Here is a 72,089-nt window from a genome sequence, read left to right as displayed (position 1 = left end):
TTCAATTATTACAACAACCTTACACTCTCTCACATCAGAGAAAAACACCTGATCTCGAAATCCGAGAAGATCTCACCGTTACGTTTTTCGCACCTTTTCATCTTCTACGACCAATACTAACTTGATTATCGGAGGCGAAGCTCCTACCAACCGGAGTCTCTGTGTTTTGGAGGTACAGATCGCGCTGGACCAGTCTTGGTGACATAACTCTCCCGAGGGACCAAAAAACACCCAAAACAACCAAAAACGATGAGAGCGCGACAACTTGGACTTGCAAATGGAGTTGAAACACACATCTTGACCCCGAACAAAAACCTACACAAGACACCAATTAAGAGGATAAAACAAAATAAAATAAAACTAAACTAAAACTACGGATTAAGAACTAAAAATATGAAAAATGTTAGGAATCGATGATTCCGACTCACCGCGGAAGAAAACCCAAGCCAAGACCACACTCACAATAATTATAACCATAAAGCATAATTAACTTAAACAACAAGATTAAGAGAGAGATTAATACCTTTGGCGCGTGCTTCGCTCACTATAAGAGCTCTTAATTCGAAAGCTCTAAGCCTTGCTCGCATGAGGACCTCCAACGAAGTCCACCCGCAACCCGAGCATCGAAAATGGTCCAATGCTTAGGAGTTATCTAAGCCCGACCTAAACCCGAGTAATTACATGTGTTCAAAGGTTTTCTCAATGGAGATGCCTTTTTCAACACCTTACTCAAGTGAACAATCCCAAGGTATGCCTTGGCTATTTATAAGGAGTGCTTCCTTGTGAATTCCACTCATCTTCAATGTGGGACTTTTTCACAAAAAGATCCCACATAGAAAGAATGTTGAATTCAATCCTTAGTTAAATAAACCAAGGAATAACAAAGTAACAAGTGTCACATGGTTAGGTGACGAGGACCACTATCTCACTTGCTCCCCAAGGAAACTCACATGCATTGTGACTTAACCATGTGGCACCCAACCTTGAGCCCCAAGTTGGGTTCGGTTGGGCCGCCACCTTTTGGCCCGCGTCCATGACCCTCCACCCGGATCCGTGGCCCGCTGCCACATGGCATCCCACCTTGGCGCGCCGCCACTTAGTGGCTGCCACGTGTGCTGCCACGTGTCGCACTTCTATTTGGCGCGCTTCCCTAGCCTTTCGTGCGGCTATGGTTTTTACTTGTTACTTGAAGCATTTTCCCGTCTCGCCAATTCCTAAATTTTTGCTCGACTTTTAAGATTCGATTCCGACGCTCTAAGCTCGGAATCCAATGTCTTTGTTACCAATACTCGGGCGACTCGTTAATTCCTTTCGAATTAATTCATCACATCGGTTAGTTAGTTGCTTGGGTGTGACCCGAAGGGTTCAGTCAAGATTAAGCCGTAATATTAATTATACATTAATATTACTGATCGGAAGCAGCCTCCACCCAAGTGTTCCGATCACTTGACCTCACTGAATAATTAGCTTTCTAATAATTCTGAACCCTCTATCGGAATAATACACTTGTTCGATGGACACCATTCCTTTCAATCTCCCACTTGTCCTTTCAGACAAGTGCGCTTTTAGTGTATAGCCTTTTTCCTATGTCACTTAATGTCTCTTCATGAACTATAAGGTAAGATTTATTCGTCATCCTTATTATGTCCAAAAGTTTTTCTCCATCCCGAGTCCGACTGTCAATAAACAGATGATTTCTAAAATCCATCCGAGCACGGCCATGCATTTTACAGTCTCGCTCTTCGAGAGGCCTTGTAAACAACAAAGACATCTTCCCTATTTTAGGAGGGGGACATTCCCAGTCTTGTAATGTAGCTTCTGTTACTGAGAGGACCTAACCGCGTTATAATCCCCTTTTACGGCAGACGTTTGACAACATCAAAGCGGACTAGTACTCAAACAAGAGAACTCACAATACTCATGGTGGAGGAAATAGGATCCGATAGCCATAATGAGAAGTATACTTATGAAGATTTTTAATCTCTTAAAGTATTCTCATAGGTCGATCGAGTATGGTTCTAAACCAATACATGTGCAAATGATTTATGACAATCATGTCCTTGTAGCATAAGAAACGGTGCTATAAATCAAACTACACACTAATCTCAAGTGGTCATTAATCGTCCATCATTTAAATGACCTTGATTAGGGATAATTATCGATTATAATATTCAATGTTCACTTAATAGGTGTTTCCTTACCAAGACTAGTCTCGATACCCTATTTTGAATATTCTCATAATCGAATGGACTCATTATTTAATCCTAAACCATAATAAATAGCAAACGGAGTGATAAAATTGCATGAAATTTAAATTACTCCAAAACCTGAATGGTTCATCTTATGATAAATGGTTTTTCCGAATGTTTTAAGAGTAACACTCTTTATAAAACATTTATAGAAATCACACCCATATCTAATATGCTTGATTTCTTTCGTGAAATTGTGAATGTTGTCATTCACTTATTGCATAGGTTTAGTTATAATTACTTTGCTAATCTTAGCATCTTCATTACTAATCACTTTCATAATAAGATGATAAAATTTGAGAGTGTCATGGATTATATGTGATTTAGGATTTATTGTCCAAGTGATGGCTCCCACTCATTTTCATGATTGAGATCTTCAACTTGACAACCTTCAATCATTAACGTTCAACAATGAACTTTCCATAGAACATCTTCTTTATTATTGCCTTTAACGCAACAATATTCTCAACATATATTTTAGTATACTTCCTGATGATGCTTTGCTTAGGTTTCACTCCAAACAGCTCACAATGATTTGGGATACCCTAATAACTTGTGATCATGGAAATTTACCTTAAATTCCCGCACATTACACATGGATGCACGTCCATGTTACCATTCTCAAGCCATGACTCATTGTTAGCTCGTGCTTATAAACGACTTTCTTGTTAAGGATCTAATCCTTGTTAAGATTTGTGCTTGCAACATCAATTCTCAAATTGTATTTGTTTCCACAAGTCAAGAACTCATCCTGTTACTTATCCAAGTACTTTGGATGTTCTTGGCCATAATCTAGTGATCTATTACATAGATTCAGGTTGATTAGTACTATATACATACTTCACATGCTCTAAGCAAGTAAGTCGTGTGACGATTCCGTATCGTAGTGTACATGATGGATTTAATTGTAGAATGATTCTTAATCTTTTTCCATCCACGTTACATTTTAGCTCCTCCAGTTTCACTGAGTCTTGCTAAACTGTTTGCTATGTGATACGTTTGAAAGTCTCTACTAGAGTCTTTTTTGTTTAACTTAATAATTAGCCTAGCTCATACTTAGTTCAAACAATTACTTAGTTTTATACATACGGGTCGAAAGTCTTTCAAAGTCCTTCAATTCATGTTTAACACGGTAAATTCCTTTACACGTTCAAACATTTTATTAAGTCTATACAATAGATCTTAATACCCAATATGTACTAAGTATCGTCTTTTGCTTGGTCCATTGTCGAAAATACTTTCAAATCTAAGCATTTAGTATTTAATAGTTAATTTACAATAGAATTCGTAAACTTCTTGTTGGACCTTACAAGATTGACTCTTGCTCCCACTAAACTTCTTATTCATAAGAATTTCTATGTTTCTTCATAAGCCAATCCTTTTATTAACTTTATGAGAAAACACATTCCAATTCCTTCATGCAATGCTTCCTTCAATCCCATAATGTATTTCTTGAGCTTGCTTTCAAATCTAGCATTATTTAGATTTTCAAACCCTTAGACTATTTTCATAGTCACTTCCAAAATCCTATTTTCGGAAGGCAGTTTTTGGTATCTATTTTGCCATATGTGCAATTTTGATAGAATAATCACGAAAAGACTTGAGCATTCCGATTGGTGAATAGGTTTTTATTAAAATCAACTCCGTGAATTTAATTATATCCTTTTCAACCAATCTAGCTATGTATGCATATACATTTCCACATTTGTTAGTTTTTTCCTTGAAAACTTATTTGCGATCGTTGGGTCTTTCACCCCTCATGCAAATTAATCAAGTTTTAAACATGATTTTCAAACATGAAGTCTATTTCGGATCTTATGGCCTCTAACCATTATTTGGAATTTGGATTTGTCGTAGTTATCTCACAAGGCATTATTCCCTTACTATCTAATAGTAAATAGTATGCTTGTAAGTCTTAGGTTTATTTCTAACTTAATAGAAAATTTATAAGATTCAATCCAAAACTTTGGTGAATTTTATACCTATACGGGGTTATTGCATCAAACACTGAGTTTCAAGGCGCTTCCAAAGCCCTTTGCTTATGTTGATCTTACTCCAACTTATCAGTAGTTTTGTGAGCAATGAATTCTCTTTTAAGGCACTTGTAAAGTCCTTTTGAGTATTCTTGATCAATCATTCTCATGAAGCCCTTTTGAGTCTTCCGAGATTCTCAATTGTAGTTTGTTTCTAAGCTCGATAGTCATCGAGTTCATTTTCCTCCCACTTGTCGTTTTGGAAATGTGTTACTATCCAGAAAGACACCACTTAGAGCAACAAATATTATGTTCTCATTTAGGTTGTGGAGGAAATGCCCGTAGTCTCACTTGAATGCTTACAAAGAGACATGTATATTGACTTTGGGAAAGAGTTCGTTGTGAAACAAACAGTTAGCTTCCACTTGAGCTATCTTAGCCTTTAATGAGCCATTAAGCTCCCACTGAACCACCTAGCTCTTGCTAAGCCGGTGAGCTCCCACTGAGTCACTTAGCTCCTACTGAGCCAGTGAGCCCCCACTATGGCTAAGAGTTTTAGACATATACTTGAAAAGACATTTAGAAGTTAATTCTATCCATAACTGAATATGGCGTCCTTTCTTAGCTCCGACATTTTGTTTAGTGTAACATTAGTCATTTGTGCAAATCTTTAAGAACTTTATAGGAAGGGATGTGATCCATCATTATTCGAGTCATTTTTAAATGGCATCGAGGTCTCCGTTAAGACACACTATGTTCTTTGTGGAGTTATATGAAAATTTCAATTTCATAACTTTGTGATGGTCACGCTTGGCTCAAGCAAACATCGCTCGATCTAATCTAGACGTTTTGATATCTTGCCAAGTCGATTATGTACTTCATTGAACTCTTGAACTATTCAAGGTCAAGTTTGTTCACATTTGATGAATATAGCCATATTCTTTCAAATTCTTCGTGAAACGTTGAAGTAATCGAATCCTCTTTAGCTTTCGGAGTCAATTGTCTATACCAAGAACAATAGCTCTTTACTTTGTCAGTTTTTAACAAGTAAGACTTGCTTGTTTTAGAACGATTCTGAATCGATCAACTGTCAAGAGCCTATATAGCCTTGAGTACGTTCTTGTTAATGTGGCATTGCTAAAGATGTTCGGAACACAAATCATGCCTATGATCTAAACTTTGTGAGTTTTTCATGTTAGGGAAATGTTTGTTTATAATCAAGCATTCTTGACTCATGGTTTAGACAACCATGACATTCGAATAAATTCGCAACTATTGCTCTTTACTTTGAATGTGAGTCTTTCCGTGTGTTAATGGATTGTTTGCTGATTATGGAACACAATAACCATTTATTTGTTCCAGCCTTATCTTAAAAGGTCTTTAAACAAAGCATACTACCTTACAACTGATGTAGCTCTTCTTGCTTCATTCTAAGCTTGTAAGTCAATAAATTAGCTTATCTTCAATAGTTTGAGGTCACTTTCAAAGTGTAACACTCAAGCAGTATCTGTACTTGTGAACATAATGACTTGCTAATTTAACATGAACTCTTTAATAGAAATGGAATCTAATTCCTTTTCTTTGTTCCTTGTTTCCTATATTTCTTATCATACTTCATCTCATAATCTTTAAGAACCATTTCTTTAAGAGTCTTTGACTTTTATACTTTGTTAGGCATAACTAAGCATCTAGTGCGCCGTATAACAAAGTTCCATCTTTTCCTTTAATTCGTACTTGAATTAATACATCAATGAGTTGTGCTCACCAGCGTATAAAGCGAAAAGATATGTTGGTTGTCAAGCATTGACAATTTTTGAGTTTCCAACTCAATACTTCATGTTTATCAAAAATACCTAGTATTTTGAATACATGATGTCCAACCGTCCTTTCGGACTTATAAAAGTCATTTATGAGAATTGTATTAAAGAAATGTCTTTCCTTTCTTTGAGAACTATTCTCAAAGATTTCCTTTACCAATCACGGAAAACAATATAGTTTGCTTTGGAATTCTACAAATATAAGTACAAAGTATAACCATTTATCAAGAAAATAACATAATAAGTTCGAAATTTAAAAGCATTCATGCAAATTTTAAATCTTATTAAACGTTTTATCACGCATTAAATTTGTCCCCATTTAGCGAGAATAAGGCGATTCCAAGATCCAAAGAAACAATGAGTGGTTAAGCATGCTTTGGCTTGTCTTAACACTCAATCTTCTAAGGTAAGCAACTCTTTGCTAATGGCTCCAAGCCACTCTTGATTGGATAAATCGTCGCATCTAATGCTCTCTCAACAACTTATCCACTTTTCCACGACATGTTAGGACTCCATCACTCATATAACCAAAACCAACATGTATGCGATGTCTTGCTTTGGCAAACCCATCATCATACCTTACGTATCCTAGGGAATAATAGTGATGCCTCGCTTTGGCGTAGCCCATCACTACTCTCAATAGGTCGATAAGTGTTGTTTTGGAATGGCAAGTTTTACTCAATATTTTAGGGACCTAGGGTTTCTATGTTGGTGGATTTAAGTGAACTTAATTAATCATCCCAACATTCGAAATCCTAAACATGCATCTAACATATGAATCACACACATATAAAATCATAAATATATATATCGAAAACATAAATAAAGATGCATTTGGCAACTAGCATGCCCCTTGAATCTTCAAGTCTTCAAGAGACGGCTTTTGCAACTTCATGGCTTTGTCTTCCAAGAACCTCCGTCTTCAAGACATGACCATAATTATGCAAATACTAGTATCTACGATTAGGACTAATCTAAATATTAAGGTACAAAAACACTCAACGGTTCGCAGACCGTATTTAGATTTACAAAAATACATCACGGATCGCAGTCCATATTTTCTATCCTAATCAGGCCCCACTAGTTGCCATTTTATGAAACCTGTGAGAGAATATACATTCCATTCATCCATTCACTATTTGTGAATGGCCTATGCATTTTACAACGATAAAACAAGTAATAATGCATAAAACACGCGTAAACTAGTAACTAATTTAGGTCGTTAATCCAATTAACATGCCTAATTAAAACTAGTCAAAGTTTGTTAAATCGATTATGTAATTTAGCGCAATTAATATTGAAACTCCCACTAAATTTCCATCTTAATTAATCCAATTAATTAAGTTGGTAAACCCAAATATTTGCCAAAATTAAAATAATTAAAACCAAAATAATTAATTAAAATAATTAAAACGGCAAAATAAGCAAAACATGAAGCCAACCGCACTCAAGTGGCTCACGCACTAGGCGCGTGCCATATGCAAGCCAAGGTCGCCTAGCAATCCGAACTATGCGGCTTGGTGCATGTGCCTCCACCACCCCACGTATCACTAGTTAGGCCGAGCCTAGTAGCGTTTGCTACGGGTTACCTGGTTCTAGGCACACGCACTAAGGCTGCTTGCCCCTTCGCACCATGCACCAAGCAACGCACACTCCCGCTCAAGCTTGCACCAGCCACGCGTAGCACAGTAGCACGCACACCACGATGCTGCTGCTCGTTGCTGGCTGGCGCGCCATGATGCTGGCAGCAAGCTGCAGCCATGCACATGGCCGCACGCAAGCTCGGGGCAGCCTACTTGGCAGCCCGGCTAGCCAAGTGAGGCTTTTGCCTCGATTTGCGTGCCATAGCCTCGGGTTTCCAACCCGAATTTTGCGTGACATATAATTAATTCTAAATTAATTTTAGAACTAATTCAATGAGCAAAATGAAAAATTAATACAAGTCCAACTTAAATTAAAAAATTCATCAAGGTGCACTTAACTAAAATTATTTCCAAGAACCATTCTTTAATAAAATTGGTTTAACTTGGTGCAATTAAAATAAATAAGGGCAACCACTCACTATTAATTAATTAATTTAAATTAATCATGAGATTTTGACAAAATAAAAGGGAGTTGGAAATATGAACACAAAAGTTCGAATAAAGATTCCAACTTTTACACTTGTGAATCCTAGAAAAAATTATATCTTCCAACATGAAGATAAATCAAATTTCTATCACAAGATTCAAACTTTATGATTCCAATCAACTTAATACATGATTAAATCAAAAGTTCAACCAAAAAATTCATGGAATTTAGTAACTCAAAGTTTCAATCACTTAAAACATTAAAGATTGAATCTTTAGTACTTAGAAGCATCAAAGAACAAATTTTTCACACTTTAATGCAATGGATTTGCAATTATGTGAAAATAAAAACCAAACTTTGAAGCATCAATTACTACCAAGTAACCATGCTTAAAGAGGTTTAAAATTGCATATAAATTAAGGAAAGAACCAAATACATAACCACCATAAATATGCCATTAAGATTCAAGGTTAGAAAGACTTAAAATTTTTCGTCAAAATGAAAAATCCCTCGAAAAAGGCATTTCTGGTCGTTTTTTGGCTAAAAACACAATTGTGAAAGGGTAAAACCATTTCCTAAACACCTTTTCCACCAAAAGTTCACTATTTTTGAGCGAAAATCTGGGTTCTGGGCTGAAGACAGCTTTAATACGAGCTTAAAATTAATAAAACGGAGCTACTAATCTAGGCATTGTTTGACATTGTTTTTTGTTTTCAGTTTTCTTTTTTTTTGTAACAAAAAACCAAAAACAGGAAACAAGAAAAAGGTGTTTTCACTATTCTGTTGTCAATTTTCAAAATTATCATGATTCTAATAAGTTTTTCTAATTTTTGTTTCATTATATGACATATATTACATAGTTCGAAAAACAAAAAACCAAAAAACAGAAAACCACAGCGATGCCAAACGAACCCCTAATTAGCAACTTAAAACCAGAAAAATTAAGCCATAAAAACACCTTGAAAAATATGATTATAAAAATAAATGAGCAAGGCTCCGATACCGTTGTTGGGTTTCGATGAGTCCGACTCACCGCGGAAGAAAACCCAAGCCAAGACCACACTAACGATAATTATAACCATAAAGCATAACTATCTTAAACAACAAGATTAAGAGAGAGAATAATACCTTTGGCGCGTGTTTCGCTCACTATAAGAGCTCTTAATTCAAAAGCTCTAAGCCTCGCTCACACGAGGACCTCCAACAAAGTCCACCCGCAACCCGAGCACCGAAAATGGTCCAATGCTTAGGAGTTATCTAAGCCCGACCTAAACCCGAGTAATTACATGTGTTTAAAGGTTTTCTCAATGGAGATGCCTTTTTCAACACCTTACTCAAGTGAACAATCCCAAGGTATGCCTTGGCTATTTATAAGGAGTGCTTCCTTGTGAATTCCACTCATCTTCAATGTGGGACTTTTTCACAAAAAGATCCCACATAGAAAGAATGTTGAATTCAATCCTTAGTTAAATAAACCAAGGAATAACAAAGTAACAAGTGTCACATGGTTAGGTGAGGAGGACCACTATCTCACTTGCTTCCCAAGGAAACTCACATGCATTGTGACTTAACTATGTGGCACCCAACCTTGAGCCCCAAGTTGGGTTCGGTTGGGCCGCCACCTTTTGGCCCGCGTCCATGACCCTCCACCCGGATCCGCGGCCCGCTGCCACATGGCATGCCACCTTGGCGCGCCGCCACTTAGTGGATGCCACGTGTGCTGCCACGTGTGCTGCCACGTGTCTCACTTCTATTTGGCGCGCTTCCCTAGCCTTTTGTGCGGCTATGGTTTTTACTTGTTACTTGAAGCATTTTCCCGTCTCGCCAATTCCTAAATTTTTGCTCGACTTTTAAGATTCGATTCCGACGCTCTAAGCTCGGAATCCAATGTCTTTGTTCACAATACTCGGGCGACTCGTTAATTCCTTTCGAATTAATTCATCGCATCGGTTTGTTAGTTGCTTGGGTGTGACCCGAAGGGTTCAGTCAAGATTAAGCCGTAATATTAATTATACATTAATATTACTGATCGGAAGCGGCATTTCGAACCGTCTATCGGAATAATACACTTGTTTGAAGGACATCGTTCCTTTTAAAAAAAACTCATAAAAACTAATCGAAAACCGAAATGAGCTTTAAAATGGAAAACCAAATAAAACTAAGAAAATTATAGGAAAATAATGAAAGAAATATAGAAAAAGGACCTAAATCTTATTCTTTTGAGCGCCGTAAATGACGCTCATCATGAGGTTGAAATAAAGAGAAGTACAGGTAGAGGAACATATATTAAGCATGATGGGATTATGTTTCTTTGTTTTTTATTTATTGTATTGAATTATTTAGGAAATTTTGTCAACAACTATCATTTAAAGCACGTATTTTGAAAACAACTACCTATTATTTTTTTTTTAAAAGAACTACCACAAAGTTGTAAAAAGTTTGAGTAGCACTACCACTCTAACAATTTTGGCTAGAATCTCCAGCATTTGAGTCTCACTTTTTATCACTTTTTACCTTTATGAAGGGTAATATAGTCAATTTAGATGATGATTTTATGAGGTAAAGGTAAAAAGTGGAACCTACATGCCGAATATTCTAGTTGGAATTATTAAAGTGGTAGTGCTACTTAAACTTTTTACAACTTTGTGATAGTTTTTTTAATTTTTTTTAATAGGTAGTTGTTTTCAAAACACGCGCTTTAATTGGTAATTCTTGACAAAATTTCCAATTATTTATGTGATTGTTGACATTAACGCATAATTTTTGTTTTAAAATTTTATTTTGGCTTTAAAGAGCCTTTAATGGTCCAAGTCATTTGTTTATTGTATGTTGGTTTTAAAGTTTGAGTTTATTTTACAAAAATTTATTTTATTTGTGTTTTCAAAAGTTAGTCTTTCGCTATGTGACTTTGAAAATAACATTAGCCGTTCTCACGGTGGTGGTAATATTTTGGAGATTTCCTAAAAAGAGTTGTATTTAGAGTAAAAAGAGTATTTTAAAACAAGAAAATTTCCAAGATATTACACTATTCCTCTGTTATTATAACAACAAAATTATCTAGATCTCGGGATCTGAGAAGAGTAACCTTAACATTCTGCATTTCATTTACTCCGCCTCGATACTAACTTAACCGTCGGAGGCGGAACTTCGAACAATCTGAGCTTCAGCTTGGTTCGGGTACAGACGCACGTTAATCCAATCTTGGAGTTGTAAGTCTCCCGGAGGACATATAAAAAACCCCAAAACAGGACCCACTATGTACACGTGTCAATAATATTTTTCATAATATTTTCTCTCATCCCACTTGTACTTAATTTTGCTTTTTCCTATTTTTTTTAATTCTTCAACCAATCTCACTTCCATCTTAAATAATATTTTCTATTATTCGACCTGAAACTTCGTGTTTAGAGAAATAGAACAAGGAATAAAATATGGAGGGAGTAGTAGATATATTTTATAAAAAATTGCACGGGTTTCATTTACTAATTATGTGAATGAAATGACCTGAACCGGCTAAATCCGATTTGGAGCTCAGTTTTAGGTGTTTAGATTTTAATTCCGTTTCAATTGTAGTTATAGGGATCAAATACACAGTGTTCCCTACCAAGTGCTGCCTAGTCACCATTGCACCAACGTCAAATTGGTTTTTTCACTACTACCCACACTCCATGGCAAGCTATGAGCCAGCGCATGAGCAACCTTATTCCCCTCCCTACGAACAAACTTCCATGAAACCGACTCGAAGAACTTACTAACATGATGAATATCATCTAAAATTAAGTGGAAATCGCTCCTTCCTGCTTCTTGTGACTCAATTGCATTAATAAGACCAAGACAATCACTCTCTACCACGACTTTTCGAAACCCGGAGTTAATAGCACTCTGCAGGCCAAATAACATGGCCTTTGCTTCAGCAATATTCGGCAGCCACCTATCCGTAACCATACGAACAATAGCCATCAAAGTTACACCCCCACAATCCCGAACCACCGCACCTGCACAAGAGACCAGGCCTTCACACACTCCGCCATCCACGTTCAGCTTAAGCCAGCCCTCACTAGGTGGCTGCCAGCACACCTTTGCAGCTCCCCCTGCCTTCACATCCCCTTCATCCCCTTTATTTAGCTCGCCCATCAGTTTCGAAACATACTCCATTGAACTCTGAGGATTACAAGCTTCACCCTCGAAAGTCCATCTATTCCTAACATTCCAAATTGCCCAACAAATAGTCATAAAAAGACCATGTTCACGTTGTGATAATCGATCAAAACACACTGATGCAAAATCAATAAAGGAATTAAAGCAGCCCTGCACATCACCACCTAAGCCACTCGCATCCCACAACAATCGGGCAACAACACAATCCTTCAAGCAATGGATTTCCAGCTCACCTTCCACCCCACATAAAGAGCAAAGAGGATCCCTTTCCGGCAGCCGCTTACTTAGCCCCAACAATGTAGGAAGCGCACCCCTACACGCCCTCCAAAAAAACACCTTCACCCTAGGAAGAGTCGTAGCATTCCATAATTTGCTCCAAAATATTATAGAATAAGATGAGGATGCCACATTATCCACCTCACACTCCCAATAGATTGCTCTATAGGCCGAGCGGACCAAATACTCACCATTCTTCTCAAGGTCCCAACATAATGTGTCTTCCGAAAGTCGCATACTAATTGGGATACTCAACACACGTTCACGCTCAAAGGATAGAAAAGTTTCATTAACCTTCTCCACATTTCAAGATGTCGTAGGAAGGTGAATTAAGTCACAAACTCGAAGATCGGCCGCTGCATCGCCCCTTGGTGATATAACTTTCCTTGTTTGAGTGCCAGGAATCCAAGCACTATGCCATACTGAAATGTTCATACCATCCCCCACACGCCACCTCATCCCCTTTTGTATCACCCACTTAATCCCCCAAATCCCACGCCAAGTACAACTAAGAGAGCTTCATAGTTCAGAGCTCAAATAATTCCCATTTGCAAAATACTTGGCCTTCAACACCCGAGCCACCAAGCTAGTGGGAAAGCTAGTGGGAAATTGCATAATCCGCTAAGCTTGCTTTCCTAATAAAGCCGAGTTATAAGACTTAAAATCTCGAAATCCAAGACCCCCCACAGCTTTCAGTTCACATAATTTCTTCCATGCTACCCAATGAATTTTCTCTCCCCCTTCTTTGGGCCCACCAAAAATTTGCCGCCAACGATCGCAATTTGTCACAAAAGTGGAGGGAAATTTGAACACACTCATCGCATAAGTTGGGATAGATTAGGCCACTGCCTTAATCAAAACCTCCCGCCCTGCCTTAGATAAATATCCCCCCTTCCACCCTTGGAGCCTATTCCACACCTTGTCTCTAACCCCTTTAGTAAGCACCTTTTTTGATCGACCTATCTCCGGAGGCAAACCAAGGTACTTGTCATGTACATCCACAATCTTCACCCCTAATAACTCCGCCGATTCAACTCTCCTATCCATCGGAACACCTCTACTGAAGGTCACATTCGTCTTCCACAAGTTGACCATCTGACCCGACACCACCTCATATGTCTGCAGAATCTCTCTAATAGTACCCACCTCCTCCACACTAGCCTTAGCAAAAATCACATTATCATCTGCAAATAATAAATGAGAGATAGAAGGTGCCGACGGAGCCACTCTAATACCATGTAACCGACCCAACTCAACCGCCCATCTCAAGAGTCTCGACAGAGCCTTAGCACATATAATAAAAAGCCAAATAGCCACTCTCACTACCAGAATTCTTCATATGATGAAATAACTCAAAGGCAACCAAAATATTATCAGAATTCAGTTTCCCTAGAATAAAAGCACTCTGATTTATAGAGGTGATTTTCGACAAAAACACTTTCAGACGATTAGCTAACACCTTAGTGATTAGTTTATAAACCACATTACACAAACTAATTGGTCTAAACTGCATCATATTATCAGGTCTTTCTTTTTCGGGATTAAAACAATAAATGTATCATTAACTTTCTCCGGCATAACTCCACCATTAAGCACACCAAGAACTAACCTAGAAACAGCAGGACCAACAATATGCCAATAAGTCTGAAAGAATAAAGGACACATACCATTAGGGCTCTGGGGCTTTCAAAGGATGTAGTTGTTTCAATGCAAGAAACACCTCCTCTCTAGTATAATTGGCGCAGAGAGCAGCATTCATATCATCCGAAACTCTATGATCAATACCACCCAAAGCTTCCTCATAACTCAACGGAACAGACGAAGTGAACAAATTTTTAAAATATCCAACCGCCACTTGCTGCAACTCATTCGGCCCCTCATGTCTAGTCCCATCTTCTGTCGTCAAATGAGAAATTCTGTTTTTTGTTCTCCGGTGAGACGCCTTTCGGTGGAAATAACTAGTATTACTGTCCCCCGCCTCCAACCACAACGATCTCGACCTCTGCCTCCAATAAACCTCCTCTTCATGAAGCAACTCACTTATTTCTTTCACAACCTTTTTCCTCTCCTTAACACGAGCAGCAGATCTATCCCCCTTATTTAAAATGCTCAACTTCTTTCTTTTTTTTCCTAATATCCCTAAAAATCTTGCCAAACTCCTTATCACTCCACTTCCTTAACTCGGCAGCACACAAAGACAATTTGTGTTCCAAGGAAAGCCCCCCCCGCCACGCACTTCCCACTACTCCCTTCACAACCCTCATGTTCCACCCAAAGCTGCTCAAATCTAAAAATTCTCTCCTCCTTCCTATTCCACTTATCCCCTTTTTCCTCCAACACTAATTTAATAGGTGAATGATCAGACCACTCACGCTCCAAGTAAACTACTTTTGCATTCGGGGAAAACTCTATCCAACCATGAGAAGCAAGAGCCCGATCAAGTCGGCATTGAACATTATCATCTCAACTCTGGCCATTATCATAAGTGAATGCATAACCCGAAAAAGGAACATCCCTCAAGTTACAAACATCCACCGCTTCCTTAAAGTTGTCCATTTGCCAAAGAGCTCTATCTCTACCTCCCTTCTTCTCCGAATTAGCAAGAATTTCATTGAAGTCTCCAATACAAACACACGCCTCATCACACTCAAAAGCCAACCCAGTCAACAAACTCCAAGAAAGATGGCGATTTTGGACCTCCGGCCACCCATAAAAACCAGTTAGACGCCAAGTAACCGGCCCAAGCCCCTTCAAAATCAACACATCAATGTGGTGAATCGACATAGACCGCAACACCACCTCAATACCCTTCAACCAAAATAAAGCCACACCCCCCGAGCGACCACGACTATCCACTGTTAATCCTTTATATCCAACAAGCTTCGAACGAATTTTCACCATCTCCACACTACTCAGTTTCGTCTCCATCAGAAAAATAAGAGACGGGGCTTCTCTCCATACTAAGTTTTGGAGATTATTAACTGCATCGGTGTTGCCCAGACCTCTGCAGTTAATGCTTAGAATACTCATTGGGCTTGGCGGGGTAGCTCACCCGCTACCTCCGCCATTCGCCATCTAGCTTTCAAGTCACCTTCAACCATAGCTTTCTTTGCAACACTCTCCACTTCCAACCTCTGTCATTCCCCTCCCTATTTCTTTTACCAAGTAACACCTCTCCCTCATAATCCATTTTGCACACATCACCCTTTTCTTTCACCTTCCCTCCCCTCCTAACCTTCTTCCCCGAAATCTTTCCTGACCCCCATCCCCTGCACTAAAAAACTGAGCAGCATCCCTCTCGCACTCTATAGTGTGTGTCACAACATTTCCCTCCCCCTAATCAGTCCCACCTACTTCCTTCCCCACATTCATATTCCCTCCCAATCCCCCCCTTCTAGACCTGCACCCACCTCACTCACCGGCACCAATTGTAAAGGAATAGGCTCCTTCTCCAACTCCCCAATCAGAGTACCCCCCTGCTCTACACCCTTTTTATTGATCGGATTTGAAACAAGAGGATTATGAGTGAAAACTAGCACCTTTTTTGAAGTAGACCGAAGATTAGCCACTTCCTCTATGAGTCTAGCTCGACCCTTACGAGGAGACGCTACGAGCCAAAGACCCCATTGCTTCTCCTTTGGCTCTCCATCTTCGCCAACATTCGGACAATCCTTTTCAGTGTGACCAATAATGCCACACATGAAGCAAAAAGTTGACAACCTTTCACACTTGAGATGAACAACCGTAACAACCCCCTGCTTGTTTCTGATTTTTTGAATTCGCCACAATGGTTTAGAGGTGTCAATCATAATTCTAGCCCTGCGAGACTTATCCCACCCCAATTCATCTTCCTCCACCTCCATAACCACGCCTAATTTCTCAGCAATAATTTTGACATCCATACTCGATCTACTTTCCAACGGTAAATTGTAAAATCGAACCCTAAAGGGCAAAATTTCAGTTCAATAGTCTCCGATTGTTCATTGCCAATAATTTCCTTCAGTACAAGCAATTGATTATCGAAGTTCCACGGAGCGCCATCTAGGATTTTCTCCTTATCACGCCAATGGAAAAATTAGATTATGAACAAATTATTTTCAATTTTATGGAAAACAACTTCACGTTTTAGGGCCCAGATTTGTGTTCAGAGTTTTTTGCATAGCATCAAAGTTATACGATCTCATCGTTAAGAGTTTTCCAATCACTAAGAGAGCAAGTTTGCTTTCTTGGGCACCCAATTCAGAGGTCCCCAATTCCGCGATATCGTCTTCCTCCGCCGTGATTTTAAGGTTCGACCACTTCTCAACAATGTCCTCCCCCATAACAGGGTAGTCAAGCTTGAACACGCAAGAAAAAACCCCCTCTAACCTCTGCGAGAACGAAACCCTATTCTCCAGAGCGAGACTCTAAAAAAAAATCATTGAGTTTTTTTGTTTTTCAAATTGGTATTTTTAAAAGAAAGTTCAAAGAACACTCGCCACTTCTCCACCCGTACAACCCTCGCACAACATGATTCATCATCCCTTCCAATTTTGATTCTCTAATACAACTAAAACAACACGAAGCGTGAAATTGTGTCATCAAACTTGGCGCCTTTCAAGTTTCAATTTCATTACAAATAGTCGATAGCAAAAACCCAAATTTGCAATTCCAAAAACACACAGAACCCTAGCATATCAAACTAAGGAATTGAATTTTCTTTAGTAGACCAAAATGATATTGAGAACACCACCTCCAAGGAAACGCAGGGCCGAATCCATTCTTCCGGAGGGTGATTCTCCCGCCGGCCGCCTTGTCATCTACGAGGATCCTCCTTCGCCGCAACCCGAATCTTCTCCTCTTCCTTCCGATCATCTGCTTTGCACCTATCAATGCCGTCAAATGGTATTGTTTTTTAGTGGAGTATATAACTTTGTTTGTTTTGTCAAATTATATGGGGTTTTTATTTGCTTGATTTTATAGTTGTAGCAATTGTTAGTACTATATACCAACAGTTGCATAAAGAAATCAAATGCAATGTTGATTTTTATGGTTAATGCCATTTCATATTTTTCTAGTGAGTAGCCTATTTTTATTTGCTTGATTTTATAATTGAAGCAATTGTTGTTATATATTACTCCTGTATACCAATAATTGCATAAAGAAATCAAATGCAATGTTGATTTTCATGGTTATTGCCAATTCATAATTTCCTAGTGAGTAGTGTGTTTACCAACTTTGAGGTAATGGCAGGATACGAAAGGTTCATCATTTCCTTAGCTTATTTGAATAATATATGCTCCTTGGTCCAGATTTAATAGTCGCATACGGAGTATATTATTTTAGTATGTTGAGATAAAATTATACGTTTTGTAGAATATGAATAGATTTTGGTACATAACCCTTCCCTGAGTAGGAAAGAGATGGAATTTGACAATTTGTGTGACGTATTTTAGCGAGTTTGTGGTGAAAGCAGAAGGTTGCAATGTGACTGATTGACTATAAGTTCCAGAAGGGGGAACCGTGGAAGTAGTAATAGAAGTCACTTTTCGGTTGCATACTTGTTTGTCTTGGTCTTTTATAGTTTGTAAATGTAGCCGTTGATGGTTTTACAAATTGATCGTGTACTTATAATAGTCTTGTATTGTCTTGCAGGTTAAAGCCGAGCTTTTGGATAATTATGCTAGCATGGAAAAAACAATTGCTGAAAATCAGTCCAAATTAGCGACATTGAACGAGAACCTCTTGACAGCAGGTAGTTTATGAGAAATTTTATTTGAGCAACATATTCTATGTATTGAACACTTTTATATTCTGAATAAAAGTTGAGCTTCACATTAACTTCTTTTTGGCTTTCGAGTCAAATAATTTCTTAAGTCAAGGAGTACCTGTTTCTTTCATTTTTTCTATACTTCATCTATTTAGTATGCTTTCGGGTTCCTTCGTATGGCATTATTGTTAGCAATAGAGATGGAATTGGTTAAAAGAACGTTTTGTGATTATGTCTGCTCATAAAATCATTTCAGAAGAAGAAGGGAAGAAATATCGAGATCAATTTCTGTATGCCGAGCAGGAGCTTGCTGCTGCTAGAGGCCGTGAGCAGTCACTGCAGGATAAGCTCTTGAAGGAGATCAAGGAATCTCAGGAGCGACTGACGAAACAAATACAACAATGCAATGAACTTGAGGCAAGTACTAACTTAAGATTTAGGGGTTGTGATCTAATATGCTTGTGTTTTTGTAATTTAGTTTTTACTTGCTTGAGATGGTTTAACCTGTAATACAAAGAAATAAAGAAGACAAATTTTACTACAATGAGATATAAAACTTACCTTAATGGTATTAACCTTTGAGCTCTTTTTTTGGTTTTTGGGATTGCATTTCAGGTTAAGCTCCAAAAGGAAGAAAGCCTGCGCAGAAGTTCAGAATCTTCAGCAGCTGCTGCTGAAGAGAAAGCTAACCGTTTAGAGCGGAAGCTAAACCAGCTTTCAGACAGCACAGAAAGAGAAAAGAAGCATTTACAAGACGAACTCAAGCATTTGAAAGGAGATTCAAAGCTTTCTATGTCTAGGTTAAGGGCTGAAGTGAGTAGAAATGATGGATTTACTTTGTTCCTTTTAAAAATCTATAATATATACTTATCATGTTTCCTCCTAATCTCTTTTGATATTTTTTTTGAAGCTTGAAAGAGCGCAATTCCAATCTAGTAATGCTGTAAAGGAGTCAGAGCAGTTACAGGAGAAGCTGGAAGATGTTAGCAAACAGCTCAATAAGGTTGGAAAAATTCTTTGCATTTTTTTTTTTTACTTCATGTCATCCCATAGGTGTCATTCTAGCTCAAAGGGGCTTACTGCACTTTTTTTTTTTTTCTCTCTGGGTTGCCATTTTTGGCTCATGTTGCAGTACCTGATTCAAAGAATCAGAGAGGTATTAATGGATTTTTTGTGATTTAGAATCTTCTTTGGCTTCTTTATGGGATCAGGTGGAGTTTTTAGCCTCTCTTTAGAATTTAGACACATCTAATGGGATTATCTATGTCATATCCTTTTTGATGCATTGTGAGATTGAATTTTTTTTTTTTTTTTTTGGTCTATATCTGCCTCCAGGCTTGAGTATGATGGACTCCTAGTTCCCTTTGGTAATTTCAGTCTCATATTAATAGAATTGTATTTCTTAACTTACTTGTGTGTGTGTATTTTTATATCTATTGAAATTGCAATATGGTAACCATTATCCTCTTCCTTGAATTAGTTGAGGTTCTATAAAAGATTAAATTTTTGTATTGAAATGCTTTGTAATTGATTTGTAGACTATGTAATAAAGATCAAGAATATAGGACTAAACAGCCCCAATAAGAAAGTGTAGTGTTTTACTTGTATATATTAAAAGAGTTTATTATGTAGTTAATAACTTGCTTTAGCGGAGTCCAACTTGTGATTTTCAGGAGTGTGGTGGCATGGCCTTGTGTTTCTATTCTTTGAATGTTTTTTTTCAAAAGACTCCTTTTCTCTTCTATACTTTTAATTTATAGTATGTTGTGTAATTTGCAGTGTTTGCAAGAGAAGAATGGGCTGGAAACAAAAATATCAAGCTTTACATGCCCAGAGGAGGGTTCTAGTTCTTCTCAGAATGATGTCTTAGTGAAGCATTTGCAGGAGGAGCTAAGAAATTATGTATGTGTAGTGTATTTTAAAATCATTTCTTGTGCATTTTGCTTTTATTACATGTATAGGACTTCAAAAGTCAAGAATTTTGTCTCATTAAAAGAATTATTGGTAGATTTTGGTAGGAAGGGGGAGGGGCTGGGGCTGCAGGGTAGCTTGGAAATTCTGCAGCTTTAGTTTTACCTGCAAGATGTGGATCAGGCTTGTTCTCTTAAATACATTAAAAGTTGTAGGGATTAACGAGTTTTTGCGTTTTTAGGCCTTCTGTCAATAATGCTTTAGTTAAATGGTGAATCCTTTACTTTAACTGGTAAAGCTTGGGCAGAGATGGAATCGTAAGATATTTTAGTTGGTGCTTCTTTTGTTGCAAACTGATTTGGGGTTTGATGGGTGTCACAGCTATTAGACTTGTCAGTGATAATAAAGGACATATTGGGAAAGAAGAAAGATGGATTAAGAATAGCCAATTGGAATTTCTGATGGATTATATTTTAGTGGTTCTCTTAATAATTAATCGAGTGGAGTTCTCTGTTGACATGAGCAATTGGGTAGAATATGGTTCCTCGTAATTGTGAATGTTTTATGAGGGCTTTGACTTTTCTTTTTTACTTTAATATCTAAATATACAAGGGAAATAATTTGTCGAAGGAGATCAAGGCTAGTGTTAGTCAGTTGTGTAGTTGTTGCCTCATTTCCATTATTCAACCAGTTTTATTAGCACTGTTGTATGTTCTAAAGATCTCATCATGACCACCTGTTCTGGTGTTTGGTTGCTACACCTCTGGACCTGCAGGCTCAGCATGACCAGTCTACTTGCAATGTTTGTTTGTCCTCCATCTTGAAAGTACCATGCAGCTTTATCTTTTTGAAGCCCTTTTTTGCTGCACCTAGGTTAAATTATAGTTTTCTCCTCCTTTTCTGTTCCTATAGCAACTCAGTTTTAAAAAGCGCGCCCTAGGCGCAAGGCTCACAAAAGCGCAGGTCATGGCGCTTTAACCATTGCAGGCGCAAGCACCTACTGAAAGCGCGGTCCTTACTGCGCCTCATACCGTCTTTGCCAAGGCGCAAGGCGCTGCGCCTAGGCTGCTTTATGTTCAAACACGAGAGAAAGAGGAGATTTGAGTTGAATTAATAGAAGAAGACCCAAAAAAATTCAAATTAAATCTTACCCAGACTTTGTTTACATTTTCGAGTAAATCCCCTCAATCAATTGCATGAATAAGCATCAATTTTACCCCAAAATCAAAAACCCTAAATATGAGAAACCCTAATTCGCGAATTGTGAAATAATTGGGAAATTAGTTGTTGCTGCTGAAACAGAAGTTGCCGTTGAGCTTTTCCGGTGGATCCCAGCACCGGAATAGTCGCCGCCTCGCCGGCAAACTCTCCCAGGTTACTCTCTTTCTTCGATCTTTTTTTATTTCTCTTTCTTCAATCTTTTTTTTTTCTATCTTTCTCTCTCTTCATCATTCCCTTTTGTCCACCTTTTTCTTTCCTGTTTTCTTTTCTTTTTTTTTTTTTTTTCCTTTTTGCTTTAAGAGATCACTTAAAACATATATCCTCATTTCTGATTTTTTAAAAAAAGTGTTTTTTTACAAAATAGAATCAGGTTTTAAAAATAAATTTGCTTTTTTAAAAGTCAGTATAATAATACATGTGAGTTTTTTTAATCAGTTTTTAAATTTAAAATTAAATAGGATTTTTTTTTTTTTTTTTTTTTTTTTTTTTTTTTTTTTTTTTAAATTTGAAAAAATTCAGTTTCACATATTTAATACCAAGAAAGCAGTTATTAAATATAAAAATTAAAATAAAAATATTTGCGCCTCATATACGAAAGCGTGCTCCTGTGCCTTGCGCCTAGGCTCCAGGGACCCTTTGCGCCTCGGTGCGCCTCGTGCCTTTTAAAACTAAGTATAGCAACCTAGATAGCAGAGAAACTGTTACTGGTGGATCCAATTTTTTGTTGCCCTTTTGTTGCCTTAATTTTTTGTAAGAGCAGAGGAGAAATCCATATTTTGTAACTCTTCTTCATGTGTTGTACTATTGTTCCGAGTGTTAATAGAATTGAGCAGCAGAATTTACTGTTGGTGGCAGCTTATGCGCTACGTTGCTCAGACGCAGGTACCCAATTCTGACACGTACACATGTCCAAGAGTCGACTCAACAATTTTATGAATTTTTTTTCAGGATTTTGGTCATAGAGTTAGAATACGACACGTACTTTAATTAAAATATTAAGTCTGAATAACATAGCATATATGGGTAAATAATTGAAGAAAGCAACAACAAAGCCTTAGTCCCAAAACGATTTGCGGTAACATGAATTGCCATAAGTTACCGTCAATTGATTGAAGAGAAATGATTAAATAAAATCATTAGGGGTCTTGCAGTAACCCTTTTTGCGAGTGATTAGTGGTTATTATTATTTTTTTAATACTTTATGGACAGTTGGGTGCTTGATCACTGGTCTTTCCTGAAATTCCTTACTCAATTAAAGCGAGGCTGGTGTAGTGTTTCATTGTATTCTTGGTCCCTGGAGGATTGACCGTACATTGTCTCAGTATTTCATTTAAAAAAAAAATTTCTTAATCTAAGATAACAAGTGGTGCTTTGGATATGTGTGTTTATGAGGCTGGTATAGTGTTTCTTTCTTGTAGCTCTTATCTGTTTGTAGTTCCTGAGGAGTATATTGTTGTGGATTCTCTAGTTTTTCTGCTCAATATTATTTGAACATCACCTAAATTGGGGGTGGGGTGAACAAAGTAAAATCATAGATAAAAGGGTGTTTTGAATGTTATTATGTCACTAATAAATCTTTAACACAAAGCCAGAAGTGTTAGAGATTCTTTGCATTTAGATAAACTCTTTCATTGTGTGTATAAAGTCGAGGCTTCAGGCATTGGTCTCATTGCTTTTTTGTTGTCAGCTTTTTTCTGCTTGTTATCTGTTGATAACTTGACATGTTTGGTATTGATTCTCACCAGATCTCTTTATTCTTGGTTCTGTACATTAATAGGAGTGTGAAGTGCTTGAGGCAAGGAAGTTGAAAGCATCTCATGAGAACATTGAGCTGTTGAAGGAGAAGCTCATAGAAGAAAAAAGGTGGAGGGAAAGGGCAGAGGTAGAGTTAACTAAGTTACAAGAGATTCAGTTAAGTATGAATGTATTGGAGGATGAATTGGCTTCTTGGAAGAAAATCTTGAAAGAAATTCCCGGAGTTGAATCTTCCGATGATGTCCCCCTGAAGTTTGTTGCTCTACAGAAGTATGTGCCTAAACTTGCAGCATAATTTTGATTTCTATCTTCTTGTTCAATACATAATTTATGGAAATATGAAGTTAAAACCCTTGGAATTCTAGAATGGCCAACTAGTAGCAAACAAAGGCTTTTCTTGCTAAGTTATCAATAGTTCAGTAGTCAAATTTGAAAGAAAAACTTCATTAAGTATATTATTGTATGCTTGGAAAATAAGAATTCAATAGAAATTACTACCTCCATTCCTTAATGTTCTTTACAGTTTCATTCTTAACACTATTCACAACTTACACTTTGACCATCTTCAGTAATTTACTAATTTATACTCCCTCCGTTTATAAATACTTGCTCCATTTCTCATGGGCACATATGTCGATGCTAATCTTTGATCAATAATATCTTTAATAATCAATAAGTATAAATTCTAACAATTGAAAATTAATAACCTATTCATTAAGATGATTCCAAAAAGTGCCCACAAGACTATATCTTTTCTTATGTATAAATCACAAACATTAGTCAAAGTAGGACAAATGAATAGTGCAAAAAGTAGAAATGGAGCAAATATTTAAAAATAAAGGGAGTACAAAAGGATTTTAAGGAAGAATGTATTCATGTGTGGTCTAGTGAGATTCGTCTTGTTATGCACTTTTGGGATCAATTTTTTCATCTTTGTAACAAATACATACTCACATTGGTAGTGTAAATTAGTAAACCGTTAAGAACATTTGGGAATAGAGATAATACTTCCTTGTAGAAGACAAAGCATTAAAGTGTTGGTAATAAATTTTTTTAATTTACCCAAAAAAAAAAAAGCATTAAAGTGTTGAACAATGTCATCGTGATAATCCACTATACCATATGGATGTGTATTAATTGGACATAAATCTATTTGCCATATAATCACGAGGAAAAATTTGTGTCCTATAACTTTCATTATGTAATTTCCCATCTATTAACAAGCTCCTTTAAATTCCTTTTTCATATGCTTGCAATATCCTTTTTAATTAGTACATCTTAGCTTTTGAATGGCGAAACATATGGGGGATAACCATGTTATTTTATGTAAATTCATATTAGAATCTCAATATGTTATAGATAGGTAACAAATTGATCTTATATAAATGGAAAATAGACCTGATTGAAAAATGTTGACTAGATGTGACCCAATCCCATCCCAAAAGTGGGAGACTGATCCAACCCAAAATTAGCTTGGACATTAATAATTCGAACTAAAGACCCTCTTAAAGATATCCAACTCAAAATACTTAAAATGAAGTATATTACTAATTTAATTTTCTTATTATAACAATCTATTAACTTAAAATCTTTTTCAAATGTGGCATTTGCATCGACTCGTAGGGACTTTTGAATCGGATAATAAAAACTTTAGAAGTTTATTTAGTTATGAATTGAACTTAGTAGATAATATTAGAAGTGGGTTGAGATCCAATGAGAAGGATCTTATATAAGAAAAATGAGAATTATGCACATTTGTGTAAAATTATGCACATTTAATACAAAAAATCTACACAATTAGTTTGAAAAATTTGCATATTTATTTTCCAGTTTAATATATTATACTTTTCACCTTTTCTCCTCCTCCTCGACATCTCTCTAGCTTCCATATAATTTTATTTATTCTTCCATACACCAGGTTATGATATCTCAAATAATGGAAATTAAAAGGAAAGATGACATCGGAAAGAGAAAAGATGAGGGAGAGAGAAAAAGAATTTGTGACCTATGTTACTTGGACTCGGGTACTCATGTTCGACACGGATACGTATCCAAGCGTCCGACTTGTCTATTTTGTGAAAAAATTCCATGATTTTAAACTAAAAGAGAAGTGTTCGGGTGTCATACCCATGTTCGAGTGTTGAGGGTCCGACACTGGTACGTGAGGTGAAATGAATAGTCCAAGTAACATAGTTTGTGACTACCACCACATATGAGATTAGCTCAAAAAATTGCACGATTTGAACAAAAAATATGCACACTTATTTACAAATATATGCATATTTAGCTTAAAAATATAATTATTGCTCATTTACCTGAAAATTTATGCACATTTAGTTAAAAATATATGCACATTTACTTGAAAAAATGTGCACATATAGCTTAAAAATTATGCAAATTTATTTTCAAGTTTTCCCCTCCTTATCGCTCTTTTCCACAACAGACTTTCTCTCCTCCTGTCCTCCATCAAGCTTTTTCTCACCTTTCTTTCTTCCATATCCATTTTCTGTACTTAATCCCTTTCAATAAACCATGCATCTCACACTCAAAATCATATCCCTAAATTACAAAGAAGAACCAAAAGTTACTCACCAATTTAGAGTTCACAAAATTAGTGAACAATGAAGAGATTTAAAATTCAAGAATTGCAATCAAGAAAAACAAAGGAAAATAGAAAACTTGAAAGGGATAATCAGGAGAGGGAGAGAGAGAGAGAGAAATGGGGGAAATTTCCTTATATTATTGAATCATCTTTTCATCACACCGACATAAAAAAAAATTGGGGAAAAGTGATTAATATGGAGGAAAGAGGAGAGGAGCAAGGGAAAGAGAAAAGGGATTAGTGAAAGAAGGTTTTATATTTTTACATTTTTGCCATTAATGAAGCATGTAATGAGAGCCATTATAACTTTATTTGAACACACTAGATTGCTTCTCATCCTTCTCATTATATTTGATTTCATATAACCCCTTGACACCTTTCCTTCCACTTATATTTCTCAAACATTAAGTCTAAGGTTCATGATTACCCTACTTTTTGTTTTTATTTTGTTCTTTTTTGCTGTTTGGTAAACAAAAAATTGAACTTAATAAAGTTGAGATAGAAGACTAACTTTCATGGATGAAATGTTATGTGCAATGTTTATGAAGGAGAAAAATGGGGTACTGCTGTCAATTTATATTCTTTTGTTTTGTCTACTTATCCATCAAGACATAGAGTTGCTTATCTTATAAAGAGGTTTTGATGAACATTGGATATGTGCTGTATATGTATGGAATCAAATCAAGGCTGTTTAGTTACTTGAAGGTCTTCGTATAAAAGATTCTCAGATTAGTGTTATTGTGAAAAATTTCTGGCACATGTGTTTATTGAAATCATGTGCCTTTTTTAATCCATTATGGTCCATTATGTTACTGCTATATTTTGTATGTTTAAGTATAGTTAGTGTTTACTTTCATTATTTAGGCACTGTAAACGTTGAGTACCATTTTTTTTTTTCCAGTGATTAATATAAAATTATAAGGTCCTATGAAAAGTGTGCTCTTAAAATTCAATAAGTATGTTTCCAACATTCATTTGGTCAATAAAGTGGAATTTCTCCAATTTGCAAATTCATGCCACAATTGCAGTAAAGTTGGCTGTAACACCTTTGAGATGCTGCTTCTATGACACTGACCATTACTGCGATCTTCTCGATAGTTGTGATATTCTATAAACATGAGCAAAAGTTTAGATGAAGCTGGACTTTGGGATGTGCCTCTTATATATCTGCCTTATCTATCTAATTTGTCCATTTGTGCTAATAAGCGTGCCACAGTATGTCATGATTTCATGCTGAGTGCTTTTTTGGTAATACAGGGAGGTGATAGACGGCATGTCAAAGCTAGGAGAGGCAAACACACGCTTGAAACAACTTGAGGTAGCTCTGGAGGGTGCTGAGTCTGATAAGAAATATGTTGAATCAGAAACAGCGTTAGCCAAGGAGAGGGAGGAATCGTTGAAGTTAGAAATTAAGGAACTCAAATCGAAAGTATGTTTTACTGTATTTCTTTCCTTTGATTTGCTTTTATGGACTTCTATCCTTTAATCAGATTGTCTGTTAACTAAGATTTTTGGCTTGCCCAGATTTCAATGAATCTTTTAGTTTTCAGTTGATTGATTATTGGTTAATTGGTCTACTGATGTAGAGTTACATGTGGTCCTTTCGTAAGAGGTTATTTTGAGCAAGAAAAGTTTGTGAATTAGAGTTCTAGACTAGACTACGTTTAGAATCTGGGAGACATTTTACCTCTGCTTATACTGTTGCCCCATGTGCTTTATGCAGTTTCTCTTAAGTGCTCTTGTCAAAAAGTAAAGGAAATAAAAGAAGTCTGATATATTTATAATTGGAATGAGTCTAAGAGTTACTCCAGAATCCAAATAGTAAAATAATGAATTAGAGCTACCAAACCATGACTCTGAGCTTAAAGCTGTTAAACCTGACTGATAAAATTAAAATCATTTGTATGCATCTTTTTTCGTGGTCTGTCAATGCTATGATTGTAAATGAATCCTAAAAGTGAAGTGTATCTTAAGCAGCTATTTATGACTGTAGAATCTTCTTGAAATTTTTTAAAATTGGGCAATGCAATAATGCTATATCTGATTGTAAAGATAATGAGGAAACAAATAGGCCTATGCTTAGTACAGCCTGGATGTTGCAGCCCACCATCTTGTCACTACAAGAGCTGAGATTCATATGTTAAATTCTAGGATTTTTGTTCAGCACTAATGTGCAGCACTAAAAGTTACAATAAGGTATAAGTCTGAACAGAATCACTGTGAATAAAGGTTCTACTATGAAAGGAACTACATTTTGTTATCAGGGAAAGAATATGTTTGTACAAAGATTTTAGATTAATCCCCTAATTTATTATGAATTACTTTAATTGCTTTGAATCTTGAAAATTGAGTGAAACTCAAAAACCTTTGTCACCTGAGCCCAAAAGGAAGCTATATAAGTTACCATATCCTACAGAAAAGATGGATTCTAAAATGATGCTCAAGTTTGGTTCTAACCACTTACATGGATGCACCATTGAATTGATATAAAAGCATTGTGGCATAGCAATTTCCTCTCCCTAGCCAGTTCCAGACTTTTCAAGCTGCATTTGCAACAGATCTGCTATAATTTAGGGGCAAACTGAAGATTCCACAATCCCCATGCACGGCACTTAAACATGAAAGAAGACTTGTGTACATAGTATCAGTATTGGACTCTTCATTTCACCTTAAATTAGTGTCTAACCATAGGACATGCTGATAATGTATAAGTTTTAGCACTAGGGAATCCTATTTAGTCTCATAAAAGGCTTGCCATCAATTAGATTGAGATGTTGGTGTCTGAGTTTTTACTTGGAAAAGATTTTCGTGTCTGTGTGAGGTTTGCATTTTCTATTTGTTGTACGTTAAATACTTTTCATTGGTATCCTTTCCGTCTTATTTACCCTATTTAGCACTTATCCTTTGTTCTTATTTTCATTTGAAAAATGCAGCTATCGTCAGTTAATGAAGAAAGAGATCAATTAAGAACTGCTTATAATGAATTGAAACAGCAGACGAATGTAGAGCCTGGTAGTGAAGCTGTCGGGAGAGCCTTAACTCAGGTTTTTTCAGTTTCATCATTAGTTTCTAATTACTGTGCACTTGCATGGTTGTCTAATGGTAATTTATTTTATTTATGTTCTGAATTCAGGGGCTTGAATTATCTCTTGCCCAAAAAGACGGTTACATCAAAGAATTGGAGATCAATCTTAGTGAACATAAAGCAGCTGATGATCGTCATCATAACGAGATTAGGATGCTGAATGAGAAGCTAAACAGTGAAGCACGAAAAATAAAGTCTTTAGAGAGAGAGGGTGACCGTCTTCGTTCTGATATTGCTCTTTTGGAGTCCAAAGTATGATTGCTTATTAAGAAAAAGAAAAAAATTCTTGCTTTATAGTTTTTGTATATTCTCTACTCTAGTTGAAATTTGTCTAGTTCATTTAGGTGTTCTTGGATGTGTGTCTTGTATTGTGATAATTACATGGAAAAAATTTTTTTGTTGCATGATTGGCCGTCTATGTTCCTCTTTAATGTTTTGTTTGATGTGGTTAGGGTGAAGTGTGTGTCCACCATCTTTTTATGAGGCATTAACTTAGTCTGTTTGCTTTAGTATTAGTATTAGAAGTAGTATTAATAGTAGTATTAGTATTAATGTTAGTGTTAGAATTAGTTTGTGTTGGTAAAAGTATTAGTGTTAGTATTATTGTTATTGTTAGTATTAGTATTAGTATTAGGCCCTGCTCACTTCATCTTAAAAAAATAAAATACAGTAAAAATAAATTCAATTTAGTAAAAATAAGTTCATCAGTAAAAGTAAGTTCAGTTTAGTAAAAATAATTGCAGTTGAGTAAAATTCAGTAATTTTAAAGAAGAAATATAACAGGAAATCAGTAAAAATAATTTTAGTTCAGCAAAAATAATTTCAGTTCAGTAAAAATAATTTCAGTTTAGCAAAAATAAGGTGACGTGAACAGGGCCTTAGTGTTAGTGTTAGTATAAGTATTTGTGTAAGTATAATATTAGTATTAGTGTTAGTGTTAGTAAAAGTATTAGTATGAGTATTAGTATTAGTGAAGTTTAGGTAATGGAGGGAAAGTAATGACTAATGAAGGTTACAATTGGTGTTCATAAATAAATATGTCTCCGTGCTTAATATGAAAACCTGTGGATGTTACCATTTTAACATAAAGGCAAAACATCATTCAATAATAATTTAAAACTAAAGAGAAGTTCCAAACAATTTAAGTTTGAATCACATGTTGCAAAGTGCAATAGGATTCTCAAGCATGGTCCATACTTTCCATAAACAAAGTTCAAAGCTCTATACGTATGGGCTTAGAAAACAAAAAGTTCTAGGACTATTATTATCTGGTCAGGGAAGCTGTAGTGTGATAGAGACATGCTTGGAAGGTTACTGTCAACAGTTCTATGCGTAGCACGTAGTTATAGGTAGTGGTTGGTTACATGTGGTTATCTATTGATGGATGGTTATATGTTGTGGGTCTGTGGTCAGTTGTGGGTGGCTATTTTTCTATATTCCTTTACCTCTTTTGTTTTTAGGGTGACATGTACGCACATTATTGAGGTGTAGACTGATACTAGTGGCAAGTGAATATTGTTAGGAAATTGCTGGCATCAATTTTCTCTTTTTTGAAGTTGAATTCATGTGGTACACTGGTACTAGACCACAAGCCCAAATTAAGTGTAGGGGCCGGAAAAATGCTGTGTAGTGGCAATACCTAGAGCATCACACACTTTTGCTGATTTTCTTGTATTCTCCTTGGCAAGTTCAATATATTACTTAAATGCTACTGTACAATTGTATGGCTGATGTACAGCATAGTTTTCATGCAATTTACTCAATTGATATCTCTCTCTCTCTCTCTCTCTCTCTCTCTCTCTTTTTTATTTGGGTGGGTCGGGGGGGGGGGGGGGGGGGTGTGGTGTGGGAAGATGAGAGAAGGAGGGGAGGGTTGTGGGAGCTTACAGTTATTCTTCCCTGATCTAATTGAGCAAGCCCACAAGTTGATTGTGGCTTTCTATTGTCATTGACATTGTCTTGTAATAATGTGTATTCATGATATGTTAAGGCTAGTTGGGGAAGAGATTTTTGGTAAAGGACAGGTGCAGGTATGTGCATTCTACAACAGAGGATGAAACCATGTTGTTAATATGCTACCAGGCGTACCAGCTATATAGTGCCCCGTTTTTTGTTCTTTTTTCTTTTTCTTTTCTTTTCTTGATACAGCGTTATTGATTCATTTGTTTTCTTCTCGGCAGTTAGGACATGGTGATTTTTCGTCTGCTAATACAAAAGTTCTGCGAATGGTGAATCCTCTGGGGGTTGAAAGTGAGGCTAGACAAACTATAGAAGCCTTACAATGTGAACTTCAGAAGGCTAATGAGAAACTTCAGGTTGTAGAAGAACTAAAGAAACAATCAGGTCCAAACTATATTTACTTAACTTTATTGCATTTTATTCTTGCGATGATTTATATAGTTCCTGAAATTTAAATATAAATTTTTTTTCATATCCTGTTCCTTCCTTTGGCTGTCATTTTAATTATTCTCTTTTGTATGTAGCTAAGCTGCTAAAGGATATGAATAACTCAACTTTGGTAGCATTTGAAGCTTTCTATTTTTCAGCCATGATTTTCTTATGAATAGTATTTGGGTCAAACAAGTATCCACCATCTGTATCTAGAGAAAGGATCAATTCAATATTGAGGAAACCTTGTTAGCTATGTTGACACTTGGACATGGGTAGGACACTTATTTGACCAAAGTTGTTAAAGTTTGTCACAAAATTGTTGAGTTAGATGCTTGGATATATATATATGTGTCAGATTTGTGTACCTGAGTCAGAGCAACTTATTGAAAATTTCCCATCAGGTCTCCCTTTCCATGGTATATTACCATGTCAGTCAACAACACAATAAATCCCTTTTTATGGAATAACATATTATAGGTTTCAAGTTCAAATGTTTTAAACTTTGGAAGAATGCATTAGTGCCTCGTCATTTGTTGATTCAGCGTTAGAAATAAACATAGCATACATGTAGGGGTGTCAAAAATTCACCCGACCCGAAAGGTTCATCTAAAACCGAACTGTTTTCGAACTGGCTTAACCCACGAATTTTTTATCCGAATTCGATCTGGAGTCAACCCGAAGTTAACTCATAACCGACTTCACCTGGTAATATATGGTCCAAACCCAACTTGGAATCGACTCATAGTTAATCCGAAACTATTAAGACCTGATAATTCAAGATCCGAATTTGATCTAATCCGAAACAAAATCTACCCGAAACCATTTTGACCCTAAAAGTATCTCTTTTTACCCGATCTATGTATTATCCGACCTCTATTTACCCGACTTGAAACATCCTTTGACCCAACTTAACCCGACCCAAAACTACTCATGTTTAATTTTTACCCGACCCTTTTAATTAACTTAATCCAAAAAATTTCATGACCATCCTCTCCAACCATTTTAAGTTGTGGGGTTCAAGCTTAGTTATAATTAGGAAAAGTGAGACATACACTATCACATTTACTTATATATCCTTTGCATTCGTCTAACTAAGCTAACAAACTATAATTACATCCAAGAGCCCATGATTTCACACATCTAAATATTCTACATTTCTACAACATTGCAAACTAAAAGCTCATGGATGACCAAAAATTTAACGCATGTACATTATTAATTAATTATTCTTGTCAACACCAATGCCAAAATCAATCCAATCATTCGTTAGAGTGAGATATGGACCTTGTGTTAACATATTTTATATAAGTTAAATAAATCTAATACTAATAAAAAAAAAAGTTAGAATATATCCTCTGCATTCATCTAATACTAATACTATACTTATCCTGTGCATTCATCAATAGATCTAATACTTATCATCTGCTTGACTGCTTTCATCTAAATGATCAATAAATTATTGTATTGAAAAGCTAGAATTTAAAATTTGATAAACAAAAATAAAATTAATACTGCATTGAAAAACATGGAGTAAAAATTATTATGTAATTTTATTTCTGATGTCCACTACCGCTACCGAAATCAAATTACATTTATTTAGAGTTATAAAAACCAAAACCATTGCACACAATAACAAAAACTAAAAATCTGGGAATGTAATCTGATTCATCACGCAGCGGCATCAACACTTCAGCAATGTTGAATGGAGTCAACATATTAGGGACAATAAAAATGTACAAATTGTCATTGATTGATATTAGTGCATGGATTAGGGACGGTACAATGATCATTGATTGATATATTTAGACAATTAGTCTATGATTTTGCACTCTAAAGTCAAACAATCCAATATTATCATTATACCATGAAATATACTTCCTAAAATGTATAAAATTTGAAGTTTATGACATTAAATATGTATATATGTTATATTAATGTGATTAGGTGTATTATATTCACGATTTTGATGAATCTGAATTTATCTGAATTTATTTCAACTTAATTGAACTTATCTGAATTTATTTCAACACATGTTACATATATGGATTTATCTGAATGAATTTGAAATAATCTGAATTTAATTATTTGAATTTATCTTAACTAATCTTAATAAAATAAAACTTATCTAAACTTATATGATATAATCTGAACTTATTACACAAAGTCTTATATATGTGGCTGGTCACATCGTGTGGCAGGGGTTACTTTATTAGTGTAATCGCGGTTACTTGATCAGTGTTAAAGAGGTTACTTGATCAGTGTTAAAGGGGTTACTTCGTCAGTGCTATAGGGTTACTCAGTGTTATAGGGGTTACTAAGTTTGTATTACAGGGGTTACTTGGTCAGTTCGTTTTATATGGGTTACTTTTTTTTTAATAAGTGGTTACTTGGTGTGGCTGGCCACACACAAGATGGGCGGCTGAACTTATAGTCTTGTATATTTCATCTGATTGTCATTAATCTTATCTTATTGCCGTATTGGCCTAGTTTAGGGTTTGCATTGCATAAAGTTGTAAGAAAATTACAAGGTATGGTCCAAATTGAGAATTTTATAATATAAAGTGTAGTTAGTGGAAATATAATTAATTGTTAATATGAGTAAGAAATAATAAAATATTTTTGTTGGTAGGATTAATGAGGAGAAATAATAAAATATTCGTAGTAACGTGTCCTTAATTACTAAATAAGATGTTAGAATTATTATGAAACCAACGTAAAGTAAATATGTGTTGCGATTATTATGAAATGGAGGGGTATAACTTCATTAACAATAACAAAATCAAACGTTACTAAAATATGAAAAATCTTGTATTCTTAGTCACGAGTTAGTTGCTAATATACAATAGACAATCTTGATACTTCTAATAATCGAGTAGCCAATGAATTGGCGATGATAAATAGCCACAAAGACGATGATAAACCAAAACGTAAGGAAACATTTTATAATATGTGATAATCACCTGATCAAGGAGATAAATAATCATTTTAATTTCTTTAATAACTTGAGTTGTCAATCTTATATCAATTCTGATAAGCCAATACAAAAACTTAAACGAAACCCAAAAAATGATCTGAACTATATGAATAAAATCTCCAACAACAAAAATGACATGACTATTCTAATATAGCTAAAAGCCGAGTTGAACCGAGATTAACCCGAATTCAAATTATTCGACTCAAAAGAATGAGCTAACTATCGAAGTAACGAGATTCAATTTTTTGCCGGAAGTGAATTGATTTGAACCGAGATCTAATCGAATACGAAATGACCCGACCCAAAGCAAAATAAATCCATTTTAACCCAAATAAACCCGATAAAATCCAGACTCGAGTTCTTCTGAACTCGGTATGACTCGACCCGAATTTGATATGGGCCAAGTTTGATTTGTATCCGACCATGCTTGAACTCAACTTTAACCCGAATCTGATTAAGCTCAACCTGATTTGATTTGGTTTGTTAAGTTAAAATGACCCATCATTACCCGATCCAAACATCCCGACCCGTCGTAGGTCAACCCAAACTCCATCTGGGTACCCGATTTGACACCTCTACATACATGCCACTACTCTTATGTCTATAAAAAGGCTCCTGACACTTGGGGTGTATGGGGCGAGGGTTAGACGCATGCAGTCTGTAATAAGACTCTTTGAAGCTGAACACAAAATTGCTAAGTCTTTTTCGACCTTATCTCTTCACAAGGAAGGAATATTGTTATTAAACTATTGACTCCCTGACTGTGTATTGCACAAATTAAAGCTTAAGGATTGATGGTTGAGATAGTTGATTTAATAAATTGTAATCATAAACCAAAGTGTGATTTAGTGAGATAGTTGACTTACTCATTGTACTCTGAAGTTGAAAAACTCAAGTGTTTAGAGAACTTATATTTGCTGAACTTATGTTTCCCAAACACAATGAACTTGACTTATTTTTGTTAAACCTTAGCGCAAAGCATTACCTGCACCCAAATTCTAGTGCCTGCTAAATGAGTTTTGTAGATAAGGTTTTGTTCCTAGCTGGTCTGTTGGAGTTTAAGAGAAACTAATAGAGAACATTCATCTTTAGGAAATTTCTTTTTAATTGACCCATTTCTTTTTAGGTAATTTTTATAATGTAATATTCTTATTTACCCTTACTTAAATAACATAAAATTAATTAAAAAACTCCACATTACTCCCTCTATGTTTATGACCCACCCCCCTCTCCTGGTCCAAATCCCACTTCTGACTCTTCCACTCCACCAGGCAGTCGCCATTCCCACGTTCTTCATGTTTTTCAATTACAACCTCCATCTCCATCCCCTCTCCTTTTTTACCAGCATTACTACGACTGCCACCTTTACCCTCTTATCTAGGGAACTGAGGAAGTATTAGACACTATGTTTCAGTATCATTTGGTGAAATATGTGTCCTCTCATTTTGTTTATTGCTTCATTCTGTCTACTATATATGGGTAATGATAATGAAACATACGTTTCTGAAAAGATTCATTAGGGAATATAATAATTTTTTTATGCTTTAGAGTTTGAACTTATGCTTTCTGGGACCAGGGTCTTACCTTGAATGGTTCTGTCAAATGAAAACAGGATTGGACATTTCTCCTTTAATATTATTCTTTTTACATGGATTTTTGATCCCCTTCCTCCATAAAGATATTGATTCTCTTATCTGGAAAACATTAAACAGCTAGCAACTAGTAAAGCATGAAAATTACTTAGCTTTTTGTATGTTTATTACAGAACTTACAACAAATTATTAAAAGACTCCTTGATTCCCCCCCACCCCCCCCTCCCCCCAAAAAAAAGCGTAATTTATAATTTTGACTGTGACTTTTTGATTTTTGGTCCATCACCAGAGGAAATGACATTGAATGGTATCTTTTTAACTAGAAACAGTTGTAGGCTGACCTTGGTCCATCACAAGAGGAAATGTTGGTGTAGTGGTGATTGGGACTACACTTGGTAGGGAGGACCTAAGTTCGATCCCCCGCAACAACAATTGGGAGGGGACTGAAACCTAACCACGCAGAAGTGATCCCCGAATCCGGATTAGCCTAAAGGGTGAATGGGGTGGAACACCAAAAAAAAAACAAAAAAATAAAAAAATTGGCTGACCTCTCCAACCAAGGCTATGTTTCAATAAAAATGACTAGAAACAGTTATAGGCTAACCTCCCCAACCAAGGCTATGTTTCAATAAAAATGATTCTTTTGTCTCCTTTTCACCATTTTTTAGGTAGGCATGCTGATTTTTTTTTTTTTTAGTTTGTTTTGCTTTGGGTTATTTATTTATTTTTTATGAACGTACTTTGCCGTCTATTATGCAGCTTCGTGCTTTTTCCTAAGAAGATGGATCTGTATTGACGGTGGAGCCGTCTTCAGGAATTAACATTGTTTTTTTTTTTTTTTTTTTTAAATCCTTTTTTTCTTTTTATTAAAAAATGTAACAGCTGATGCGGGGCAGCTAGTGGACTCGTACATTTCTGGTAAAATAGTGCAGTTGAAAGAGCAAATAGCAACACTTGAGAAGCGTGAGGAAAGGTCCGGATTAGTAGCTGATTTGCTAACTGTAGTCTCCAAATTTCCACATTTACTTACATGTAAACTATTGATCGACCAGGTACAAGACTGTGTTTGCTGATAGAATCTCAGTTTTCAGGAGGGCATGCTGTGAACTTTTTGGTTATAAGGTATATTAAAGGTGAAATGTCCAAAATATCTATAACTTACCAACTATGTTTCTTAAACTTGGGTACTTGTTTCGGATTACATGTCCATGTGTTCAAGTCTCTAGTGTCTCGAGGATCAAAATTGGTATTTGAGGTGAATTGAAAAGTCCTAAGTACCATATCTTGCTAGGAATTAGGTACATATTCTTGATTTTAAATTGTTAAAAACTGAATTTCGTATTATTTTACGATATAAAATTTCCTGGCTTATGAGTCCAGCTCTGGGGTTAAGAATGTCAGTCTCTTTAGCGGCCAGTGACAATATCGTGTTAGTGGCTGTGGTTAGATTTATAATTATCTCTTAAAAAATTACTCCCTCTATTCCTTATTGATTATTCTATTTAGAATCTACACATTTCTCAATGCAATATTGTAACTTACATATTTTAAGTTATGTACTGCACAAATATATAAATATTATATAATTGGAAACTAAAAATTGTGCCTTATGATTATGTTTTAAAGATAAGGACCCATGTGATGAGCACAGAGATAGAGAGAAAACATGTGCATATATGGTAATGTTGCAATATTTGTGAAACTTCTTAAAATGGTAATTGTTTTAATATTAAGAGAATAGATGAAATATATGTTTTAATGTTTATCCTTTAAATATTAGGTTACATTTGCGTTGGAGTTTCCACTGATTTCAAATTAGACAGTTAAATAAAAATGGAGGGAATACATATATTCATCTTTCTTTGATTATTAAAACTAATTTCCTCTTTCCTTTCTAACATAGTATTATCTTCCAATTGATCAAAAAAACAATTTATTTGTATAGTTTTAGAAAGTGACATATTTGAGATTCAGAGAATGCAAGATGACTTGGAGAAATTTACTCATCAACCCTTAACTTTCTTCTTATATTTTTATAATGATAAACAAGTAAATCTGTTGTGTTCAAATTCCTACAAATGAAATTCCCAAAATCTTCTTAGGTCTAATTCCTATGGAATACAACTTTGGTTGCTCCTGCAAACAGCAATTTGGAGTAAATCTGTCGCATTAGTAGAAGATGTGTATTATTGAATATCAACATGCAAGTGTCGTATCAAAGAAACTATGATTGCTAAGAAAAAAATTGATGTGATCGAATGAATTGAAACTGCTAGGAGTGCAAAAGGGAGATACAAAAAAGCGTTCATAGGTTTTGAGCTGAGATTCATTTCATTTGCAATTTTGTTCAGATCTAATTTTTTAAGTGTGAACATTTGTTTAGTTTCATTTGCATCTACTCATACATGATTTGACAGATTGTTATGGATGATCAACATCGTCCAAATGGTATTCCTATAACACGTTTCACACTTCAATCTATCTATGCGCAAAGTGATGATGAGAAGCTAGAATTTGAATATGAGTCGGGTAACACAAACATTTTGGTAAGGCGAATTATTTTATGATCTTATAATGTGGAAATAAACAGCTTAATACTTTTATGATATTGTGTATCAAGAAGTGCTAATAACAAGTGAATCTACATGAATAGTGAAGCTCTGACAACTGTCTTTGTATGATATGTAATATCCTCCTGCATACACACTATCTTCTACTGTTTTATTGGTAGACTTTAATCTTTCACAAACTTTGAACTCCTGTGACTGTGTTTTTCAATTTGATGCTGTATTAATATATGATGTTTGGATCTTGTAGATAAATGACTATGCAAAACAGCGTGAAATATCACGACAGGTAGATGACAGCTGAAGCATATATAGGTTTTCTCGTTGTATCTTTTCCCTTGAATTGAGGAATAATTTTCTCTCTTTTTTTGTAGGTTGAGATGTTTATTCGAAAGCTGAACTCAATTCCAGCTTTTACAGCCAACTTAACTATAGAGTCTTTCAATAGGCGCACTCTATCATAATGTAAGTTAATATCTCTATTATATTTTAGTAATTCAAGATTTTCATTAATTCGTTCTTTGGGTTATCCCTTGTATTACCAAATCTTGAAAGAGAGGTTTGCAGTCACTGAAGGTTGCAAAACTTTTTGATCTTAAAAGATGGCATTGTCTTTTTGCGCTTTTGAGCTGCTAGGATACACTTCACAGCTATGTTGTGCAGTTTGCTGAGCAAATGTAGTATATACCCGTGTATCACAATTCTGAAAAATTTTACCTGTGCTGTTGTGTTATTGCTGTTTAGAAAATCTAATGTGGACTCTGCTTGTATTGGCAAAGCTATTTTGATTAACCAGTGTGTTGCATTGCCCAATGTTATTCTATTCAGTAGCAATGAGAAAATTCCATTTTTAGAAAACTTCTTTTGTGACAAAGTTATGTTTTATTTACTATTTTTTTTGAACAGAAATGTTTTGTTTACTTAATTTATTTTCATTTAAAAAAAATAAATAAATTGGGTGTGGCTAGGGGGAATGAGAAGGAGAAGCTGGGCGCTTCTGGTCTTAACAGCCACAATGTGAGCTCTAGCGACACCTGACCTAGAAAATAGTGGAGTAACTTTGATAACCATGTAATATCCCATGCCAAGTTCTGTTTTTCCAATTTCATGGTCGTAGGGTGTGTTATTGCCTTAGTAGCTTTCATGCAGTTCGTTTAGATCTCTATTCCATCACAAAGGCAAATAGCCTTTCATCTTTGTTTGTCGTGCCTGTGTTGCTATGATCCTTTCTGAATGTTATTTTGGTAGATGACCCATCGTGCACCTCCATTCCATCCTTTGGAATCTTTCCTCCGCTCCCAAGCTCCATCCACGTCAATAATGGTAGGATCATTCCCAGCTACTTGTCCTCAGTTGCTTTAGTTTCAAATCACTTCCTTGCCTCATCTATACACTCCATATTCTTGTTCGGGTCATAGCTCAAAATGCTCCATAAGGTTGGGAGGAAATCGTTTGCTCCATTATAGGATCTTCATTGTCATTAACATATATCTGACAAAGATTTAATTTAGCAATTGGGTTCCAACTGTTGATCAATACTCTGTCCTTGGTTCAAGCATGGCAAAACTCTTCTAGACACCAGACGATTGGAATGTTTGATAGATTTCTCTGGTGAGACAATAAGGCTTTTAAGATGTTTTAATATTTTCACCTTGTATCTAAAGTCCCATAATGCGGGAGTGACTCCATTAATTACCTTCCACCTAGACATTATGGGGGGCATTTAAATTGTTCTTTTAAAATTTTCCAAAAAATATATTTTTGTTCATCACTTTCATTATCCTGAAAGGTTACTAGGTGTTAGAATCCGACTCCTTTTGATATATTAGACACCCTTTAGATGTTTTATTAGAATTTACTTTATGTTTTTTGAGCTTGAGGTCCCATTATTGTGTTACTGTCACTTCAGTGTTCATTAGGGATTCTCCTTGTAATCAAATTAAATCTCTTTAAAGGGTGAATGATTAATGAAATCTCAAGTCTTCTACCAAGTGTTACCTTGCTTTTATGCTTGTTTGTTGTTAGACCTTTATAGATATTGTGTCTTACTTGCATAATAGTTCCCCTCCAAACCAACTTGATGCACTAAGAACTCGTGGTTCGGACCCGCTTGTGCCCGCCTTGAAGTATTGGTCGTCACAAGCCCCGACCACCCACACTCCGTCGCCTAGATAGACGTGAGTGCTCCTGTGTTTTTTAATTGCCCACTTGTGTTACTATGTGCTCACAAGCCCCTCTTCCGCTCAAGGCTAGCGTTTTCGCCGCACGTTTCGGGGCCTAAATTCCCGGACCGTGACACTAGGGCTTCGCTACCCTGATTTTACATAGTTGTTCCCGTTGCTTGTAATGTTCCAAAAAAGCTCGTCATTCTCGTTATTGTTTCTATTATAGTAACGGTAAACAAGGATCCCACCCCCCTGTCTTTTATTTTTATTTTTATTTTTATTTTTTATAAATAAGGGTAGATTAGATTAGAGTAAGTAGCCTAAATTACATCACTAGAGTTCGCTGGACATCACCAGCAATCAAAAGATTAGTGTTCATTGTACCGACACAATGTCATTACTAAGTTCCTTAATACAAACAAGAGGGGGATAGATCAAAATACAAGTTTGGTGCAACACCTCCAAATGACACCTAGCATACTTAGCTAATCTATCAGCTACTGAATCAGACAATCGCTCCTCAAAGCGCAAATCCACATGGTGTGCCTCTGTGAGCAGGTCCCTGCAATTATGTATAGCACTCGGAGTCTCGGAGCATTAGTAAAATGGTTTTTTTGAGTTTGAAGACAAAATAACATTACTCCATTCCATTTGTTTGATCTAATTTAAACTCATTTCAATAGCACCAACTTCAGCATCGTGAGAGGATGCTTTAAAACCTTTCCACACTATTCCTTGGATCCAATTTCCACAATGGTTTCTACAAACAGCAACATACCCTGTCTCATATGAGGATACGAGAAAGGAGGCATCACAATTAACTTTTAGAGAGTGAGGAGGAGGAGGAGGAGGAGACTAAGCAACGGGAAAGGGCTTTGGCCTTTCTGAGTAGTTGTTTGTGGAAAAGAACCACTCAGAAGCAGACCAAGTGCATTGGTTGACTGATTTGTTAAATGGGAATGCTGGACTTGGATAAAATCCACTCATTTCTTCTTTTCCATAAATGCCATAGAGCGAAGCAGAAGTAGACATTCCATGGGGCATGGTTGAGAGATGGTTTGGTGCATTTCAGATTGGGAGCAAGCCAGTTTAGCCATTGGAGGGGGTCAATGCTGATTGCGGGAGTAGCTTGTGGCATAGCATCCCACAGAAAGCAGAAGCTATTAGACAGTCGAAGAAAATATGGTATGGATTTTCCGAAACTGAAGGGCAAAAGGAGTAATCTGATGGATTCTTTTGCGGAGATTCTCATTGAAAGGGAGTCTGTCCCATGCAAGTCGCCAAGAAAAGTGACGGATTTTTGGTTGGGTTGGGGCTTTCCATACAAGATCCCAGTCGAAATTCATGGATTTAGTAGTTTGGTCTGGAAGCTCTAGCTTTTGAAGAGTCAAATTTGCCTTTGAAGGTCCAATCTGAGAAGAATGAGTCATGGGAGTCTGACAATTGAATTGAGGAGATGAGTGAAAAAATCTGATTAGAAATCGGGAAGGAAAAGTCCAACTCCAATTCCTCTTTCAAATTTCTTTTCAAAGAGCTAAGCAATTTGCTTGAATGACTGGAAGGAATAGGGCCAATAACAAATTCCCGAAGAGACTTGTTAACTAGCCATGTATCTTTCCCCAATTCCATTCTATTCCCTCCGTCCCTTAATACAAACCCTCTTTTGGTTTTTGCACGGGAATTAAGAAAGTTATACATTTTTTAAAACTAATGATTAAAAGTACATATGTGCATATGGAGTTAGAGAGAGATAGAGGGAAAGAAAAAAATAGTTGGGAATAATTGAAGAGATAGAGAGAGAAAGTATTTTTCTCTAATCAGTTTAGCAGCCCATCCTTTATTCAAATGGATGGTCCAACACAATCTAGCTAATGAAATAACATTCAAATCAGCATGTTTTAAGAAGCCTAGCCCCCCTTGTGATTTTGGTTACACACTTTATCACAGGCCACCCAAGTGATTTTTTTTGTTATCATGTGAGCCACCCCAAAGAAAGTTTGAGCACATAAAATCAAGTTTTCAGCAGAATGATCGAGGGAAATACAAGGTTTGCATGAAGTGTGTTAAAATGGCCTAGAGAGTGGATTGGATCAGAGTTTTTTTTTTTTTCGGCTTTAGACAAGTATTTTGATTTCCAGGAAGCTAATTTGTCCCCCACCTTATCAATGATTGACTGTAGATGTTTTTTTGTGGGCTTTTTGGAAGTCAGTGGAAAGCCCTAATACTTCCCGAGGCCTGAAATTACAGTAAAATTGAGAGTCTGCTGGAACTCATCAATCATGGATTGAGAAGTATTATTAGAAAAGAAGATTGAGCTCTTATCCTCATTCATTCTCTAACTAGAAATGTGGAAAAAATCATGAAGAGTGGTAGAAAGAGAGGAAAGAGTTTTTCGATCAGTTTGACCAAACAAAATAACATCATTTGCGAAGAGAAGGTGTGAAATTTCAGTTGTCCTACCTCTAAATCTAAAAGGGCTCTAGAGTTTGGCTTGACATTAATCATGATTTTTTCTTGAGAGGAACTCCATACATAGAAAGAAGATGTATGGCAACAAAGGATTCCCTTTTCTTATTCCTCTTGAAGGGTTGAAATTTTGAGAAAGTTTGCCATTGATGAGAATGGAAGAAAAGATAGTAGAAATACAACTCATAATTAAGTCAATGGACTCAGAGGAGAATTTGAAGAAAAGAAGGCAATGCCTAATAAAGGGTCATTCTACCCTATCGTAGACCTTTTCCAGGTCTAATTTTAGAGCAAAAGAGCCTTTTCGACCTTTTTTCTTGTTCATAGAATGGAGAATCTCATAAGCAATTATATAATTGACTTCCATCCCTCTCCCTAGCAAGGAGCTAATTTGATTCGGAGAGATGATGGATGGTCGAAATGGTCTAATCATGGAAACAAGAATTTTTGAGATAAATTTGTAACACGAGTTCAAAAGGCTAATCGGTTTAAAACTTGTGATTTTGGTTGGTTTTTTTTTTTTTTTTTTTTTTTTGATTTTTTTTTGGAATTAAACAAATCATGGTCTTATTTAAGGAAGGGGGCATTGACCGATTAGAGAAGACACTACGGTCGAGGTTAAAACAATCGATTTTAACCACCTCCCAAAAATGTTGGTAAAACAAAGCGTGGAATTCGTCTTCTCCAGGAGCCTTAAGAGGCCCGATAGAGAAAAACGCATCATGGAGCTCCAGGAGGGAAAGGGGATGTGCACAAGAGTAAACATTCGAAGAATTTAGAGTAGAGGGAGGATTCTCAGAAAGCTCTGAAGTGAAGAGAAGGGAGAAATGGTTGACAATGTGATCCTGGATTGCTCTTGGATCTGAAATCCAATCCCCTGATTCAGATTTAAGGGAAATAATTCTGTTTTTATTCATTCTGATTTTAGTCGAGAGGTGAAAAAAGGAGGAGATTAGGTCACTAAGAGATAACCAATCAGTCCTTGCTCTAGTTGCCCATAACATTTCCTCTTGATCGAGAAGATGTTGAAGCTCTTGAGATAGAGCTAACTCAAGGTCAACAAATAGGAGTTGGTTGGGTCAATCTCGAATGCCTTTTGAGCACTATTAATTCTAGCGTTAAGGCGTTTATTTTTTTTTATGGATTGACCCAAACTCTTTAGCAGCCCAATATGACATAAGATTGGAAAAAGGACTTAATTTTTGAGGTAGAGGAGCTAATAACTCAGCCTAAGAATTTTTAACAAAGAGGTCCAGACCCGAATGAGAAAGCCAGAAGGGTTCAAACTGGAACGGTTTTTGACCCGGAAAATTTAAAATATTTATGAGAGTGAGTAAAATCGGGCAATGATTCGATGAAAGCCTGGCATATTTTTCACCACCGCATCTGGGTTGGACTAGTTCCAACTCGTAGTGGTCCAAAATTTGTCCAATCTTTTGAAAATTGGGGGCTGCTCTCCTTTTGTTAAACCAAGTAAATTTATGGGCCGTGTATCCCAAATCAATGAGATTACACTTGTCCATGGTTTCTCTATATGCTCGCATTTGATTCGTGGGGTGAGGATTCCCGCCCCACTTCTCATGAGCAAAGAAAATTTCATTAAAATCACCAAAATCTAATCAAGGGTAAGAACCGTTGGGTAAAGCTTTGGTTTTTATCTTCTTCTTTCCAACAACTTGCCAAGATGACTCTGAAGATGGATCTTTGAGCTTGTATGTAAGGGTTTTTTTTTATGATTGCGACACCGTGTTTAGCTGGTTGGTAGTGTTTCTGTTTTGGTTATTGGAATGTATGTTTTGATTGAGAATGGGCGATGAAGAAGGCTTTTACAGGGTAGATAATTTTTTGTTTGCAGCTGTCGAGCCAAATATAGTGTTTCCTTTGCTCTGTGTCATTAAATAACACAAGTAATTTGGCCATCCTTAACTGTGATTGCTATCCACTTTCCCCTACTTTAATAAAGAATCCGATCGTATTTTCGATCCTCTCTAGCATTGATCTTGAGTGAAAATTCGATTGGGAGTTCAGGAAGCTCAATCCACACCACGTTAACATTAACCAGGGCTTTGGATGGCCTGAATCTATGCTTCCTGTTCATGGTTAAAATATAGCTCCTGTTTAAGAACTATGGATGTGAAGAACCCTTTTCCAAGCAGAAAAGTTTCCAAATTTCCTTCGCATTTCCATAGCTTAGCAATAATATCCATATAATACTGGAAAGAAAACGACTTCCCACATGGTTTTGAGATAATTGCATCGACCTAAGGGTTGCATAAAGACTCATATGCAGAGTCGTTAATTGGAAGGAAACATTCCTCACTGGGTAGATGGAGGATGGTGGTGAACTGTTGGAGGCTCGGGTAATTAGGGGAGGTGAGAAATGGTTGGTGGTAATATCTTTGTAGGACATACGTCAGCCAAGGTGGAGGTGGTAGAGATGGACGGAGAAACCTGATCATGGGTAGTAGGCGGTTTTTATTTGGAAGGGATTGGGGATTCTCTCTCTCTCTTTCTCTCTAACATTTCTTGTCAAGATAAAATTCACAAGGCTTGCTGCTTCTGTAGATATTTTCTACTCTAGCGTCGCATTCCATGGCTTAGCTTTTCCTTGTTAAAATTGCTGATATTGTGATTTATGTTGATTCTTTGGCGACCTAAGTTTCTGGTTGCATCATTCTTGCATTGTTGCATAGGCTTTCATAGGACCTTGAAAATTTACTCGGTTTCCTTCCTTACTTATCGCATGTATTTCCTTTGGAAATCTACCTAGTAAAGTAGGGAATCTGGTAAATTCTCCAATCTTGTTTAAAGATTAAAGCTCTATTATATGTTAACAAATTCCTTATTCTAATGCAAACTTCTGATTTGAGATTTTCCAACATCTCTTTAGACATCCAATAAATTGCCTTTTCCTCAAGGAGACTTGGTTTATCATTTTGATAAACATGAGCTGTTTATCAAATGGCAAACATGTAAATAAATGGCCAAGAACATGCACTGTTCATGGTAAAACCATTGACACAATTAGTCGTTTTACCATAAATGTACTCTGTTTATGTTAGAACTGCTGTTGGTATTAGCGGTTCCACCATCATCAATGCACATCTTTAGCTATTTATTTATATGTTTGTCATCTTGATAAACTTGTAATTTCTTCCTTTTACTTTGTTGAGATTCAAAAGAATTTCAAGCACACTGGTGAGATTCTTCCTAATGTTTTCTTTGCAACTGCCTAGGGGCCAGGATATGGGTAACTATAGTTATTATTTTCTTTGCTCATATTTCCATGATTAGTTTATTTTATTACGATTGCCAACATAGGCAGCAATTGGATCATTCGGATCAATTCTCGTGTTTTTTTTTATTAGACTTATTCGAGTCGATTTCGGTTTCGGTTTTGGATTGGATCATAGCAGATCATTTTTTATTCTGTTGTCAATATGCCTATTTAGTAGATACTCAATATTAGGAACATTTATTATTGTGTTAGGGTTTTAAATCGGAAAATTTGACTTGGCTAATCAAGTATGGATTTGATTTGTTAATTATACTTGCCAATATATTATTTTATTAGTCAATATCTTTGATATTCAATAAATAAAAAGTTATAATATAATAGATATATGATTTTAAAAAAAAAAATTCCAGCGTGTTTTATGTGTGACGGCCACACCGTGTGATAGCTTGTAAAAAAACGGAGTAACCTTTAAAATACTGACTATGTAGCCCTTATTATATTGATAGAGTAATACCTTATTATATTTATTGATTAACCTTTATAACAAAGTAACCCTAAAATACCGCCAGAGTAACCCCTATATTACTAAGTAAACCTTATATTCTCTCTGTGTTGTTTTACACTTCACCCAATGTGTTCGTATTTTTGTAAGTTTTACACTTTTTTTTTTGGATTTTTTTATTTTGACAAAAAGCTACATTTTAATATTACAATAAGTTTTGTATACAATGGGCGTACATTAATTTTATTGTAAAACAGTCAGTTTGACCGTTACTTTAACTATTTTTATGTCACTTTTACCACTTAAAGTGTAACTTGTTAATTTGTCGTTGGTTTAAATTTTATTTTAATGTGTAATTTCTTATGGATGTATGATTACAAAATATAAAGACTAATACATAATAAGTTTTTTGTAAGATAAAATTTATTATTAGAAAAAATAATAATTTTTGTAGTATAAAGGGTTACTTTAAGTACTTTTAACATAACTTTAACCCGTTTTATAATAAATTTGACATACACGGCTTTTTGGAGAATTTTAAGTATCTCTCCTCTCATGGTCCCTATCTAAACCTTATTCTATTTTTTTTATTATTTCTTTCGTTTTATATTCATTACTTTGCAATAAACTATAACCCCATTATCTTTCTTTTACAAATTTTTAATATTTCAACTATCTCACTTACCTTTTATTTTAATTAAGTCAATTAATTTGCCTAAAATTATATGCCGATTAAAGTGTAACACTTAATAAATAACGAAAAGAGCAACTATAATCGAGTAACCCCTATAACACTAGTCTAATAACCCCATGGTGGTTGTTCATACTATGAGACTAAACATATATAAAAAATGTAAGTGAAAAAATTGTCAAATTGTGTCAAGTGAAAAAAGAAATAAATTATTGGAGGTAGTTGAGAATATGAGAGGACGTTTGGTATTTTTTTTTTTTTTAATTTTTAATATAATTTTTAATTTTTATGTATTCAATTAAATTGCGATTATCAAGTGTTTGAGTAACAATTACGTAGTTTTTACCAATTTGTCAACTTTTAAATACCTAATTTAATTACCCTTACCCTTCTCGAACAAAAAAAATAGAGTTAAGTTTTAAATACTACCTTCGTTACATATTATTTACAGCGATTTGACATAAAATAGAAAGGAAAAATGTCTAATTGTTGCAAATAATATGTAACGGAGGTAGTAATTCACTTTTATAGTTAAACCTAACAAATAAAAAAAAATAGAAGTTAAATGATTGAGTAACGAGTAATCCTTTACTGAATGAGTAACCCCTCAATAAGTAATCCTGGTTAGAGGTTCGGGGTTTTCTCTGTCCCTCGGGAGAATTACGTCACCAAGACTGGAATCCTGCTGTCTGTACCCGCAAAACAACGGAGATTCCAGGAGATTGGAGTTCGGCCTCCGACGATCAAGTTAGAAAGTGTACGGAGTAAGGTAAAATGTGCGGAAAAGGTTAAAGTGAGATATTCTCGGATTCCGAGATCAAGTGTTTTCTCTGATGTAAAAGAATTTTCTTTTTGATACTATCTGAGATTAGCTTGTTGAAAGCTTCAATTTGGCCATTTTCTTGGGGTCGACCGACTGATGCAAAACAATGTGAGATCCCTTGATCTCCCAGCCAATTTTTGAGGGTGGGCGTCTCAAATTGGGGGCCATTGTCAAAGACCATAGACATAGGTACCCCGAACCGGGTGATAATGTTCTTCTAGATGAAAGAGATGACATCCTTTGTCTTAAAGTTCTTGACCGTCTCTGCCTCTACCCATTTGGTGAACCAGTCAACAGCAACTAAAATGTACCGCCGTCCGCCTGGCGCAGGATTATACTGGCCTAGGATATCCATGTCCCAATTGGCAAATGAAATTGGGGTATGAATGACCATCAAATCAGTAGCGAGACGATGGATTAGCTTGCCAAATCGTTGACAGTTGTCTCACTTTTTCACCATTTCCATGGCATCTGCTTTAAGCGTGGGCCAAAAGTAGTTTTACCGCCTGACCCTAACTGCTAGAGCCCTACCGCCTATATGAGAGGCGTAGTAGCCCGAATGTAGTTCTTCTAGAATCTCATGTCCCTTCTTTGGGGTGATGCAGGTCAAAGTAGGCTTTAAAAAGCCTTTTTTGAATAGTTATCTATTTTTGATTTCAAAGTTGGCCACACGCTTTTTCATTACGACCATTTCTGGATATGTATCTGCAAGGTGTTGTCTAGCAGACAAGCCCGTATGCCATCAATCCAAGTTAAGATTCGGTCAAGTACTCTAATAGGATCTTCCTCAACAATACTTCGGTTTTCCATTACTTCCCAAAAGATTGAGCGAGGCGTATCACAAGGGGCGGAATGATGCCAGTTTTAACAGAGCATCCGCCTGATTGTTCTCAGATCGGGGCACTTGAGTTAGGTGAAATTCTTCAAGTGTCCCAACATCAGCTTTGACCGCCTGTAGGTATTTGATCATAACCGGATGGGTGGCCACATAGTTACCATGTTATTGGCTAACGACCAACTAAGAATTAGAATAAGCGCCAATTTTTGTTGCCCCTACAACCTTATACATGCGGATGCCGGCTAGCAGCGCTTCATACTCTGTCTCATTGTTTGAGGCCTGAAACTTGAATTGTAGTGCATATTCATAGTTGTCCCCTTCAGGAGACTAACATATAATCCCTACACCACAACCGTTCATGGTAGAGCTCTCATCTACATACACTTTACAAACCTGATCAGTATTGTCCGAGGCAGCCGGTCTTGTCATTTCGACAATAAATTCGGCAAACGCCTGACCCTTCACTGCTTTCCTTGGTTCGAAAGTGATTTCAAGACTTTGCATTTCAATAACCCATTTGAGCATTCTAGCGGATAACTCCAAGGTTATCATTAGTCGTTTAAGGGGTTGATCTGTATAGACCACAACCGGATGTGCCAGGAAGTAGGGTTTCAACTGCTTGACAACCATGAAAAGAGCAAGGCCAAAATTTTCAACCATAGGGTACCATAGTTTAGCATTTCGAAGAACATGGCTATTGAAATAGACAGGGAGCTGATTGTCATCTCTCTCAGCAAGGAGAATAGCACTGAGGGAATGATAAAAAACGGCTAAATACATGTAAAGCGTCTCTTTGGGCAAAGGGCTAACAGGCCTTGGCAAATACTGTAGATTTTCTTTCAATTTCTGAAAGGCCGCCTCAGCATCATTCCCCATTCAAATCTAGTCTTCTTCTTGATTGCTTGTTAGAAATAAAGGCTCTTGTTATTTGACCGATTGAGGAATCTCCCTAATGCCGCCAGACAACCGGTTAACTTTTGAACCTCTTTAATAGTGCGGGGTGATTTCATGTCAATAACCGCATGTATCTTCTCAAGGTTGGCCTCTATCCCCCTTTGATCAATCAAGAATCCGAGAAACTTCCCATACTCAACACCAAAGACATACTTCTTAGGATTGAGCATGACCTTGTGCCGCTTGAGTGTGGTTAAGGTTTCTCGAAGGTCAACAAGGTGATCCGTCTGTAGCTTGGATTTGACTATCATATCATCAATGTACGCCTCTATGTTCCTCCTAATCTGATTAATGAAAATTGTATTAATCATTCGTTGGAAAGTAGCAAGCACATTTTTCAAGCCAAACGACATCATAATATAACAGAATAACCCCTGATCAGTGACAAAAGCCGTCTTTTCTTTATTTTTTTCCACAGGGGAATCTGATGAATGCTTGAATAAGCGTCCATGAAGCTCATCAAGGCATGCCCCGTTGCAGAGTCAACCAGACTGTCGATCTTTGAAAGTGGGTAACTGTCCTTTGGACATGCCTTGTTCAAGTCAGTGTAATAAACACATATGCACCATGTACCACTCGGCTGCTTTACAAGCACAACGTTCGTAATTCAATCAGGGAAGTTACATGGCCGAATGAACCCAGCGTCTAACAGCTTTTTAACCTCGGCAATTGCCGCCTGACTTCTTTCCTCGCCATAATTCCTTTTCTTCTGCTTGATAGCCTTCTTTTTTGGATTCGCGGCGAGTTTCTTGACAACAAGATCTGGCTAATGCCTGGCATCTCTTCCACTTTAAAGGCAAAAATGTCTTTAAATTCTTTCAGCACGTCGTGCAATCCTGCACCATCTATTCAAAAGCAGCCGTCCCCACCATAACAGTACGCTCTAGACGGCTGTCGTCTAGAGCAATATCAATATGATCAATAGCCGGCTGGGGACAGAGTTCATCTGACCGTTCCCCGGTTAGTGATTGCTATTGGTTCTCTTTTTTCACTACCACCAGATGATCAACTTTTCTTTTCTTTACGGCTATTGGTGAGGTTGGTTCGGGATCCTTGACATCATCAAGGTCTATTGGCTCCTCACCCTGGTTGGTTACGGCCACTGTGGGCTTGATGTCAGAGAGATAACATTATCTGGCAGTCTTTTGATCCCCTTTCAGGGATCCTACGGAACCATCATCCCTTTCGAAGTTAAGCAGCATGAGGGATGGGATAATGACGGCCTTGGACTTGTTCAGAGTTGGATGGCCTAAAATGAGGTTGTAGGCGGTCAGCTCCTCAACGACCAAGAAGCGGACGACCATGTGGTGTCCCTTTCCCTTCTCTCCCAGCCGAATGGGTAGATCAATCCGACCGACTAGGTGCACAACTCTCCCCTTCAAAGCCAACCACGGGGTGAGTGACCTTGTGCATGTTGCTGGGCTTGTAATTCAACTTGGACAAGCACTTGTAGCTGATGATGTCAAACAAGCTACCAGTATCCATCAAGATCCAGCCAACCAATTGGTTGGCAACCTTGCATTCGATGACGACTAGGTCATCATGCGGCAGGTGAACTGTGCCCTGATCCTTTTCAGTGATGATGACCTCGGGAAATATGCTGGTAGACGCCTGACCCTCGTCAACAGAGTTTACGTCCATCTTCCTCATATGGTACTTGGTGCCCCGGATGGTAGGGTCCCCTCCAGCAAAGCGCCTGCTATTGTGTAGATTGGCTCTTTGTCAGTGTACGAACTATTAGTAGGCTGGACAGTCTTTTTAGACGACTGCCCTGAGTTTGTCTTCAGGGTAACGTTGGACTTGAGGATGTAAGATTTCAACACCCCCTGATAAGCCAGATGGCCCAACAGCCGGTTGAGGCTATAGCAGTCGTTGTTGTCATGGCCAATATCCTCATGGAAATGGCAGTACTTGTTTTTGTTCCGATTTTTGGGGTAACCTTTCATTGCAACGGGCTTCTCAATGGTCACCCGGTCTTTGATCTCCTTGAAGATGGAGTAGCAGTCTTTGTTAAACTCGTATATAGGACGTACGGTTTAAACTCTTTCTTTTTCCTCTAGGATGACTGATCAGAATCATCAACCGTCCAGATTTCTTTTCTCTTCTTGCTCTCTTCAGCTTTGTGAACCGCCTGACTAGGCCAAATCTCTTTTCGTTTGTCAAACATCTTGGAGTCTGACTGATTGCTGGCGAATAGAGGTCGATTGCCTGTATATAGGCTTCCGCCTCTATCAGTGCCTCTTGGAGAGTGAAGACTTTGTTTTTGACGAGCTCGAAATTAAAGGTTGACCCGTCGTTCAAACCCTTGAAGAAATCTGTGTATGCAACCTCGTGTTCGTCTGGGGCAGACGAACCTTGGACCAGTCAATCAAGATCCGAGCCATCTCCTTAGTAGTTGATATGTTTATTTTATATAGTATTTTACCCCCGTTCCTTGGTCTTAATTAGTAGTGTTTTTGGCTCTTTAGAGCCACTTTTATTACTAATATGTGTTTTCTAGTGTTTTCGTAGTTTTGGTTGAGTTTTATAGGGAATTGCACTCTTGGAGCATTTTCCAGGGATTTTATGAAGCGACTACGAGCATTGGAGGAGCACGACCATCTTTCGTAGCCCAAGATCGGTTAGAGTCATCAAACCGGTGATTAAGGGCTCGACTTATGAGAAAATGAGGCATTGGACCGAGTGATTAAAGCCCCAAGAAGGATATTTGGTTTGGGCCGAGTTACAAGCCTAAACAAGGAGTCCAAGTAGCCCGAAGTGTCACCGCCCGGTGCAAGGGTCTCCGCTCGAAGGCGCGCCTGATCGAGCACAAGAAGAGAAGCTCACGAAGGAAAAAATGGCGGCGCCTCGCCCGATCGGGCGCATGTTTCTGAGGAGAAGTTTAAGCGTTGTTTAAGTTGTTTTAACTTAGGACTTTGGAGCTTAGTTATATACGTTTTTGTTAAGCGAGTTTAGTATTCTTTTCTCCCCTTCCCTTACTCTCTCTCTCTTTCTCTATCTAACTTTTCTCTCTCTCTTCTCTTAAACTCTAGTATTATTTTCTTTCTCTACAACTCTTTGTTTAATTCCATCTCTTGTTTCCTTCAACTTTGGTAACGATTTCTTCTCTTTTAATCTCAGTTATTTATTCTCTTTCTTTCATCATGACTTGTTTAGTTGCTTTGTTTAGTTTATATTTAATTATGTGTGAGTAGTTTTCTTTCTAGGGTTATGGGGATCCATAAATAATATAAAGGGGTAATTTATTATTGTTAATTGTCAATGCTTGATTAATTTCCTATTGATTGATTTAATGCTATGTGGTTAGATTTGGCCAGATTTAATTCGTATGAGTTTAGCAATATTGATTTGAGATTCGAGAGATGAGAATTGATGTTTGGGCTTAGTTTCAATAGGCAGACTAATTTATAAATGGTTAGGTCGAGATTCGAGGGATGAGATTTAATACCGGTAAATTAACTCTGTGATTGTAATACGTAGCGAAAGCCCTTTATGATCTGATTAATTGATGCATTGATGATTAGTTGTTATGTTTTACCCTGGAATATTACTTATTAGTGAACTTATGCCCTAGGTATTTTATTATTTGATTTCTCCCTATTTTTATTTGTCCTTACTCATATTCTTTGTAGTATAGTTCCTTCAAATAACAATTTTTGGTTACTTAATAATTTAGATTATAATAATTAATTAGGAATAGAAAAACTTGTTTCCCTGTGGATTCGACCCTACTTCCCTATCTATTATTAGTTAGTGGTTTTAGGAATTACTTTTGATTAGGTGATACGACTTTAGCCTGTCAGTAGTGAGGTATGGAGTAGGTTGCCTATCCCTGACTAGCTTTTTTCTCTCAGCGTGAGGAGATTTTCTGGCCGACTGACCCTTACTAGAGCCAGCCGTCCTTTTATTAATTAGATCCTTGATCTCCCCATTAAAATTAGTCATGAATTTCACGAGTTCGTCTCTGGTGACGTGAGCCTTTCTCCTTGCCGCTTAGGTGTCCCTAGTTGGTTGTCCGGATGATTTACTCGGACCTGCCTGGCTATTACCCTGCTCCTGGTTATTCTTGGGACGGATGCGCCTGGTTCTAAGTGACACATCAGAGGCCACAAATGTTTCGACTTCAACGTCTTCTTTTGTATCATGGTCCGAATGGACCTCTGCCTCAGCCCGATGCTGTTTCTCATTAAGAGGCGGTACAGACTCTGAAACCATCTTAGAGGTACTCTCCCCACTCCCCACAGACGGTGCCAAATATTTCGGGGTTTTCTGTGTCCCTCGGGAGAGTTATTTCACCAATACTGGAATCCTGCTGCCTGTACCTGCAAAACAATGGAGACTCCGAGAGGTTGGAGTTCCGCCTCTGACGATTAATGTGCGGAAAAGGTTAAAGTGAGATCATTTCGGATTCCGAGATCAGGTGTTTTCTTTGATGTAAGAGAATTAGTTGGTTGTAATAAATGAACGTGCCCCTGAAAAAGGGGGGAATCTCTTTATTTATAGGATCCTCGGGATTTGTGACCTTGCCTAGGTTACGGAAACCTAGGACTGATGGGCTGTGTAGTTTTGCGGCTTTCCTTGATTTTGGCCATGAAGGCAACCTTTTTCCAAATGACTGAGAGGGACACGTGTCAACTTGGGAGAGGTCCACTTTGAACCTCTCTTAGGGTGATACATGTCACCTTCTAATAGGGCCACGTGGCTTAGTTATTTTTACCCAAAACAGGATCGGACCTGAAAATCAACTGGAACCGAACCTGTTGGGTTCAAACCTGACTCGGACTTATAGATTCAGGTTCGGTCCCGGTCCTTAAAATTCAAGAATTCCGGTTCCGATCCGGATCAGGTCTAAAATTGGGGTTTTCATGTCCGGACCTGAAACCCGGTAAAATTATGTTTTGTTTTTTTTAAAAAAAAATAAAATAAAAGCTATTTTTTCAAAAATCAAAACATGAAATCAGTTTTCATTTGGGTAAAGTATTTTTGGTGTTTGAGAATTGAGACTTTATAGACTTTATGTAACTTTTGTGATTGATAATTTGAGATTTTATGTAATTATAAAATTATGTAATAGGTCCATATGCAGGTCCAATAGGTTATTTATTTAAAAAAAAACGAAAAAAATCACAAAATAGATCTATTCAAGTCCAAAGCCGGAACCAATAGGTCTGGTCTCAGGTCCTCAAAATTCTTTGATTCAGGTCCCAGTCCCAACATGTGAACCTTTGTGTTAATAAAAAGTGAGTGGTTATAAGAGAAAAAAAATAAAGAAAAAAAATAAAGAAAACAACAATTTCAGAAATTTCACCGAACTTTCACTATTAATATTTTATTAACCATAGTGTTTTTTTACGGCCAAAAATGTCAACACAAAATGTTGTGATCAGATTTCATTGACTTCAATCGCACGACTTTATTTGTTGAACATTGGGTGGAAAATAACATCAGAAAAGAAGAGGATCAACAATGTGTGTGTTTGACTGTCAAGTATGTGAATGTGGCAAACATTTATCCATATTTGTAGGCTTTGAAGCTGATTAATTACCCAAAAATGTTGGCTTTTTAAAATAGACGTACTTGCTACATGTCATACATCAAATCTAATATCATTATTAATATCTATTGAATATCCTAGCACATTATATTAAGGTAAGAAAATCGACTCCCTTAGTTTCAAACTTTCAATTCACAGATTTCTACAAAGGCGGGTGTATGTTAATTTATTATAAAACGGATTAAAATTATGTTAAAAGTACTTATAAACCGCAAAAGTTATTATTTTTCTATTAATAAATTTTTTATTACAAAAAACTTATATGTATTAGATTTTTTTTATATTAGTACTTATAATGTATTAGATTAATCATATTAGTCTTTATAATATGTAATCACGTACTATAAGAATTACAAATTAAAATAAAATTCAAACTAACAACAAAATAAATAGTTACCCTTTAAGTGATTAAAGTTGGCATAAAAATAATTAAAGTTATACTCAAATTGACCGTTTTACAATAAAACTAATGTATACTTGTTATACATAAGACTTATTCATTTCAATTAAAGCCATCAATTTTATAAGAATATATGAGCAATGTAACGTACTAAAAGAGTAACGGGTTTATACTACTTGCTAAAGTCCTCCACCCTTTATTATTTTAACTAGTTTTTTCCCTGTTTTAAAACATTGATTTATAATCATATTATCATATAACTAATATATAAAGCTAAATTTTTAGCCCAGCCAGGTCACGAGACAGCGATACTTGACATTTTAATTTTTCTCCTAAATAGACTTCATAAGAAAAAAAAAGTTAGTTTAGAAATTTTTTGGATAGAATTTTAGGATAAAATTATTAGTTTAGAGTTTTATTTTCGATAAAATACCAATATTTCAGAGGTACAAATTGAATTATAATTTTATTCAAAAAAGTAATTAGATTATAATTCTAAAAAATTATCATAAATTTTTTTTTTTAATCATAATATTTTTTTTGAGCGAAGGAAGTAGTACTAATCGGTTTAATAATATACTTCACAATCCAATAGAATTTTATTACTATATAGACCTGTCAATTAGAGTCGGGTCATGAGTTATCTCGGATTGGGTCACTTTAGATTACGAGTCAAGAAATGCTCAACCCTTACCCAAAGTTTTGGGTTCGGGTTAACCCAACAGACTTTGAACATTTATTTTATTTAATTTATTTTTTGATAACCTTTTTTTTTTTTTTAATGTATTAAATTAAATCGAACATTTCCACAACATTATTATTAGTCATTACATGCCTACTAGATAACAAATCATTATAAAAGCACATTAATTCCTAACTATTTTGTATCAATGATATATTTTAAAATTTGATTTATAGATTAAAAATTTATGTTAGAATTCAATAAACAATTCGGGTATCGCATGGGGCACAAAACTAGTTTATTAATAATGATAGTCAATTTAAATTATTATCTACCCTTATAATTCATTTTTTGAGGAAACCCTTATAATTTAAAAAGTTTATTAAAAGAATTTCATTTTTTTTTAATGTTTTTAAATAGAAAATTAAATATTTTAGAGGGAAAAATTTTCACAAAATTATGCCAAGTGTCCAATAAAATGATTACTTTATATATATATATATATATATATATATATATATATATATATATATATATATATATAAATATATAAATATATATATATATATATATATATTTTTTTTTTTTTTGAAAAGTGATTACTTTATACATTCAGGGTGGATGAAGTATTAAAATAGATTGTAGATGGTGTGTACTAAATGTATTTTATGCTTCTAACGAACGTTGAATTTTTGTTTTTAATAGTAAAAGCAATGTACTTCTTCGTTCCATAATACTTGTAGTTTTCTTAAATTACGTGTCTATCCCAATATCTCAAATACTATGGGATGGAGGGAGTATTAATAAAAGTCATACAACTTTAATTAAAGATATTCCAATATTACATGTACATAACATATGGATGAATCAAACAAAGAATTGTTTTATATAAACTACGATCATCAAGTAAATCTAACAATAAGAAACATTTCACTCTTATATCGTTGGATATTCATCCTTTTCAAGTACACAATCTCACGATTTGTTTGTAGCCTTGATGATCATTTTTTTTATCTAATTCATCAAGCTGTATTCGAGAATTTTATAAATTTGTGATCTCGCATATCAATGATATAATTTCACAGTAGCCCGTCAAAACAAAAAGCAAATCCCCCCTCTAAAAGTGAAAATACTCTCCTACATATTAAGAAAAACCCTTATTTTTTTGAGAGTGTGAAGATCCTTCTAGAAGAGAGAGAGTTATATAAACCTATAAACAAAGAGAAACAAAGATAAAAGCACACAAGAAAAAAAAAAAAGTCGGGGCTTTTCAATAGTTAATTCAACTGATGAAAGCCCCTAAAAAAATTCAACAATGAAAGCAAGAGTTTTAGAGAGAGGTTTAAAACAAGAATATCTATATTGTATTATATATTAAAAGGCGTTTTGAATGAAGTTCACATGTGACGTGGCACTCTCCCGACTTCTTTATTAGTTATTATTTCATGTCATTACGCATGTAAAAATTTAAGAACATGATGTGTTCACGATTCAAACTTTTGATCGTAAGATTAATTAATAGAAACTTAATCATTAAACTATGTCTTAATGTGTCTTCATGGAAAAAAAATTATTACACAACACCACAATATATGAAATTCAATAAAAGTAGGATTGAATCATGAATGTCATGCACAATCATTATTATACGAATTTTAAATCATGAATACTATTCAAAATTATTGTAATACATGTAAAAATTCGAGACATTGCCTGGATCCAAAAATTAGTAGAAATTTAAAACGTACAAGTATAAGTTTTTACAATAAATAATTTGTGACTGGACCATGCCCTAGGTTGTTAATACAATTTGGAATAACTTTTTGGTCAGAGTAACTAATCTTGACTAATGTAATTTACAAATTGTGTTTAAAATAGTTTCCAAAATTTTAAATTTTGTTTGATTGACAATTTATGTCAATGAATTTTTCAGTCTTGTTTATTATTTTTAAAGCAATAATTCATGGGGAATTAATCATCCAAATGCCTTAATCCAATAATATTTAATGAAAATTTAGCAAGGATATGTGTAACATACCAAAGTTTTTGAAATGAAGTTGTTGTAATCAACTTATATAATAATGTAAAACAACCAAGTTAAGAAATTTATATGTAATATGTATTAATATAATACCATTTGGATTCGTATTGTGAGACTAAAAAAATATGTCTAAATGGCAAAAACAGAAGGATTGGGACGTATGCTATGCGTTGAATTTAACACTTTTTACAAATTTAAAGGGTTATAAAAGAAACTTAGAACCGATTTATTTCACCTTAAAAAAATTATATTCGGTAAAAATACTTTCAGTTTAGCACAAATTAGTTTGTAAACAAGACCTTAATCTTTAAACAGAATAAATAAATAAATAAATAAATAAAAAATGTTTTTTTCTAACTTTTAAATAAAAATGTTATTGTGCTCACTTTAGTATTGCAACCTTATTTTTTGCTCACCCTAAATTTTATTATCTCATCTTTATTTTCAGCACTTTTTATCTTGTCCCAATCATTCATTCATTTTAAAAGCGTTATAATATTAATTAGACATCTCTCTTAACCTTTCTCTCTCTCTCTCTCTTTTTATCTTGTCCCAATTATTCATTCATTTTAAAAGCGTTATAATAGTAATTAGACATCTCTCTAAACCTTTCTCTCTCTCTCTATCGGGTTTTTCTAAGTTATGCCCCCAAAGTTTTTCGGTTTCTAAGCTGTGTCCATGCTTTTTCAAACATCTAAGTTGTGCCCTTAACCTCGCTAATTTTTATTAACAATAACCTTTGACGTTAACAATAACCTTTTTTTTTATTATTTTATTTCTGATTTTTTAAATTTTTTTTAAAGTGTTAAACCAATTAATTAAAACGAGACACGTGTCAAATTAATAACGCCACGACACCATTGTTGATAAAATAACTTAATTTTCGTTAACGGATATGGTTGTCAAAGGGTATTGTTGATAAAATATCGTGAGGTGGAGGGCACAGCTTATAACTTTGAAAAAGTATGGGCATAGCTTAGAAATCGAAAAATTTGGGGGGCATAGCTTAGAAAAACCCTTTTTTTTAAGAACTATCAAGTCTCAACCTTTCTCTTAATGGTTGTCATGCTTTACTTATAAGCTCACAAATTGCATGCTAATAGAGAGCTAAGTGCATGTCTCATACATAAATAGATAATCATGGACAATCAGAGTATGAACTTGACAACTTCAAAAATATTTAACCCTTAGCGCATAGCTGCGCATAGCTACTATTTGTTAGCAAACAAATAGGATGGAAAAATGTACCACTATATGCATAATAGGTGATAGGTGGTAAGAATTTTGGGGGAAAATATTCAACATATAAGATGGTAAAAAGTACTATTATATGTATAATAGTACACAAAAAGTACTATTAAGACAACTTGTACTTTAATGATACATTATATATGCAAAATGGTACATTATAATGTACCAATGTAGAGTCATGCTTTTTCCAGAGCCTTGTCAAATTTACATTTTTACCCTCTTATATGCTTTGTAAATATATAGCAGCTATGCGCTGAGATACACTCGTGAAAAATCAGAGTGCCCACATATTTGGTCAATAGTTGCCTAGTTACTCGATTTATGTGTTTTTAATGTTAAAACAAACTTAGTCCTTGCGCCTCCTGCATTTATGAATTTGTTAAATGGTTGTTGCTAATTGGGTTGTGGTATTATATTGTGTCAATATTGAAGCAATGTAAAGAGTGCTTAATGAAATTGTGCTCTTAGAAATAATTATTTTGATTTGTTTTTTACCCTTTTCATTTTTTTTTTACCTCTTTTCCTATTTGGTACCTACAACCATCTTTGAGCCATATTTCTCGTGTATTAGTATAGGACATAACATGTTCTTGTTAGGTCTTATTTAATCCGTATGAATGGTTAATTTATTAATATTTAATTATTTTTTTTTACTAATATGTACCGTTAAAAATGGAAAGAGCTTTTAGATACAGAGGGAGTATTCATCATCTATTTATTTCTAAATGAAAGATTATAACAGTGGACCTCACTGTTATTTAAAAATTAAAATCTAAATAAATATAAGCACATATACATCATATTTCACTCACAAAATGAGTGCAATTCTGGGACCTTTTATACATTTACATTATACATATATATCAACTTATCATTTAAATCATGCATTATGATGACATATATCTTATGAAACATATGCTAAATCCAATAAATACTTTTATAACTTATTACAAGTCAACTTGGTAACAACCAAATTTTAATAGGGATATGTGGTCGAGTCTTGAACATGAAAAAGGACAAAATTAAAAAGCAAATCAATGAAGAAAGAAGAAAGAAGAAAGAAGAAATAAGAAGGAAAGGCCCCTACCAACTTTTGAGTTTAGTGTTATAAAGGGTTCCACTTATGATATAGAGTCTTGTTTCCACTTGGTCTCCCACTGTTTTATCAAAAGCTTTACTGCAAAACTCTCTTTACGATTTGTCCCTTACAGCAACTCTAATGGTAATAACTAGGGAGTTGCTTGTAATTTTAAAAAAATTTCTAGCTACTAGCATGACTATTGGAGTTAAAAAATACAATTAGCTTGATCAAGCAAATTAGTTTAGATAAGTTAATTTACTTGAGAAAAAAGTTTTTAAATTTTTTGAAGATTAATATATTAAATTATTAGATTAATAAAGCTAATTGAGAAAGTCAAGTTTATTTAAATAGCAACTTAGTAGCTAACCATTGGGGCATAAAATAGCTACAAAGTGCTTTTGCTTGAAATCGTATGTGTCATGACAAGCTAATTTAATAATTAGATTACCATTGGAGATGCTCTTAGTAGTTAACAAGCCGGTGTTATGTACGGGTTATTCATAGAATATAGCATTGAAAGATGGATTAGGAAATATCAACAAGCCATTATGGTTATAATGTGTAATCGGAAACATGATTAAAGGGGAATTTTTATTGAAAATTAGGATTAAATAAAGAAGAAGGTGGAGGGGATAAAATTAAAGAGAGAAAAACAAAAGATTGAATTGAAGAGGGGAGATGGAAATGAAGATGAAGTCGCCATAGAAGATGAAGTATAAGTTTCATTAAAGAATTAAAGAAAATTAGTGTAATAAAAAATTAATAATGTTAGAAGACACGTGGCACTTGGGTTAGAGAAGAAGATATTGAAGAATATGATAGAGACATGTGTTTTTCTTAGATAGAATTTTTAAATAATAAGTATAGATTAATAAAATTGAATATGCCAATGACTTAAATGAAAATTTCAAAAATTATATTTGTATGAAATTTTTAAAGATTTATACTTCCTCCGTGAAATAATAATTGCAACAACGGAATATTATATATCTCACAAATAATACCCCTTTGTTGCAATTAATATTTAATGGAGGAAGTATTTAAATTGTACTCCTTTCGTTTTAAATACTTGTTTCACTTTTCATTTTCAACCGTTTTTAAACACTTGCTCCACTTCTTTATTTGAAAATCTTTTACAATATTTAATTCATTTTTTTCACTTAATAGACCCACAATAAATCATACACAATATTTTATAAATTTCATATTCTCTCTCCTTTAATTCTCTCTACTACTTTTTTCTTTTTACAATTTTTTTATTCTTCCACCTACCTCACTACCATCATATTTTATTATTTTATTACTTTATCTAATTTTTTCTAAAACTCTGCGCATGGAAAAATGAAGCAAGTATTTAAGAATAGAGGGAATAATAGTCAATATGTTTAATACATATACTTTCATACGTAGTACTTTGTATAAATTACAGCATATTTGTCTCACCCTGAGTACAGGTTCAACAATATGTTTAAAAGTTTGGTGAAATGGGATAAAATGTAAAACGCCGGCAATATTTCAAGAACCAATATTTATTTATTTATTTATTTAATAATTCATTTTAGATTTGGTGCTTTTCAATGAATGATTATAGCATACTTAGTACTTCCTCCGTTTTTATTTAGTTGCAACACATCCCTTTGACACATATTTTAATGAAGATATTAGACTAGGTAAATTTACGAAATTTTACCGCCTATAAGAAGAAAGAGATAAGTTGTTATGGTTTAAATTCCATAGCTTAATTCATTCGTTTACCTAATTTAATCACCTTCTCGAAAAGCATGATAAAAGATGTGTTATAAGTATAAGAAAACAGAGAAAGTATATCATTAATTTTATACTTGATTTTTTTTTTTCTAATTTATATACATTTTTTTTTGAAACAAATATACATTGGTTTATTATAGCTTTAAAATTTATTATTCACAAATTCTTATATGTGACGGACCAAGGCCTGAATAAGCCCCCCTTGGATCTGTCTAATGTAGTAAGTATGAGCGTTTGTGTACATCAAAATGACTTGGGTGAATCTTTTTTTTTTTTTTTTTTTTTTTTTTTTTTTTTATTATTATTATCAAAGATGCTAATGTTGGGAAAGAAACTATGCTAAAGAACATTAGAATAACCTCAAATATAGTAATCGAGTATATAAATATTTTTTTTTGGATTACAAAACTAGGCTGATTCGAGAAAATTTGAACTAAAATAGCCAAATATTGACATTCAAAACTTGTGCCTTGTAATAACTTGGGGATTGGACGGGAGACGTCTTAGACTCCATAATATCCGATCTCATTTGTGTAGGTTTTTGGTGAAGACATTTCCATTTTGTGAAATAACACGTATTCTTGATCCAACGAAATAACATTAATAACTTTACAAAATGTATGTTGTAAAAAATTTAGCTCACAAATTTTACCACTACACTAATTGTTACTAAAATATCTTAATAAGTGTAGACACCTAAACATGTTTCCCCAAAATCATACCCGATGATGAACATCCTTTCATCGCCATTATTAATCGGGTCAAGTATTTAATATCGAAAGTGCTTAAAACCCATATTCAGTCATATGAATTCAGTCAACATATAAGTCAAACAATTTATTCAAACTCAGTCCAACTCATATCCTAGCCAAACCCTTTTTAATCCATTTCATGTTATTTATTAATTGCGCCCGATTAATAAATAATAAAAGCTCTAGGCATGAAATTAATCTGGAATAGCTAAAACGACGCATAAAATATCACATACTTTTAAGCAAAAATAAAGTGAATCTAGACGATTTTCGGGAAAAGGGAAGTTTCCGTGTCACGGCAGATATGCCACGTGATGGTATTTACTGCCGTGTCACGTTATTTTGCGCCGTGCGGTACACATGCCGCGACACAGTATTTTCCTAGGGTTTCTCTACGGCGCATTTAACTTCTATGGTTCCGTGCTTCAACCCTCACATTTTCTGTATTATCTATAAATACGAGGTTGATTTCCTCAGTTTCGGGGCACCAAAAATCATTCTCTCTTCTCCCTCTTATGCTCTATCCAAAACACTAGCCGCCCTATTCTCTCACAATACGTCCCCTAATCACTCTAAGGAGTCCATACTTGACTCGAATGTCTATACTTAAACCAAGGCGTGAAAGGTAGAATTAACTGAGGGTTTGGACTAAATCAACTCTACTCTTTATTTAATTAAAATTGAATTAGATTTATTATTTATTAAAACTACTAACAATTTACTCATGATGTAGCAATTCAAAGAAATGCGGAATATGAGTAATTAATTCACTTAATTACTCTTTTTATTATTCTTGTTTCTAATATCATGATTAGGTTTATTATTATTTGATTTGACTAACATTATTATGGTTAAATTGCTTCCAATGTTGATGTTTATTCTATTGTTTATTACTGATCACTATAATACATGTTTAAAGGGAATATATAATTGAAAATCACGACTAATAAGATAATTTGGACAACCGATTTAGGTTCCTTTTTAATCTTGTTGTTTAATCAAGTGATCACAATATTTTAGAATTATATGTTGCATTAATATTTAACCAATTTAGCCTAATATTAGTTTGGAGCAAATTAAATCTTTGTTTGCATGTTTTTGAGATAGCGGGAAATACGGGCGAATGTGACTCCATGACTCACTTTGTACCATCATCCCCGATCCTCCTTTCGTGGTTCCGAACCATATGGATTTAATAATCTCATGGATTATGAATGAGGTGTAACCTTCACAGGCCAATCGTTGTTTCTTATCGTTGTCCCTTATCGTGGTTGCCTTATAATGATCCGTGAACAGTTTACAAGTTCCTTTAAAGCTTGTTGGTGACTCCCTACTTTGCTTTGTCCCTAATCGTGTCCTTAATTGTATTTCAATTCCCACTTCCTATGAGTGCCAAGCAAATTCACAACATGTTTAATGTAGGCGCGCTTTGAATGATGCCTACAATAATATACTCTCTCCGTCCCATAATATATTTCTTGTTTTCCTATTTTGGAGAACCAAAATGTCGTTCCTGTTTCTATTTTTGGATAGTATCACTTTTTTTTTAACTTTATTCATTGTACTTCATAATTTACCCTTGAATTTTACACATGCCTTGTACTTTATTCTATTTTCTCCCTCTAAATTTTGTCTATGATTGTACTTTTCACTTTAATTAATGTACTTTATCCACTTTCTCCTCGTATTTCTTAGATTTCATGATAAAACACAAACATGAACTATATTATAGGACAGAGAGAGTACTAGATTTAGTTTGTAATCACTTTGTCCTTTACTTTTTGGTGTATATAGTAATGTTACTTTATTAATTTTTGATTGAAAGAACATAATAAGAGAAAAATGTAGTGAGTTAATGGAGTGGTTGTAAGAGTAAGGCCCTGTTCACTTCACCTTTAAAAAATAATATTCAGTAAAAATAATTTCAATTCAGTAAAAATAATTTTAGTTCAGTAAATATAAGTTCAGTTTAGCAAAAATAATTTCAGTTTAGTAAAAATCAGTAAATGTAAAGAAGAAATATAATAGAGATTTAGTAAAAATAATTTCAGTTCAGCAAAAATAATTTCAGTTTAGTAAAAATAATTTAAATTCAGCAAAAATAATTTCAGTTTAGCAAAAATAATTTCAGTTCAACAAAAATAAAGTGAAGTGAATGGGACCTAAATGTAATGTTCTATATGTTAAAAAATAGAACAGAATAAAACTAAAATGACGTACAATAAAGAAAATTGGGGCAAAAATTAAGGGACGCAAGGAAAATGTTTTAGACGGAATACTTTAATAAAATTTGATTTAAGCCATGGCAATTTAATTAAATAGTTTAGGACTAGGCCAATCATGTATTTCCTAGGGTTGTGGACTTGTGGTTGTGGTTGTGGTTTTGGTTGTGCAAGACACTATATGAGATAAAAGAGATCATAATTATTATAGCATTTTTATGTCTGGCTACAATAATAATAATAAAAAAAAAAAAAGGAAAAAGAGATGAGGCAGAAGTATAAAAGGTTGTCGGCATTAAGCAACCTATGACAATAGGGGGGATGTTTTGGTGCTTACAATTTTAGTGCTGATTTTTTTTGTCTAAGTTCCCCTTTTTTTTTTTTTTTACTTTCATTATTTTTACTTTTCCTATTAATATATAGTATGATTCCATGACATTACACCTAACCTGCTTCATGCAAAGTAGACAATTCAACACTAGTCATCATATAGTGACATTAATATTGCATGAAAAATAATTGATGATATAAAATGTCAACCTACTAAAGAAGTCAAAGGGTTAGCATAATGCTTCTTTTTACATCTTTTTTTGTTTCTTCATTTATAAGTGCTTATTGTAGCCTCTATTATCGTGTGGAATACTTTACAAGAAGCTGGCATAAAGCTGCTCAAGCAATGCAACCACACGTTCCTTAGTGACCCAATAAGTTATGTGCTAAGCTAACACATACAAAATGATAACTATTAGAGATCACCATGAGTTGGCTTGTTAACAACTGTGGCAATAAGGTTTATCAAGTACTACTTCCATTTCTATTGTTTGTCTGCTTTGCCCCACTTTCATTTCTTTCTTCTTTCTTGAACCGAAGAAGTCCTTGCTCCCTTTGTTTTTAAATACTTGCTACATTTCTCGTGGATATGTATGCCGAATTCAATATTTGATCAATAATATCTTTAATTATCAATAAATATATATTCTAACAATTGAAAATTAATAATATATTCATTGAGACGATTCCAACAAATACCCACAAGACTATATTTTTTCTTATGTATGAATCACAAACATTAGTCAAAGTAAAACAAATAAATAGTGCAAAAAGTAGAAATGGAGCAAGTATTTAAAAACGAAGGGAGTACAATGTAATAGGTTGATTTGTATTATTGTTTTTCAGTACTTCTACTTCCTCCATTCTTTTTAATTAGAAAAAATTGCGTCTTTTTGGACAATTTTTGGAGATGAGAGAGATTAAGAGAATAAAAAAATGGACCCATGTGATAGGAGAGAGAAAGAGAGAGTTTGTTAACTAAAAAGGAAAGTGATGCAACCAATTTGAAACTTCTATTTTAGGAATGTAAAGCGACTAATTTGAAACTTCCGTTTTAGAAAAGTGATGGAACTAATAAGATTCACACCATTTTGACATTTACATTTGCGAATTCTAAGGGAGGATTTATGTAGAATGGTTGGGGTCAATTGACACCACTTGGGTTTTCAAAATCTTGTAGAAGAGTCGGTTTTTCTTGAGGAAAATTAAAAATATTACTACATTTTGGAGATATTGAACCCACTATATATTACAAACAAAACAAAAAAGTAGGGCTTGTTTGGTATCGTTTTTATTTTTTTTTCAAGTTTTAAAACAAAAATCAAAAATAAGAAAGACAAAAAAGTTGTTTCCACTTCTTGTTGTCAATTTTTAACATTTTCATGATTTTAATAAGTTTGAAAATTTTTTGATTTATTATAACCTTAAAGGTTGGTAAATCCATACTCAAGAACTTTTCTGAGAGAGTCGTGCCACTAGGTGGTGGTGCAAGCTCATAATTGAAGAACTTAGTCCCTAAGTTAATTAGCTCGAAGGACAAGTTTCTCCAAGACCACTACTTTCCCAGCTCTTGCTTTTTCTTGCAGATTTTATCTTTTTCTTTCTCTGCATTTTATTTTAGCCTTTTCTGCTTTTTCTATGAGCCTTGATTTGGGCTTCTTCTTCTCATAGGGCCTTTTAGGTTCTGGAGTTTCTCTCTAAGTTTCTCCAATACTGCTTTGTCACCCATGATTGGACTAGGATGCGAATGTAGAATACGACCTAGTAATGTGTATCACGAGAAATTTAGCGCATTCACTTAAACCTGTTCTGCCAAGCATTCAAATAAAGAACAAAAGTCAAATATGATTGTTTTGCTTTTTTTTTTTCTTTTTTTTAAAAAAAAAATCCTATTAATACAAATTAACTTTAAGCAAGAATGTAGATGAAGAATCTAAAAAAATAAATCACAAACAATCATTAATGGAATGTCATGATTTGTGTTGACTTCAACAAGGTAATCATCTAACGATTTTACTTTAGGTGAATAGTTTTCGAAAAAGGTAGAAGAGAAAGAAAAATAAAGTAGGATTGAAAATACACATCAAATTTTAGAAATATTAATCAACCTGAATACTCCCCTTAAAATGATCAATACGGTACTTGATCATTTAGATTACAATAGAAATCTTTAATATTATATTTTAGATTCTCATATTATTACTCATCTTTAAAGGATAATTACTACTACGTATGATAGGAATGGTGTCCTTCGAACAAGTGTATAATTTCAATAGAGGGTTCGGAATTATTAGAAAGCTAATTATTCGGTGAGGTCAAGTGATCGGAATGCCTAGGTGGAGGCCGCTTTCGATCACTAATATTAATGTATAATTAATATTATAGCTTAATCTTGACTGAACCCTTCGGGTCACACCCAAGCAACTAACGAACTGACGCGACGAATTAATTCGGAAAGAATTAATGAGTCACTCGAGTAACTAATATTTAGACGTCGGAAATTCGAGCTTGGAGCGTCGAATCCAAGCATCGGAAGTCGAGTCGAAATAATAAGGGACGAGACGGTAAAATTACTAATAAACCAACAATTTACCGAAATACCCCTAGGATCAGAATGCCTCGAGAAAATTGATGCCTAGGGGCATTTGGTAAAAGCTGGGGTGGCTAGCAAATGCAGCAAGCCGAGCCTAGGCTGGCTGGTGCATGCTAACACACCACGGCTAGCATGGTGCAAGCCACGGCAGCCGACCAAGGGCAGCAGCTGCAACCAAGGCCAGCAACTAGCTGGGCCGAGGCTGCAGCAGCAAGCCGCGCCTTGGCCGCAGCTGTAGCCCAAAACTGGCTGCCTTGGTGCTCCTCTTAGGGTGCCACGTGGCAGCCGGGGATTGGTCATGTATGGGGATAGGTGGCCTGCCAAATGGAGCTCCTTGGGGATCAAGTTTGGTCCCCTCCCCTCCTTATGGTCATCACCTAACTCTTCTCCTAAATATGCCACTTGTTGATTTATTAGTTGCTTGACAATTAATTTTAGTTTTGATTTAAAAATAAAAGCAATAATCAATTCTCCCACATTGATGGAAGAACAAATCTCACTCATGCTTTTCCCTATAAATACCCAAGTTGGGGTATTGGGAAAATCACTTGATTAAGGTGTTAAAAAAGGCATATCTATTGAGAAAACCTTTAAATACATATAATTACTCGAGTTTAGGTCGGGCTTAGCTAACCTCTAAGCATCGGACCATTGTCAGGGTCGAGTTGCGGGTGGACTTCCGTTAGAGGTCTTCGTGCGAGCGAGACTTAGAGCTTTTGAAGTAAGAGCTCTTGTTGAGAGCGAAGCAAGCGACAAAGGTATTAATCTTTCCTTAATTCTTGTTGTTTAAGTTAATTATGCTTTGTGATTATATTAATTGTGAGTGTGGTCTTGGCTCGGGTTTTCTTCCGCGGTGAGTTGGACTAGTAATCATGTTTTTATACTTTTAATTTTATAATCATATTTTTCAAGGTGGTTTTATGTTGCTAATTAGATTAGTAGATCGGTTTTATTAATTTTAAGCCCGTACTAGAGCTGTCTTCAGCCCATAACTCAGATTTTCGCCCAAAAATAGTGAATTTTGGGTGGAAAACGTGTTCTAGAAATGATTTTTGTCTTCAGGGATGTGTTTTAGCCAAAATCCGACCAGGAATGCCTTTTTCGAGGGATTTTTTGTTTTGAAGAAAATTTTTAAGTTTTTCTAACCTTGAATCTTAATCACATATTTATGGTGGTTATGTATTTTGTTATTTCCTTAATTTTTTATGCAATTTTAAACCTCTTTAAGCATGGTTACTTGGTAGTAATTGGTGCTTGAAAGATTGGTTCATATTTTCACATAATTGTAAATCCATTGCATTAAGTGTGAAAAATTTGTTCTTTGATGCTTCTAAGTACTAAAGATTCAACCTTTAATTGTTTTAAGTGATTGAAACTTTGAGTTACTAAATTCCATGTTTTTTTGGTTGAACTTTTGATTTAATCATGTATTAAGTTGATTGGAATCATAAAGTTTGAATCTTGTGATAGAAATTTCATTTATCTTCATATTGGAAGATATAATTTTCCAAGGATTCACAAGTTAAAGTTAGAATCTTTAATTGATATATTTGTGTTCATAATTCCAACTCCCCTTTATTTTGTCAAAATCTCATGATTAATTTAAATTAATTAAATTAATAGTGAGTTATTACCCTTGTTCATTTTGTTGATCCAAGTTAAACCAATTTTATTAAACAATGGTTCTTGGAAATAATTTTGGGTATATGCACCTTAATCAATTTTTTAATTTAAGTTGGACTTGTATTAATTTTATTTTATTTTATTTTTTTTTCATTTTGGCTCATTTTGTTAATTCTAAAATTAATTTGGAGTTAATTAATTAGTCACGCAAAATTGGGGTTAAAAACTCGGGGGTGTCGAACGAAAATCGAGGGTAAAATGCCCCTTGGCGAGCCGCGCTGCATAGCAGCCTGTCAGCCTCGACAAGGGTGCGGCTGCTGCCACAGCCAGCAAGCACGGCCTGCCAACCAAAGCAGCAGCAACACCATGGCGCGGCAGCAACACCGGTCATGTGGGCTGCTGTGCATAGGCTTGGCTGTCGTGGTTGCTTGCGTGTGGTTGAGCCTTGTGGTGTGCGTTGCTTGGTGCGGCTTGGGTGTGCGTGTAGGTGTGCTACGAGCTTGTGGCACGATGCGCACAACAGCAAGCTTGCGTGGCCTTCGTGGCTTGTGTTGCAACCACGCCCCGTAGGGAGTCTACGTGTATGCGACATTCTAGGCTATGGGAGTGATGCTTGACATAAGTCACGGCTGTGCGCATAACTCCTCATTTAGCACTCGTGCCTCGTTTTAAGGCTATGTTTATTTGCAATTTTGCCATTTTAATTATTAATTATTTTGGTTTTAATTATTTTAATTAAATTTTGAGGCTAGGCCTCGGTTTTGAGCGGCATTGGAAAAATTTAATTTTGACAAAATTTTGGGTTTACTGACTTAATTAATTGGATTAATTAAGATGGATGCGAAATTTAGTGGGAGCTTCAATATTAATTGCGCTAAATTACATAATCAATTAAATAACTTTGACTAATTTTAATTAGGCATGTTAATTGGATTAACGACCTAAATTAGTTACTAGTTTACGCGTATTTTATGCATTGTTACTTGTTTATTGTTGTAAAATGCATGGGTCATTCAGAAATAGTGAATGGAAGAATGGAATGTATATTCTCTCACAGGTTTTATAAAATGACAACTAGTGGGCCCCGATTAGGATAGAAAATACGGACTGTGATCCGTGATGTGTTTTTGTAAATCTAAATACGGTCTGCGAACCGTGGAGTATTTTTGTACCTTAATTTTTAGATTAGTCCTAATCATAGATACTAGTATTTGCATAAATATGGTCATGTCTTGAAGACGGAGTTTCTTGGAAGACGAAGCCGTGAAGTTGCAAAAGCCGTCCCTTGAAGACTTGAAGACTTGAAGACTCAAGGGGTCATGCTAATTGCCAAATGCATCTTTATTTATGTTTTCGATATATATTCATGATTATTTATATATGAATTATATGTTAGATGCATGTTTAGGATTTCGAATGTTGTGATGATTAATTAAGTTCACTTAAATCAACCAACATAGAAACCCTAGGTCCCTAAAATATTTAGTGAAATTGCCATTCCAAAACAACACTTATCGACCTATTGAAAGTAGTGATGGGTTACGCCAAAGAGAGGCATCACTATTACTCCCTAGGAGACGTAAGGCATACCGGGTATGCAAGTTGGTTTTGGTTATACTCAACGATATGAGTGATGGAGTCCTAACATGTCGTGGCAAAGTGGATAAGTTGTTGAGAGAGCATTAGATGCGACGATTTATCCAACCAAGAGTGGCTTGGAGCCAAT

At 35.2% G+C, this 72,089-nt stretch overlaps 2 protein-coding genes across 7 annotated transcripts; one reads left to right on the top strand and one right to left on the bottom strand.

Moving 5' to 3' along the window:
- Positions 1-13,380: 13,380 nt before the first annotated feature.
- Positions 13,381-15,471, bottom strand: LOC145565204 (uncharacterized). The gene is made up of 4 exons (XM_081625278.1): positions 15,012-15,471; positions 14,264-14,682; positions 14,110-14,187; positions 13,381-13,827 (listed from the first exon to the last, which is right to left on the bottom strand). The coding sequence occupies exons 1-4, from the start codon at positions 15,469-15,471 to the stop codon at positions 13,381-13,383; spliced, it is 1,404 nt and encodes a 467-aa protein (XP_081481404.1).
- A 1,280-nt stretch (positions 15,472-16,751) lies between these two features.
- Positions 16,752-39,210, top strand: LOC145562439 (mitotic spindle checkpoint protein MAD1-like). 6 transcript variants are annotated; one of them, XM_081622717.1, is made up of 17 exons: positions 16,754-17,427; positions 18,178-18,277; positions 18,549-18,709; positions 18,908-19,105; positions 19,203-19,295; positions 20,072-20,194; positions 23,202-23,449; positions 27,039-27,210; positions 28,715-28,825; positions 28,915-29,118; positions 31,047-31,209; positions 36,706-36,796; positions 36,876-36,945; positions 38,241-38,369; positions 38,641-38,679; positions 38,765-38,855; positions 38,993-39,210. In XM_081622717.1, the coding sequence occupies exons 1-16, from the start codon at positions 17,257-17,259 to the stop codon at positions 38,852-38,854; spliced, it is 2,163 nt and encodes a 720-aa protein (XP_081478843.1). In that variant the 5' UTR covers positions 16,754-17,256; the 3' UTR covers position 38,855; positions 38,993-39,210. The 6 variants fall into 6 exon arrangements, with proteins under 6 accessions (XP_081478844.1, XP_081478845.1, XP_081478846.1 ...); XM_081622715.1 differs by having other exon boundaries at positions 38,950-39,210; XM_081622714.1 differs by having other exon boundaries at positions 38,765-39,210.
- The last annotated feature ends 32,879 nt before the right edge of the window (positions 39,211-72,089 follow it).

Source organism: Chenopodium album, chromosome 10, assembly GCF_948465745.1.
Source record: "Chenopodium album chromosome 10, dcCheAlbu1.1, whole genome shotgun sequence".
NCBI lineage: Eukaryota > Viridiplantae > Streptophyta > Magnoliopsida > Caryophyllales > Amaranthaceae > Chenopodium > Chenopodium album.
The sequence above is the reverse complement of the archived record's forward strand: the minus strand, read 5'-3'. Positions and strand labels throughout refer to the sequence as shown.

Coding starts and splice junctions, on each gene's coding strand:
- LOC145565204 (XM_081625278.1), bottom strand. CDS start 15,471: ATGGAGACGAAACTGAGTAGTGTGGAGATGGTGAAAATTCGTTCGAAG. Junction 14,683..15,011: donor CACTTATGATAATGGCCAGA/GTTGAGATGATA, acceptor CAAGATTTTTAG/GGATATTAGGAAAAAAAAGA. Junction 13,828..14,109: donor GTGGAGTTATGCCGGAGAAA/GTTAATGATACA, acceptor ATATGTGCTAAG/GCTCTGTCGAGACTCTTGAG.
- LOC145562439 (XM_081622717.1), top strand. CDS start 17,257: ATGATATTGAGAACACCACCTCCAAGGAAACGCAGGGCCGAATCCATT. Junction 18,278..18,548: donor CGAGAACCTCTTGACAGCAG/GTAGTTTATGAG, acceptor AAATCATTTCAG/AAGAAGAAGGGAAGAAATAT. Junction 20,195..23,201: donor AGGAGGAGCTAAGAAATTAT/GTATGTGTAGTG, acceptor GTACATTAATAG/GAGTGTGAAGTGCTTGAGGC.